This window comes from Juglans microcarpa x Juglans regia, chromosome 3D (assembly GCF_004785595.1).
Source record: "Juglans microcarpa x Juglans regia isolate MS1-56 chromosome 3D, Jm3101_v1.0, whole genome shotgun sequence".
Lineage (NCBI taxonomy): Eukaryota > Viridiplantae > Streptophyta > Magnoliopsida > Fagales > Juglandaceae > Juglans > Juglans microcarpa x Juglans regia.
Window position 1 is genome coordinate 12,010,359 of NC_054598.1, and position 72,089 is coordinate 12,082,447.

General features: G+C 36.2%; 6 protein-coding genes, 1 long non-coding RNA gene and 1 other non-coding gene across 8 annotated transcripts; 4 read left to right on the forward strand and 4 right to left on the reverse strand.

The window, feature by feature from the left end:
* Positions 1–423: 423 nt before the first annotated feature.
* LOC121254915 (probable methyltransferase PMT2) lies at positions 424–6,645 on the forward strand. Its single transcript, XM_041155146.1, is given in 7 exon segments — positions 424–867; positions 1,602–2,265; positions 2,400–2,601; positions 2,800–3,094; positions 3,812–4,201; positions 4,580–4,657; positions 6,372–6,645. Coding segments are annotated over 6 exon segments (1,854 nt in total). The 5' UTR covers positions 424–867; positions 1,602–1,608; the 3' UTR covers positions 6,604–6,645.
* Positions 6,361–6,955, reverse strand: LOC121254916. Its single transcript, XR_005938745.1, has 2 exons — positions 6,809–6,955; positions 6,361–6,767 (listed from the first exon to the last, which is right to left on the reverse strand). It is a non-coding gene; the product is annotated as an uncharacterized LOC121254916 (long non-coding RNA).
* Positions 6,956–11,277: 4,322 nt separating this feature from the next.
* On the forward strand, positions 11,278–13,302 carry LOC121256578 (protein PHYTOCHROME KINASE SUBSTRATE 1-like). The gene is made up of 2 exons (XM_041157425.1): positions 11,278–11,474; positions 11,652–13,302. Exon 2 carries the CDS (start codon positions 11,684–11,686, stop codon positions 13,199–13,201), a length of 1,518 nt encoding a protein of 505 aa, XP_041013359.1. The 5' UTR covers positions 11,278–11,474; positions 11,652–11,683; the 3' UTR covers positions 13,202–13,302.
* A 2,827-nt stretch (positions 13,303–16,129) lies between these two features.
* On the reverse strand, positions 16,130–19,217 carry LOC121255952 (sphinganine C4-monooxygenase 1-like). The gene is made up of 2 exons (XM_041156521.1): positions 18,706–19,217; positions 16,130–16,780 (listed from the first exon to the last, which is right to left on the reverse strand). Exons 1-2 carry the CDS (start codon positions 18,925–18,927, stop codon positions 16,226–16,228), a joined length of 777 nt encoding a protein of 258 aa, XP_041012455.1. The 5' UTR covers positions 18,928–19,217; the 3' UTR covers positions 16,130–16,225.
* A 3,658-nt stretch (positions 19,218–22,875) lies between these two features.
* TRNAL-CAA lies at positions 22,876–22,959 on the forward strand. The gene has a single exon. It is a non-coding gene; the product is annotated as a tRNA-Leu (tRNA).
* Positions 22,960–23,016: 57 nt separating this feature from the next.
* LOC121254059 (origin of replication complex subunit 6-like) lies at positions 23,017–26,510 on the reverse strand. Its single transcript, XM_041154024.1, has 10 exons — positions 26,276–26,510; positions 26,110–26,156; positions 25,915–26,019; positions 25,728–25,808; positions 25,364–25,475; positions 25,190–25,252; positions 24,999–25,086; positions 24,834–24,904; positions 23,628–23,724; positions 23,017–23,517 (listed from the first exon to the last, which is right to left on the reverse strand). The coding sequence occupies exons 1-10, from the start codon at positions 26,393–26,395 to the stop codon at positions 23,438–23,440; spliced, it is 864 nt and encodes a 287-aa protein (XP_041009958.1). The 5' UTR covers positions 26,396–26,510; the 3' UTR covers positions 23,017–23,437.
* A 3,641-nt stretch (positions 26,511–30,151) lies between these two features.
* Positions 30,152–34,508, reverse strand: LOC121255983 (cullin-3B). Its single transcript, XM_041156559.1, has 2 exons — positions 33,979–34,508; positions 30,152–32,253 (listed from the first exon to the last, which is right to left on the reverse strand). The coding sequence occupies exons 1-2, from the start codon at positions 34,137–34,139 to the stop codon at positions 30,216–30,218; spliced, it is 2,199 nt and encodes a 732-aa protein (XP_041012493.1). The 5' UTR covers positions 34,140–34,508; the 3' UTR covers positions 30,152–30,215.
* A 28,539-nt stretch (positions 34,509–63,047) lies between these two features.
* Positions 63,048–64,602, forward strand: LOC121255760 (transcription factor TCP15-like). Its single transcript, XM_041156255.1, has one exon. It carries the CDS (start codon positions 63,262–63,264, stop codon positions 64,453–64,455), a length of 1,194 nt encoding a protein of 397 aa, XP_041012189.1. The 5' UTR covers positions 63,048–63,261; the 3' UTR covers positions 64,456–64,602.
* Positions 64,603–72,089: the final 7,487 nt, after the last annotated feature.

A 72,089-nucleotide genomic window follows, 5' to 3' on the forward strand; every position in this document is an offset into this window, starting at 1 on the left:
AGTGTTTGCTGATCGGACTATATTTCAACATCAGCATTTGAGATTGAGAAGTTTTACGCATTAGCTATTATTTATTTACATACTTTATATTTTATAATTTTTTTTATAAATTATGAAAATATTTTTTATAAGATATAAAATGTTTTTTATAAAATATAAGATGTGGAATAATAAATAGTAACTGATAAAATAAATTTTTATAAGATAGATACCCTTCTTTTATCCCAAATATCAGTTTCTATTTTTCTATTTGTAATACACTGTTAATTATAAGAAGATATATTTTTCAATTCTCATTTACCTCTTAATTCTTCATTTAGAAGCAAAAAAAACTAAATTAAATTACTAAGTTGTGGGAAACTACAAAAACAGAGATCCTCATCTCGTACTGTGTGATTATACGATATTATAATAATATCTACTTAAAAAAATCCAGAGACAGAGAAGGTGAAGGGATCAGGGAGGGGGAAGCTGTGTCCCTCGGATGTATTTACCAACCAGTGCCATAGTGCATGTTCGTGCTCTGAAAAGAAGGCAATATTCTCAGACTCCAATCCATTACATATCTCAGTCCTTTCTTCTTCTTTTTTCTCTCTATTAAGTTCGCTGCAAAAATTTTGATTGCGACGCTTCTAGGGTTACCCTGGATTTATCAGCAGGTCCCACTGTCATTGGATCCCCCAACTCTTTCTCATTCGTTCATTCAATTTCGGTTACTCATCATTGTTGTTGCTCAAGGAGAAGAAAACAAAAAGAGGAAAAAAAAGAGCAGTGAGATTTTGTATTTTCCTTTTTTACTTTTTCTTTTCTGATAGGCCTGCCAGATCTTCGGCTACCTTGTGCGTCTCTTCAATCTTCATGCCATTGGTAAGAGATCTCTATTTTAAGCGCCATTTTTGGTTTCCTTGTATGCTTGCTTTTTCTATGATTAGAGCCGGATCTATTTCCTGCTAGTGTAATAATATTGTGAGGGGATAGTCAAGCTTCTTAGTTCCGAATTTTCGTTTATTTGATTAATTTTACCCGCTTTGGCTGCTGAGTGAGCCGAACAAAAGCTTTGATGAGTTGTTAAAGTGAACCCAACTCAGGTTAGTAGTTTAACTAAGCTGTGTGGAGTGGAGGAACGATTTTGGCTTCATTTGTTTTTTAGGATGCTAATTTATGGAAAGAGTTTTAATATTGAAACGTCTAAAACTTTTTCGAAATGGGATGAAATGTTATTAATTTTATTTTCCTATACTACATTTTCTCTGAAAGCAGAAGGAGCTCCATTATGTGAAATATGGGTGCTTGATTTTGGAGCCAAAGGAACACTGGAAAAGAGTTTCTTCGAGGTAGACTGGTAGAGGAAGTGCCATTTGAGACAGTAGATCTAGAGCTACCTTTTTATTTAATATATATTTTGTGTTTTTGGAATTCTTGCTTTACACTGATAATTAGGGATGATTGAACATGGTTTTTGTTCTTCTCTGAGGCTTCAGTGGTTTCAAGCTTTATTTGCAGTTACGCTGATAATTTACTGATTTAATTGGCAGTTTACTTGTTACTTATCAAAAAATATTTTGATACATTGTGTTTGAAATAACTAGTTTTAATTTTAGGTACTATATGGCAATGAAGACAAATTCTGCTGACGGTAAGACTAGGAGCTCTATACAAATTTTTGTTGTAGTTGGTTTGTGCTGTTTTTTCTATATACTCGGTGCATGGCAGAGAAGTGGTTTTGGGAAGGGAGATAGTATAGCTATGGAGATAACTAAAGGTGGGGCAGACTGCAATATAGTCCCAAATTTAAATTTTGAGACTCACCATGCTGGTGAAGCCGGGAGTGTCATTGAATCTGAATCAAAACTCAAAGTTTTTGAGCCATGCCATCCTCGTTTCACTGATCACACACCCTGCCAAGAACAGAAGCGCGCCATGACTTTCCCCAGGGAAAATATGATTTACCGAGAAAGACATTGTCCCCCTGAGCACGGGAAGTTACATTGCTTAATACCAGCACCCAAGGGATATGTAACTCCATTTCCCTGGCCAAAGAGTCGTGACTATGTACCCTTTGCAAATGCACCATATAAGAGCTTGACAGTTGAGAAGGCTATTCAGAACTGGATTCAGTATGAGGGAAATGTATTCAGGTTTCCTGGTGGAGGGACACAGTTCCCTCAAGGGGCAGATAAATATATTGATCAGCTTGCCTCTGTAATACCAATTCATAATGGAACGGTTAGAACTGCACTGGACACTGGTTGTGGGGTATGTTAAGTTCTCAAATTTCTAAAATATTGTGTTACCCGCTACATCCTTTTTCTCTGTTTTCTGGGAGGCGTATAAGCTTTTCCTATATAACCATTTGACTACTAAGATTCTAAAAATGGTTTATTTTCTCAGGTTGCCAGTTGGGGGCATACCTTTTGAGTAGGAATGTTATCGCCATGTCATTTGCACCAAGAGACTCACACGAAGCACAGGTTCAATTTGCACTTGAAAGGGGTGTACCTGCTGTTATTGGTGTTTTAGGTACCATAAAGCTACCGTATCCATCTAGGGCCTTTGACATGGCTCACTGTTCTCGTTGCTTAATTCCATGGGGTGCAAATGGTGAGAATTATGTATTGTGACAGAATATATTGATTTGGAGCATTGAGCTTTTGATTTACAAAGGACTTGTAGTTTTGCCAATTTTTCTTCCCTTTCCCCTGCATCCTGTCCTATATGGCACCTTTATATTGTACTGAAACTGTGATGGAAGCACTGTAACAGTATGTGAAACTGGATATGATATATTTCTCTGTGCAGATGGAATCTATCTGATGGAAGTTGATCGAGTTCTTAGACCTGGCGGTTACTGGGTCCTTTCAGGTCCTCCAATAAATTGGAAGAATTCCTACAAAGCATGGCAACGTCCCAAGGAGGAACTTCAAGAGGAACAAAGAAAGATTGAAGAAACTGCCAAACTACTTTGCTGGGAAAAGAAGTATGAGAAGGGTGAAATTGCCATTTGGAGAAAGAGGTTAAATGCTGATTCATGTCGTGGCAGACAAGATGATTCACGGGCTACTTTTTGCAAATCTGTTGAAGCAGATGATGTCTGGTATGCATATGTTTAGAAAACAAAATGTTGGAATTCATCCAAGTTATATATTAATCCATTATATATATTTTGGGAGTAACCCAGGTTTCACCACCACCCAAAATAATGGCCTTGGATTTAGGGTACAAGACCTTTTTGTCTCTATAATTTATAGCTAGTTTCAATCTAGTCAAGTTTACAAAATTAAAAATTAAATCCTTTAAAATTGTTGCAGTGTCATCCTTGGATCAACAAAACTTACTACGTTGCATGATTATTGTTGAAGTTGTATGGTAGACTATTGTTGCAGGGAAAAAAATCAATAAATGGCCATAGCTAGGAGATGGACATTATTTGAAATTTTACATTCCATCTAGTCTTCCGATGTACTATGTTTGGCAAATAAGCCATAACAGCGAGTTTAAAAGAGTGAAGTATATCATTGTAACGATTTTGAAATGTCGAGGATTTGGTTTTAGTTTTTAAATTTTAGGTACTAAATTGAAACAAACTAGAAATTATACGGACAAAAGGTGTCGAATTAGATAATGTCTAGTATGCATGCTTTTAGAGAATTGCCTTAAAAAATTTTGACGGTAACTCAGGTTTTACCATCATCCAAATGAATAGCATCTGGATTGTAACCTAGCAATGTACACTGCTTTATTTTCTGAGTTATTTAATGGTATATGTATTATATTTTGATTCCACCTAAGAAGGTGCTATATATTCATACAGGTATGAGAAAATGGAAGCATGCATAACTCCATACCCTGTTGTCAGTAGTCCAGATGAAGTTGCTGGTGGGGAATTGAAGGCCTTTCCAGAAAGGCTTTATTCTGTTCCTCCTAGAATTTCTAGTGGATCTGTTCCTGGAGTTTCTGTTGAGACATACCAGGAGGACAACAATAAATGGAAGAAGCATGTGAAAGCTTATAAGAAGATCAATAAACTCACTGACTCTGGAAGGTATCGCAACATCATGGACATGAATGCTGGTTTAGGAAGTTTTGCGGCTGCACTTGAATCTCCCAAATTGTGGGTCATGAATGTTGTGCCCACTATAGCTGAGAAAAATACATTGGGTGTCATTTATGAGCGAGGATTGATTGGCATCTATCATGACTGGTACAACTTTCTCAACTTTCTAATTCTGTTTGATCATTTCAGCTTTGAATAATCATTTTTGCCTACTTACTCATTTTGTAATTACTTTTTGCTCTAGTATCTTTACTTTTGTTCTGCTTGTAAAAAATATAAATTTGCTTTTGTTCTAAATGTAGATGGTTCTTGTAGTACTTACTAGAAAATGTTTGCTCGGTTATGGAGATCTATTTCACTACATGTTCACATTGGCCCATCTTGTGTGGGGTTATAAATCCACTATATGTGCCTACTACTGTGGAGTTGTCCAACCACAGCATTTTTTAATCTTGTCTTGTTTCTTTCTTTTACTTTCTAGCTTTTTAATTATAATTACTAATTTAAATCATATTCCTTGTTCAGGTGTGAAGCTTTCAGCACATACCCTAGGACATACGACCTAATTCATGCTCATGGTATTTTGAGTTTGTACAAAGACAGGTAAGTATTTCTTGAAATATTTATATATTCGAATCCTGTCCAAGTCTTTTGGGCTCCCTTAAGTGTCATTTCAGCCTTTTTAGGTTAGAAGGATGTGATACACTGGGCTCATAAATATTCAGCAGTGTTTATTGAAAAATGTCTTATTCTTAGGCTCCACATCAGAATAATTTGGCATTATATTCTTAAGTGATTTCTGTTTATGGGTAGGACATGATATTTTTGGCTTTCAATGTGCCATTGAGCCATAAATAGGAGGACTATTCAAGCCAGGTTTGTCTGAGCTTTGCCTGGGCCTGGCATCTTCAGGGCTTCTTGGGAAATTTATCTCATCCCAAAATTCTCATCTCATCTACTTCCCAAACATAATTCAGTTACAAACATTTTCAAAGTAATCATTACAACTTTTTCAGACTAGTCATTACAACTTTCCCAAACTTTCAAACAAAAAATAAAAAACAATTCAACTTTTTTAAATTCTCAAATAGAAATAATATTATAAAACTATATTCTAACAATATTTTAACTTTATAATATTTTTTATTCAACTTTTTCTCACTCCTTTTCCAAAACTCAAAAAATACTCAACTCAAACTATCTCACTACTATTCACAAATTATCTTACTACTATTTACAAAATTCTTATCTCATCTCACTCTCCAAACAAGCCCTGATCTCCCTACCCACCCCATCCACACACAACAGAAAGGAAAAATGTGAAAAGACCTACCCAAAGCATGTTGGAATTGGACGCTCCTATCTTAATTTATACCTATCAAGCATTAAAATATGGCTTAGAGTGAATGAAGTTGATCCACTTTGATCATAACTCAGTGGTCCAGTGGCTTCATATTGCTTGCCTAGCTAGATATTCCTGCATGATGCTTTCTTTAGGCAAGACATCTAGTGGTGTTGTGTCTCTAGCTGCCCAGGCCGTGCCTGATTTTGTCTTTTATTGAGCTGAAGTGGACCCAATAAATAATTGATTTTGGACTTGTTGACCATTTGTGCTAGAAAAAGCAAGGCCGGACCATGGATGTTTAATTTGTGAGCTCCTATTAGTCTTTTGTTTTTGGCACCAGATATCCGGGAACAGCATCCCGACTAATCTCGGGAGTGCACAGGCCCTCGAGAAGAAGTTTTCCGCAAGTACATCTGGGATAATTCAAGGAAAAAATCTCTCAGTCTAATGGACCATAGGAATTGTTTGCATCTAAGAGGATTTGAACCTTAGACTTGGAGGGAGCATACCACCAAGTTCAAAGTGTTTACCACTTGAGCCTTTAAAGTGAGCTGTAGTTCAGTGGCTCTCTTGCAGCTTTGTGCTTAAAATGGCCCTATTTAAAGCTTTCCTAGTTTGGAAGGGTCCCTGAATTGAGGTGAAGCGGAGCCAATTCCTAGCAGCTTTGTCCTTCGAGCAGATTTCCAGTTTGATGCTGTAGTGTTGTTTTCTATAAATGCCATATGGCTCAACATTTCATCGAAGGCCAATCGTTGGTAAAAACCGTTTAGAGGATCCAATCATGATGAAACGAAATTATCCTGCTTAATTTCGGGAACCTTATAAATATCTTAGATGAAATTATCTTGGCTATTAGCACATCTGTAGTACTTGCTATTGATAGAATCAAGTATTTTTGTTTCAGATTCATCTTTTACTTTTGACATGCCCCTGTACTTCTGTAACTTGTATGTACTGCTAAACAAATGCCAGATGCAATGTGGAGGACATTCTCCTGGAGATGGACAGGATTTTGCGACCTGAAGGTGCAGTCATATTCCGTGATGAGGTCGATGCGCTAATCAAGGTGAAGAAGATAGTCGCAGGGATGAGGTGGGACACCAAAATGGTGGACCATGAGGATGGTCCCCTTGTTCCTGAGAAGATATTGGTTGTTGTGAAGCAATACTGGGTTGCAGGTGGAAACTCAACATCCACCCAGTGAGTTCTGAAGAGGAGAATCGGAACCTTGGCAAGGTTTGGGCCGGCAATCTTCTTTGTTACGCAAAGTCCTGGCCCAAATTCGCTTATTTTACAACGGGCACTTTTGCTGCTAGAGTACTCTAAAAGCATATGGAGAAAGGGCTTCATGATTCATGTTTAACTGACCTCACCCAGCCCAATGTTTCTTTCGTAGTGATATATCTGACAGACAAGCTAGAAAGTAACAAGGCTATGCGTGTAAGGTTTGTGGAATTATTCAATTTTTGGCATCCATTAATTTTCTGTGTGGAATGTTACAGTAAAAAGACATTCACGTTTAAGAAATCTTCTTTCTGCTAGGAATGGAATGCGCAGTGAGATAAAGATTAGTCTTAAACCGACCCACATTTACAAAGGTTATTTAATTTTTAGAAAGTGCTATTTATTATCACTTTTGTAAACGTGACACTTTTCATCGATCATTTCTTTTTCTTTTTCTTTTTAAATTAAAAATAACCAATGTCAATTTATTATTATAGGATAAGAATGAGATGATCCCGTAATATGTAGAATCTTTCGATAATATAAAAGCATACATACTTCATGCCTGTGATAGAAATGAGACGAAAGTATATTTAGTATCCTTCAACTGATTAATACGGAAAAAAAAAAAAGAGTTCAAGATCTCGTCCCTTTTGAGACGCCGATAATCAATTCTGTCGGAAGGGTGCAGAGAATAGTGGTTGCAAACATTACAACGCAATCGAAACAAGGTCCACCCATTTTGTGTTTATGGAACTTCACAGATAATGTTCAAGGGGAAGTGAACCTGGCCGAAGAGGATCTAACAACAAGCGGAAATGATGGTGGACATTGTCCCTGTACGCGACATATTTTGTGGCTTTAAATTGCTTGAAGGCCCCTGTATGCATTCAGATTCACTTCTATTTTTTCAGGTAACGCTAGGGACAGGTTTAAGGTGGGTAGATTTTATGCAGCTTCTTTCAATAAAAAGTAAGATCGACCAGAAAGTGGGTTTTTGAGTAAATCCTGTTTTTTTTTAAGGAAAATGTTATACAGCCCCTCAAGTGTACCGTTCAAAGTTGTCGCTAGTATATTTGTGTGTTTTTTTTAACATTAAAAAAAAAAAAATTTAAAAATTGTATGTGCAGACCCCTTGTTAAATGAAAAAAAAATCATTTTAAGAGAGATTAGGAGAGATATTTTTGTAATTTTAAAAAATTTTAAAGATAAAATTACCTAGACTTGCATTGTAGTCTTCAAATAGAGACTGTACGTAACATTATTTCAAAAAAAAAAAAAAACCCTAAAATGTACTAGGAGTACACTCAAGGGTTTGAGTAGCAGCACCCTTTTTTCAAATGAATACGATATCTTATATTGGATTTATTGTGAGGAATGATATAGGAGTTATTTATCTTTCCCAAAATATCCTTATGTTTGAATTTCAATTATGTAAGACTTTGGAAAATTATCAGGTACTCCAGAGTTTAAACGACGTGGTACTTTCGTCCTCCTACAGTATATATGTCATGTAATTATAATTGTTTACGTAAGCACCAATTTCAATTGAGATGGTATCCTATAATAGGATGATAGTACCACTCATCCGCACTTCAAGATTACTTAATAATTAATCTTATTTAGAAAATATATTTAAAAATTAAATAAAATTTATAGAAAATAAAAAATACATATTTCATTTTAAATATTTTATTTGTTTATTATCTAGTGCCGATTAAACCATGTTCGTTTATGTTTTTCTTTAGAATAAAATAATTGCTCGCTTTTATATATAAATTCTATAAATAGTCACATTGACATAAAAAAGAACATTAAAAATAAATGTAACAAAACTCATCATAAATAAGCAACTTTTTTGTACACCCTTAATGACGGCCAACAAATTAAAAAAAAATAAATAAATAAATATTAACTTAGACCAAATGCACCATAAGAGTTCTATAAGGGTCATACCATTTGACAATTTTTTTTAAATCAATAAAAAAAAAATTCTTTTTTCACAATGTTGAGTTTTCTTAATGGATTAATTCTCCAAATTCACAAAGTAAAATGATTCATTCGGTTTAAAAAACTTATCAAATGGGACTTTAACCATCATCATTTTCCATCTCTTAATGGTCCAAAGAAAATCAACCATCAGTGCATCACCAATTCCGTTGGGATCATACCATATATAAATATATATATATATATATATATATATATATATATATATATATATATAAGATCTTCTTACCCAACGGCCACCGTGCATGGAATAACGATAAATTCAATGTGTTAATTATTTGGAAGCTTACTTTAGCTAATCATTTATAAGATTATGGAAGAAGAATGAAGCTCATTGTAATTTGTAGCATGCAAATATCGATTTCCAACTTCAATTCCATTTCATGATCTCCAATCGGGATTGAGTTAGAATTCGGAACTTTGTCTCACCATCTTCCTTATATATTCTATCGAGGTAGTGGCTCTCTCTCTCTCTCTCTCTCATTAGAGTGACTTTTGGAATTGATTTTGTATATGCTTGGAATAGTTATTTTCCATTCTGTTTTGTTGTTGTTTTGTTATAATATTCTCTGTTCAAGTTTGATCCGTGTACGTAGCATTTTGTTTTTCTTCTACAGAATTTTTTCTTTTTGGTGACTGAATGTAATTTCGACTCCAACTTCGACATCAAGAAGGCAGAATGGAATAAGAGTTGGAGTACTCCAAACTTGACACACTAACAGTACCAGAGGTCGGAGTCATGGATTCCTGCGTGCTCCATCGAACAGAACAGAAGTACTTAAGCCATCCACCAACATTAAAAAGGCTTCCCATGATAATTCAACTCTTAAAACTTATCACCAAGGCCCCATGCATTGTCCTCGATCGAGGACCGGGGCTTGGTTTTATGGTGGTGATATTTGCGTGGACTAGAACCTCTCTCTAAAAGATGTTTGGCTACCGATGAGATTTGGATGGGATGGAAATGTTTCTTTGTTCAAGTGTGCTGGAAATTCGAGCATGGAGACAATGCATGCGTGCAATGTTCTCAACCCCATATATTTTGCTTTTATTATTATACTATTTTTTCAAAAACGCATTCCCAGCAGTTAATTTGACAGAATTATTCACGTCAATTTCCATATCACAGATCAGGGTTGATGAGGGGACCCATCTCAGGGTCATCTTTGAGGATCACATGATCAATATACGTAGATTTCAAAGTATTGCGAGTGTGACTAAACCATATCATACCACTTAATAAGTTAATATTATTGGGATTGTGACAACTGTACCAATCTTTGTGTGTCCCGCATGCACTTACATCTAACTACATATATAAGATTATACATGCATGCATACATATAGCATCTGCACTCCATATTTATAGAGGAAACATCTTTTAATTTATGAAGTAGTGTTGCTTTTGTGATAATTCATTATATGAAGATTACCAACTAAAAAATCAAAATATTATTGGTGCTGCCAAGGATGAGTGAAACCATTCATGATTGTTCACGGGGAATAATGCATTAAATAATGTGGACCAACCATTCCATTATTTTCCTCTATTATAAACTTGTCAAATTAAATGGCGATCGAACTTCACAATTTAATACGGATCTGTGCATATAATTATATATTATCCAATCAAGTTGGTATTCATGATCTTGTCAATATATATAATTCATACTACTTGTCAAGTTCTCTCATATAGAAGAGCAATTAGTCAAGATGATTCCTTGTCTTAGATACTCGATATCTTCCCAGCATTAAATCATTGAACCCACTAATGTTGAAAATAAAAAGTAATATTAGATTAGGTATTATAAATTTGAGTCTTGCTAGGTACAAGCGGTTTGATGCACCAAATGCGTATCGATGCTGACATGGCTTTTGAAAATCATTTCCGTCTTTAATTTACACTGTTTCATTAAATGAATGCTTTACATGTTAATATCGATGTACAATTTGGTGCACGAACTCGCTTGCAAAAAAATTTTTCTATAAATTTACTATTTAAACTTTATCAAAAATGTTTTAAATACAAAGAAATTCAAAATTAAACTCATAAATTGACATAGTTTGTTTTGGTGCGTATGTTAGATTGAAAAGTTATTTTTACTGTAAAGTAGATTTAACGTATTATATAAAATCCTGTCAAAATTTATAGGTTTGTTTTTGTGAGATTTCTTTGTAATTGTAGTACATGCATCATAATTCATATGATGTTCAAAGTTTCTTTTAATTAAAACTTAACGTGGGTTTAGTATATTTTTTTTAAAAAAAGTTCTATAATTACACTGTTTGGAAGGGTTAATCCATATTTCAAGATTACTGTTCATAACCACCGTTTGTTTTCATAATTCTTCTCAATTCATCTCATCTAATCATTACAACTTTTTTAAATTCTTATAAAAAATAAAATAAATAATTTAATTTTTTAAAATTTTAAAATAAAAATAATATTAAAAATATATATTTTAATAATATTTTATTTAATTTATAATTTTAATCTTATCTCGGCGAAAATAAACGAGAAAGTTAAAAAGAACTTGAAACAAATTTCGCGTCCTGTTAAATATTACAAATTTGTTCATATGGCCTGTGGCCTACCTTACATTTTGCACGCTCCACTTCATGCCTACTTATAGAACTAGTTCTCAATGAGCTGAGCAGATAGCTGTGACCCTCTGAATTCAAACTCCAATATTCTTCTTTCCAGTACTTTTCCCAGCAGCTGATTTCAGCTTTTGATTGCAGAAGAACAGCTACTTCACGTTGGGTTTCTTCCGGCTAGGCATCTTAAGGATCGACCTTTGCGGCTGCTTCGAGTCCAAGCTGTATTCGTGTCCCAAGGAGGTAGTTCCCTCTATATTTTCCCTAGCTCTAGAGTCAAAACTCGTATCGTCTGTTCCAAATTTCCTAGTATTGGGTATTTCTCATTTTCCTTTTGTAGTTTTGTGGTACTAAATTTTTCCAACATCTTTCGAACTCTTGTGTAGTCATTTTCTATTGTTGTTTGGTTTTTTCATGCAGAAATATTTTCTTTAGGAATAAAAAGAACTGTCATGGCTATTGTTACCTTATCAGCTTGCAATACCAGCCTCTCGCAAACTCTGTCCTCCGGAAACAACAGCAACCTCCGCGACGCCTCTTTTTCTTCATATCTGAACAGCACAGAGGAATCCTTTGTTCGTAAACTTGCCGCCGAGTCAAGTGGAAACCTCATACCCATCATGAGCACTGAAGAGAAGAGAACTCACGTGGGAAGGATAAAGGAGGAGGATGAAGAAATTGGAGTGTTTGGTGCCGAGAAGTACTTCAAAGGAGGAATGGATGAGGATAGTCCAAGAACTGCCAGCATGAGTGCAAGGAAATATCTGTACAAGAACGATGAACGAATTGATATAGACCCCAAGAAGAACAGGATTCAGTCAGCAACTCCGAGTGTTCAGTCTGAATCAAGTTGGAACAGCCAAAGCGCGTTACTCCAGAACGGTGTAAGAAATCCTTCGAAGGGTAATACGAACAAGGCACTTGGAAAGAAGATTCTTGCAGGTCTTGGTTGCTCTTGTTCTGATAAAGAGTCTGTCGAAGTTAAAGAACATGGTACTGGTGAAATCAGCTTCAACAAAAGTGCCACTTCGAATGGACTCGAAGGCAAAGTAACCACAAGAGAGCCCAGGAAAGCTGGTCTAGATCAACACCTTGTTGATGCAGTTCAAGTACATAAACCTCGCCTGGAGTACAAGGACAAGGAAGAAATGCACTGCCCAAAAACGGAAAAGTTGGGAGCTGGGTTGAACAGAGAAAACTGTTTTACCTTCCCAAGCTCAAATTCCGGGGCGGGAATTCTGCCCAACAAATTGCAATTTCAAGAACAGGAAGAAGAACAACCGCGAAAGTCGATCGATGTGTTTGGCTCCCCTGTAATGGGAAGGAGAAACAAGTCTTTAGGCATTGAGAGGAGGCTAACGATGTTGTCTTGGGATGCCACTCCAAGAAGGGAAGAAATCGAGTTTTCTGTACCATCGCGTAGAACCTACAACGATACCGACAGTGATGCAAGTTCAGACTTATTTGAGATAGAGAGCATCGCAGGCAAAGCCAACCCATTTCTTGCAAGGCAGACAACAGATGTTGCGTCAGGCTGTGCCACGCCCACAACTTGTTATGCACCAAGCGAAGCAAGCATAGAGTGGAGTGTAGTCACTGCCAGTGCTGCAGATTTCTCGGTGATGTCAGATTGTGAAGAGCTAAGGTCAAGAACCATGACAAGTCCAAGAAAACTGGACGTTTCTGCAATTCCTTATGGCAAAACTAAATCTAATAAAGATATGCAGCGGCGCCGTTCTGGCATTTTGTTGGGTTGTAAGAGCCAAAAAGCTGTGAATGTTGCAGAAGATCATGCCTACAGACCGAATGAGAAGGCAGATGTTTACCCACAAACGCGTCACAGGTCAGACTCCTTCATTCCTGTGACAAGGAAATCTGAGATTAGGTCGGCCAGTTTCAATTCCAAGCCAGGGCAACATGCCTTTGCCACGCAATCACCTCGCATTCCACATCTTTTGTATATTCAGTGACCTAGATTTCTTTGTTGAAGTACGCCTTTATTATATATTCTGTACTGTGTACAATATAAGGTTTATCTCGCAGTAAGTGATATTCATGTCAGGAGTTCCAAGTTACATCTTTTTATGATCAAGATACTGTCTGTGAATATTAAAAACGAATAAAAAGTGCATCAACCTGGCTTTAAGGCCACCACAAAAACCGCAGGATATATTCCTCTCCCTTCATCTATTTTTATGTTTGAGTGCCTTTTCTTTCTCCTTTTTTAGTTTGCTTATTATTTTATATCGTAAAACTTAGAAGAAAAACTTATTTTCTTAGGCCACAACACAAGACATATCTTGAAATTATTAAAGAAATGCATTATCTGAATGCATATAATTGGTTTGTTGCAAACGTCTGGGTGTGTAGAGGTTTCCTGCCTTGTCCTGGCATGTAAGTCGCTTTTAGAGTGCTTCCTCTTTCCAGGCATGTTAATGCATCAGCATAACTTGGTTTTTTGTTTTATTACCTTTGTGGATCTAAACGTGAGGATTAAATAATCCATTTTCACCCTAGCAAGTGCACCTAACCTGGACTTTAAATAATAGCTCATGTGCTGTCATGCTTTTTGTCAATATGTTCTGTCAACCAATCAGCAACAGGAAACATTAGAGAGCTCTAGGACTTTTTCTCTCTTCCTTTGAATGGCACCTTTTTATAGCATTTGAATTGTCAGCTGAAAATGGTATTCAGCAACTATGAAGCGACTGACACAAAAACTACCAATAATGAAAAACCCAGTCAGTAGAGCAAAATTTAAGTTGATCTTACTCTTCACAATCCTGATCAGGAATAAATTCATATATAGAAGACTAGAAGTTGCATAGAAAAATTCTTACCTAATTATAGTTTGTGTAACCTCTGCTTCGCCATTAAGCTGCACTTTCACCTTGTTTCTTATCTGTTCTGCACCAATATTGGCATATATCACAAATCGCATTCATGCCCACCAGAGGCACACAAGACAAAAGCTCATGTGCCCCTGAATGAAGTTCAAATTTCGGGTTATATGTATTGTTTAGACTTAAAAGTGTATCGTAAAAGGAGCACTTTCAGACCAGCTGTTTGATGATGAATTCTCAATTTTCAAGAAAGGAATGTCGGTTCGAGAACAAAAGAAATTAAGATTGTGCAACACAAGGAATGTCCTGTAAAATGACACCCTCAACCACTAGCTATACTCAACAAATATCTGCTGCTACAATCAATTCCATAACCACCTTATAAATGAGGTGGTCCATGTTCATATCGATATTCTACAACCGCCAGTGACTTGTCAAGTACATCGGCTTCAGTGTGGTTCATTCTCATATCATTTTCCCCTTTAAATGTGACCATTTTCAGTCCCTATTGAGTAGATGCTACTGTCTTTTTGATAATCAAGGGGTACATTCTGAATTCTCTTACAATCACCGTATTGAGTCTAATGCTTACCAAGAAAATGAAGAACCACTAGCAGATAAATGACAGAGGGGGCAGCCCTTTGCATGACGGGGTCCAGAAATAATACTCGAAAATAAAAAGCAAATGAGCCATTAATGATATAAAACTATACAAAAGACAACCCATTTCCGCATAACTTATTGCTGGGGTAGACCACTTCGTGGTGAATACAATGCGGAGAATAATATGAAGTCAGAAATTATCCAGAAGCTACAGTGTCAAACTAATGTGAGATGGAGAGTTGTTCTGGAGCAATAAATAGAGAATGTGAGTCTTATATTTTGATTTTTGAATGCTATATTTCACACGTTTTGATTTTATTTTATTTTGTTTCCTGAATCTGCTATAAAATTTGGACTGGTAACTGGTAAGCCTAGAGGATATTGATCATGTTAGATATGCATTACTGTATAAGATGCGAAATGTGATTCGTTCATGTGTTGGACCACTGCGCAATATGGCATTTAATGCTCTTCAATTAGGTCATTAATGCCACAAATGGAGGGAAAATGAGCCTTTCCACTGTGAAAAAAAAGCATAAAAAAATGAGGTCTTCCTATTTTCAAGATACTCACGAAGCAAGAAATTAAACTGTTGTTGATAAAAATATGATTGATACCGGGATGGTTCTCACTCTAACTTCTAATAAATTCATTTCTTCTTCCTGATTGCCTTGCACTATTTTGATTGTTCTTAAGTGATTGTCAGGATCCCACCCCTCCCTCCTCTTGTGGCCTAATTGATACTCAAAACTGTTTGTTTTTAAAACAAAGGTTTTTTATGAAACAAATTTCTCCATGAGAACAATAACACTAGGTTTGATGCATACTCCACAATTCTAGTTAGAGAGGCAAAAATCTAGTCAAATTCACGAATTGTTATCCCAGCATCTCTCAGAGTTTCATAATGTAGCTTAACCTGGAATCTCTACTCTCTACTCCAGTTGCATTGTGATGAACAAGGAGTAATATGTTTATCCGTGCATCTCAGGGGACCCAGGGAAATATACTGGAAGGATTAACAGTGAATAAGTTTCCAGGTTCCAGCACATACTTCAGAAAACCAAAACAGTTTCTCCCAAAAGAACGGAGCTTGTTTTATCATGTCAACATAGAATCAAATCTTGCCAACAGAAATGCATCCCATGAATCATACTCTTTCACATATTAAAGGTCAATAGTCAATACAGTCATGATTTAGATTCCAAGTGAGTAGTTTACTCGACAAAGAAGTACGCGTACTATGGAGGACAAGAAAGATTTTGAAACCAAGTGCGAACATGCAGGCGTCTTACCCTCATAATAGGTTATGGATGCCAAAAAACCACCTAAACCATAGGCATTGAAAACCAAAATGGGACGAGGCCACTAAAGGAGTGTCAATCTTTACATCACCGGTCCTCGTATTCGAATTCATAACAAAATTTTAAAACCTAACAAAAAGCAATGGAAGTATAAAGCAACAATATATGTACATACAAATCATCAAAGCAGTGTGGCCTTTAAGGGTGAAAAATATCAGTACAATGACGAAAAATTATCTATCAACAATTAATCATCCTTGTAGCCTTTAGTAGGCCGTGCTTCAAATCCGCCAGCTTCTCTCGTCTCTAATGAGTAAGGCATATAGGTTCCAAGAATTCTATCCCACAGTACAAAGAATGGCTGCGAAAAGTTGTACTTGCTGCCATAAAGCTGATGGTGGACATCATGATAAGCAGTGTTGTTTTGGAAGAACACATGGAAGAGATTCCCGGGAAGCCATAATCCGCAATGATCATCTACCGTTTTTATGGTGGCAAAGGAGAAGAAGAAGATCGAGACTCGAGGAGACATACCAGAGAGAAGAAAAGATAAGGCGCCACCAATTGTGTCAAGGAGAAGCCCCTCCAATGGATGATTGTACAGAGCTCCAAATGCATAGGGCACAACAAGACGATGATGTTGAGAATGAATATGCTTATACAAGAACTTGCTGTGATGCATGTATCTGTGCATAAAGTATTGCCAGGTATCCAAGACCAACATGGCAGTTATAAACTGTCCAGCTAAAACAATAAAGGAAGACTGTGGAACTGCAGCAGTCCCATCTCCATCTCCTGTCACCTACACAATAACATTTGTACATTAACTATTGATAGCATGGTCTAAGCATAATTACCGTATTCGACAAATCAGCCAGAAATTGTGCACCATTCGATGCCGGAACCAAATGGACTTACTGGCAGAACATTCATCGACGTCAAAGGAAAACAAAGACAAGAAAAAGAAAATGATAAAACAGCTTACAATACAACTGAAGAACAGGCTTGGGAAGAAAAAAACAGGTGTCAGTAATTCCACACAAGCAACAGTCATGTGAGCATACCTTCTTCACCAATCAAATAGCCAAGGCCAAGTTATTTGATCTACACTTTTTAACCAAAGCTAAATGTAGTAACTCCCCAATATGATAATGGTCACAATCACCATCTTCCTCACCAAAGTTGATATCAACATCATAAAAATTTTAGCAGTCAATATTTCCCAATTACTTTGCACTACTTCAAGGTAGAAACTCGTTCTCCAATTCAATTAATAACATTAAATTAGTATCTTTTCAGTCATATATCATATAGTATAGATTTTTTTTTTTATTGGCACGGGTGTTCAGGAATTGCATCCCGACTAATCCTGGGGGTGCATAGGCCCTCAGCAAGGAGTTTCCCGCAAGTGCACCTCGGGTAATTCAAGGGGAAAATCCCCTAGTCCAATGGCCCATAGAGATTGTTTGCACCCAAGGGGATTTGAACCTTAAGACTTGGGGGAGCATACCCCCAATCCCAAGACCTTTACCACTTAAGCCAACCCCTAAGGGTTAATATATCATATAGTATAGATACAAGCGAGGCACAACCCCTTATTCATTTGATACTTTGTAATCTAAAAGTTACACAAAATAATTCTGGAGGTTAGTTCAATATGAGGGCATCACCAGAGTGGCAACCAGGCCTCAAAAAGACCATCGAATCTTATAGGATGAGCCGTAAGAAAAATTTTAGCCTAACTAGACATAACTAGACCGTATAATTCATATGACCTCATGTTGATAAACAGTAACTCGCATAACCATTTCCCTATATGTACCTGGCTACACCTAGCTACCCACCATACATCATGAGTTTACTAAATCGTGTCAAAAAGAAGAACTGCAACTGAACCATCCATTATGAATACTTCTAAATCCACACACATTACAAAGTAAATTTCACCACAACCAACTTATGGGAGATGTTTAAAATAGAAAAGCACAGAAGTGCATGGCCAGAGCGATATTGGCTAATTCTTTTGTGTTTATTGCTTCCTGACCCAAGGAAACCATGTTGAACATATTGAGTTCCAAAATTAGAAGAGGCCCTAAAGTATAATGTATCGGGGAATTCCCCCAAGCACAAATCCATGAAGTTGTAAAAGTTCACTTGAAAAAAGAGCAGAACAGCGTAAATATTCAAGAAAACTAGAAATAGACAAGAAAAAAAGACTCTAAATCATGGACTGAGCTTGCCGAAAAAGTAACTCTATGACCAAAGGTTTACTCAAGATAGACATCGAAACAAGCTAGAGATTCTTATAATCACCAGATGTTATACGATAAGAATAAGCTAGCACTACTACATCCGATCAAACATTACAATCAAGGATTATGTATACTCAAGATTTTAGTAATAAATCCTGTTCATTAACAAGGGCAGTGAAAATATAACAGCACAAAATAATCGTAAAAACATAAATAACAAAGAGAGTGCCATTTCTAGATGTGCCCAATTTTCTCGTACAAAAGCAACTACCTAACAGTAATGTCCGAAACCAAATTAAGTATCCAAATTTTCTATCCCAATGAATACAGATAAAGAAAAAAATACCTGAACTCTTAAGATAATTACCCGACTGAACTGAAAGTCTCATCTATAAACCCTCTCTCATTCCAAAAATTAAAGGTCAGGACTCAATTCAGAGACTAAAAAAAAAATCCTACTTCTCAATACACTTACCTTGAACAAAATGATTGCGACAATAGCCTGAATAGTCTGTTGAAGAAGGACTCCTTTGATCACAGTACCCTTGGACACCAAGTTCTTATCGTCCTCGTCTTTCTTCGAGTGCAACCGATAATTCTCAAAAGATCCCAACAAAGCATACATCCCAGAATACACCCAATACACCACGATTGGGGCAAAAGTGCCCAACAATTCGTCGGAAATCGCAAAACCCATTTTTGAGAACGTGGAGAAGTGTTAGACAGTGAGCGCCAAACGCAGGATTTGCATGAGAATCGAAACGCCTCCCACTTTCCCTCCCCCTCCCAAATCAGAAAATAAAGTCAAATTAAGAAAAGAATAATGGGCACAAGAGCTATAAGGGGAAAGTGTGGAGGTTCCTTTGTTATTGTAAACGAGATTATTCTCGAAGATGATTTTTTTTTTTTTTTATAGGACTCGAAGATGATTAGTCGGCAGATAAAGGGTTGGCGATGGAATTCAATTCACTTAGGGTTCCGTAAAGAAGACGAAGACCGTTTTATGAGGATGGAGGCCCCTCAAAAAAATCCACCTGTGTCGTTGACTCCCGTTTCCTTTGGATTTCTTGAAGGGAATGACTTGGTGTGCTCGAATTTATGTTGAATTCCATGGACTCGATACGTGGCAATTTAAGAGAGGACTAAAAGGCGGGACCCGATATCGATGAAGGATTTGATTTGGACGAGACCGACTTTTGATGGAGACTACCAAGTTGGGGTTTTGTGGGAAAATGATATAAAGTTACAAAACGACGCCGGTTTTGACCTGGCTGACTTATCTCTTCTTTCCTTTCCGATGGGTTGACGAGGACCCGGTAAGCAAAGTTGTGCGCGGCCCATGTCCATGTAGGCGTAGCATGCGTCATTAAGCACACGTGGACAAAACAAATCCCCTGCATAACGACCAATAATATATTCGTTTAATAAAATAGTATAAATTAAAAAGAAAATCATTTTTGTGAGATAGATGATCTTTTCTTTTTTCAAAATTGTTCTTTTTTTATTTTTTTTTCAATAAAAAAAATATATCAACACCAATACATAATTTGATGCGCCAAATAGTTTATACCTAGCAAGATTGATTTGAAAAAATATAAACACTTCACTAGAAATAGATTTTTGAAATGTGACTACAAATAACTGATGAATTCATACATAATAAAATAGAGAAAAAAACACTGAGAGATATATAATGATAAATAAATAAATAAAAGTGAGAAGTTAATTTATACATAAATAAGTTTTTTTCACTAAAATTTGCTAAATTTTTAGAGAGATGTGAATGCTCTAAACAAGAAATTATAATTAATTTATAAAAAAGTCTATTTGCAGTCTTGAGCAGGGGATTACGTGTACAGTCCAATTAATAAATGTGGATAAAAAAAAATTATTTTAAAAATGATATTATTATAATTTTAATTTATTTTTAAACATAATTATTTAGCTTGCATGAACAGTCCTTATTTAGAGACTGTATATAAAGTAACTCTTAATTTATACTCCATCAAGATTCATAGTTGATACAAATGCACTAGAGACTCAATTGAGAGAGAGTATCTACACTTAGGATGTGGTATAAAAATTAGTTTTATACATTTCAATCACATGTTCTCACATAAAAATTGTACTATTTTTTTTTTTAAAAGCTACATTAAGCAAGATTATTTTATATGTTCTACGTTTTTATAATAAACAGCTAATTGTCATATTTTGATGGGAGGGCATACACTTTGAAAATAAATTCAATTCACGAAGTCAATCTGAAATCTTGGGCAGCCCATATATGCCATTTTATACTTATTTAAGAGATTAACTTCAAATGGACGCAGTGAATAAACATTCTAAGAGGAAAATAATGGAACCACATACGCAAGCAAATCTCTCTCTCTCCGCAAGCCATCCCAGCGGACCCAGCCCTGCCTCAACTCTCACTTTCCTACACGTCTATTTTTGGCCCATCGCACCCAAAACCCTCAGTCTTTATCGTCGCCGGCCGGCAATGCCTAGGGAGATCCAAGACGAAACAGATATCTAACATTCCAATTCATTTGAGCGTATATTCTCCAAATGGTTTGTATTTACACTTTCTCTTAACATCATCTTGACAAGCTATACAAATTAACTGTTTTTTCAAACTCATTCATTAACTTAGCACCATAACTCGTTCTTATTTGTGTTGACATTTTCCACCTGATTTATAAGAGATATACCATGACTGGGGAAGAAAGAGGGAGGGAGATATATATATATATATATATATATATATATATATATATATATATATATACACACACACACTAGGTCAAAGAAACGTGCAAAACACGTTTGTCTAGTTAGATCAAACAATTGTTTTACAAAAAATAATATGTTTTTTTATAAAATTTGTAAAAATAGTTGATAGCATATATAGCCTAGAAGACATTGCTTTAACTTTTATACAAGTAATATAATTAATAGAATATTACAAAGGAACTTTAACAAATAAATTAACTATTACAATCAATACTTTAACAAGATGATTAAGTTTGTATTATCAAGATGATAGTATTTAATGGCATGTTTTGGACCAAATGAGATTTATTTCCCCTTTTTCCTATATATTTTGGCTTTGTATGATATTTTGCCGGATAACTGTATAACCTCGTTGAGGATATTTCACTGTTGTGGTTCTGTTTATAAAATTTTGATACTTATGATTACTAAGTTGTGAAATTTATTTTCTTATTTTAATGTACTTTTTTTTATTGGACCCTTCTTTTTTTCGAACTAGGCTTATTTTAGTGTGTTTTATTCTCTTTTGGGCCCAACCCATTCGGATTTGAAGCCAAGCCCATAACTTGCAGCCCAATCCTCCCTTTCTCTCTAAATGGCGCCGTTGTGGCCATAGCCTTTAGGGCTTTATTTCTTTTCCTCCTGCGTGCCGTCTCCTGCTTCTTCTTCTTCTTTACTAAATAACAATGACATAGTGGAGAAGACACTCAAGATCAGAGTATGGTGTGATGCATGCTTCCATTGACACACTAGTAATGGAAGAGGAAATGCTGGTAATCAACTAATACTATCAGCAATTAGAAATCTCCATCACAGATATCAATCAATCATGGAACAAACACAGACCCATGGTGGTGTTGTCAATATCAACGTTGTCAATGCTGCAAGAACCTAGAGAAGAAGCTCCACCATAAGAAGAAGAGAAAATGCCACTAAAAGTGAGAAATACTATTGAAAGAAGTTAGGAGCTCAACTTTCTGTAAATGTTTCAAGGAGGAGTTCCATGAGAAGAGGAAAATTCATAAAAATAAAGAAAAGAGAAAGAAAAAAATGATTGAATGGGTTATCTCGAATTTGGTTCTACTTTTGTCGCATAAGCAGTCGAAAGAAGAAGATGAAATGCCGCTCAAAGAAGAAGTTTTGTTTGAAAAAGTTAGGAGTTCGACTGTCTAGAATTTTTTCAAGGAGTTCCATGGGAACGGGGAAAACTCAAAAAATATGAAAAAATAAAAGGAAAAAAAGAAGATTGATTGGATTATCCCGAACTTGGCTTTGCCACCATCGCACAAACCATATGAAAACACCATTGCACTAAATTTGTCAAACCACACCTTGGGTAATTGAGTAATGGTAGGCAATGAGATGAATCCAATTATTTTTAAAACACTCAAAAACAGGGCTTAAATACTTGCCGTTAACTTTAACAGGGAAAAAAAAAACGTTAAAACAATAATTTTCGTCTCATAGACACTTTATATATATAAAGAGATATATATATATATATATATATAGAGAAAGAGAGAGAGAGAGAGAGGTGTTTGTAAGGGATTTGTGTGCGGTTTCATTATTCTTTGTCTTAAAATAAATGTTAAATACAAGTCTTAAATAGATAAGTCTCATACTAATTTTTTGTAAAAAAATGAATCTTACTAATAAAGAATACAAGTCCTATCTATTAAAAAAAAAAACTATACTTTATCATTGGGATTTACTTTCTTACAAAAAATTTATATAAAATTTATCTATTTAAAACTTGTAGTTAATATTACTCTTACTTAAAATTAGTGTGTAAAAGCCTCTTACAAATGGGAGTTTGGCCCCTAGTCTCGCTCCTAACTATAGATTTAAAACTCTTCTCCAAGAGATCACAGCCGTCAGGATGGCCGAGTGGTCTAAGGCGCCAGACTCAAGTTCTGGTCCTCGTGAGAGGGCGTGGGTTCAAATCCCACTTCTGACACATCAATATCATGTTTTTGGATTGTTTTGGAAAGTACTCATACATAATAAGTGCAACTTGTCAATAATTCCTTTCACGTTAATAAGAGAATCTTTTACATGTCCCATCTTTCTTGTTACATAGCTGGCACCTATGGAAACCACATATACAGAGATGTCCAAAGCTTTAAGGTATTCAAATGTGTGACACAGGAGAGAGCGCATTCGGAAACATTTTTGAAAATAAAAAAGAAACTGATATCTTAATGTAGACAATTATGATCGCCGCTCTGTACAAAATGAGTTGTTTCAATAATGCATGCTAGTCAATTCCTTTCATGGTCCATACAGCACGTGAAAACCAATTATATATATGCATGATGAACCCGACCAACAAGACTCAACACCCTCGAGGCGACAACAATGACCAAAAATTGGAATGTATTCATCCTTGATTCCCCATGTGAATTTCCAGCACCGTATGACTAGACTTTCGTCTCTTACAAAGCCTCCAACTTTGGTGTCTCAGCAACTTCCTTTGTAAAATTGAGGCAAGTTTGCTTGGACCGCTTGCATGAAACTGGAAAATGTAAGTAGATAACATTAGTGTGGGTGACACTCTTGACGTGGGATGTGGCACTGTGGAAATGGAGAAGGAATTTTATTTTGATAATTAAATGTTTTTAGAACCTTTTGCCTTGTTTTGGTCATTAGATTCTATGACAGAAGATTTCCACTCCTCATAAGCATGTTTTTCCATTCGTTTGCGCTTCTTGTAACTTGACAACTGCAAGTGCATCACATCGATTTCATTTGATGGTACGTAATGTGAATTTCAGGAGTTGGCTTAATTTAAAAGAAAGTACACCGAACTGGAACAGTAAATAATCCTCAAGTTGAACATAACACTTCAAGGCAAAATTACCATGTAATAGATAGCAATGTACTATGACAGATTCAAGGAATGGGCGATGAGTGGTATGAGCTATCAGGTAGTAATAAGATTTTGCAGTAATTCACCATCACCTATTTTCTATCTGGATTTGTACTTACATATAACTACAAGCTCAAATCAGAAGTAAAAACTGTGACATTGCCAAGAAAAACTATCTTGGTAATACAGCAAAATTAGTGTTCCGTTTGGACTAAGCACTGTCGATTCATATTCATGTCCTCTGACTTATCCATTAGAAATCTCATTGATTCAACACGTTACAAATCAACTCAGGACACCACTAGTCTTCTAGGACCAGATCCTAAGTATATGCCATAACAATCTATTGAGTTAGAACCTATCACTGGAAACATGTTATACTCTTTTCCTTTTACAAGTATTGGAAACATGTTAAGCTCTTATGGTTCAAAGGTTTGACCAAATCAGTCTCCATTATAATGACAGGTGCGAACTAATCTGAAGTTCACAATTTTGATATAAGACAGGAAGATAAGCAAATCTGTAAAAGAGTCTGCAAAACTAAACAAAACTGTGCCAACTTGAAGCGGATGAAAACAAGCCTTAATCATCTCTTTAAAGATATATAAATTAAAGTTTGCAGACTCTAAAGATGGGTAACCTGCAGACCTAAATAATGTAATCTCTAGCGTTAGAAAAGTGAAGCAAAAGGAAAAACATTGCATCCATATCAAATATCATAACGAGTTCAAGAAGTCAACATGTGAGCTAATGTAGCAATCCCAATGTTATCAGAGTTTGAGAGGACAGGTGATAACAATGCATTGGAAGTTCGCAAGAGTGACATCTTTTAATTTTTTTTATAGGTAAAAGAAATTTTATTAATAAAATTATAAATAAGCATAGCAAGTACACTAGACATATACAAGAGAACCTTTTACTTGACAAGAACTAGATAACAATTTGTGATGCTGTTATAGTACCTCTGGTTCATCATCAGATAAATATCCACCATCCTCAATTTTCCTTTTTTCAGGTAACATATCCAAAAGTTCTGCATGGTAATCAAGAAACAAATTGCTTGGTAATATTGAGTTGATCAAGTATTGACACTACAAAGTGACAATCTAAGCACTTAAGAGACATACCTCGGTTCCCTTTTACATCTCTGGCATCTTTCTTTTCCTTTGCAACTCCAAAAACATCATGGCATAAGTTCTTCATGGAAGTAGAAACCTGCAGTGGTAAACCATAATCAATGTCTAACAATATTATGAGTAAAAGAATGAAAACTATAGTGGGCTACACAACAATGTGCATGGTGGGAAGGCTCCCTTACATTAGAGAATTCAGGTTCAGATGCCCCACAGAGCTCAATCAACTTAAGCTTGTCCACCTTAAGCTGTAAAACAAGCAGTAAATAATTTTGTAAATTGCTCAAAAAGAACAGAAGGCAACTAATTTCCCTGCCTCTGATGGTGAGAGAGACAAAGATGGATTATGAATGAGGTACCTTATGCTTTTTGGCACACAAATAAAATGCCACTGCAGTAAATAAGGGGCGAGTGAAGTCAGCACTTGCATGCCGAGAAGCTGGCAATGAAGCCAGAAACCGTTCCTTAAAACTGGAAAGCAAACATGTTAGCAATTGTTCACATATAAGCATTTACAAAAATTGTACAGGGATCATTGACAATAAACTTTCACCATTTTGGATCAAACACTACAAAGTAATCACTAACGTGTGAAACATCTAGCAAATTGCAAAAGCAACAAACTTCACATTTACAGGAATTTTCTCAAACACAGAGACAGCGTATGAACATAAAGAGAAAGAAGTTGGAAACTTTGGCAATACAAACGGAAATGGGTCTTACATAGATAAGCCCTTTTTCACAAAAGGAATGAGCCTCACACATCCAAACTGAATCGCCAATTCCTTTACATCCAGGTTGTTCCTACAACACCACAAATCCAATCGGATCCAATCTAGGCCCCATTCCCACCAATACATTACAGCAAAATAAAAAATCTTAAAAAGTATAAAGAGAAAGAAACACCCACTTGACGCCAAGACCGTTCTGCAACGAATTGAAAGACCTGTTATAAGCCTTCTCCGACATCCCACTCTGCCTAATAGCAATTTGCCGATCAAATAAAACTCCCAACCTATAATCATTATATCCAATCATAAAACGACTATAGCATCAACAAAAAGATCAAATAAAGTTTTAATCGAGTAAGCAAGAATATCGGTACCTAGTCGCTGCGATTTCCAAGCAAATTATAGCTTTGCAAACCTCTCCCTACAAATAACAACCCAATGTCATTTACCCATTTTTTCCTTGTTACTTTTAAGCAACAAAATGGATTTAAATAAAGATTGAAGTACCGATAATAATACAAAGACTGAAGTGAAACTTACGACGCCGATAATGGAGGAGTCGAACCGGACGTCGCAGAGTCGACGGAGCTCCGCCGCCTTCCGAATCAAGTGCTTGGACTCCGACAGGCCCAGCTTCTTCGCTATGCCAGAGAGATCCATATTCAACCGGGTGATCGGGGGGTTGGGAAATTGGGAGAGTGGAGATCGAGGAGGTTAATGCATGTGAAATGAAATAAGAGAGCGGGCTTGGACTTTGGCCATGAAAAGATAATCGACAGTCTGAGTTGGCGGGAACCGGTTTTGGTTTTCAATTCTTTGGAATTGACGAAATGATTTCCGCGGGAATAATTTGATCCGAAATTTCACTCAACTTTCCGTATTTACCAAAAATAAATAAAAAAACACAGATCCTTCGAAAAAAAGCCAATACCTTTGGTTTTGAAGGACACCACATTGGATGCTGTTCTAAAAAGATTATTTTTACAATTTATCCGTTTGATTAGTAAAATATTTCATCTCATTTTATTATTATAATTTTTTTAAAATTTTATATAAAATATAATAAACAATTCAATTTTTTTAAATAATAAAATAATATTAATATTAAAAAATAATATTCTAACAATATTTTATTTAATTTTTATCTAAAACTATCTCATCTCATTTCACTATCCAAATTACACTTTAATAAATGATCACTAAACAATGCCAATACTTGAGATTTAATACTTTGGAAATGGCCTGATTATCTTGATATGGTCGATATCGACAACAAATGACTTTCATTACAATTCGAAGTATTGGATTTTTGCAAAAGCATGGAGTCTTGGAGGAATGGTACGAATATCACGAGTTCTCCGCACTTTATTTCATCTTATTAAACTCTCGGTATAATTTTATTTAAAATTTTTTACACCACAAACCATTTAGTATTATAATTTAACATGAAAAATAAAATTTTAAATCTATTCATCATCTTAACTCCTATCATCTCATGATGTGATATTAAATGATAAGTTTTACAAGTGAAATATAATAAATAATTTTTAATTACCTAATATCACATCATAGGATGATGAAAAGATGATAAAAGTTGATTTGATGAGTAACATTACTCTACTATAAACTCTTGAGTTTAGAACAAATTTAAGAGAAAATTTTATATATCATACTATCATCTCACTTTCATCCCACTAAGTAAGATATGACACATTTATCACCGTTAAATTATTATTTATTACATGCTTGTTTATCATCTAATGGTGATGAATGTGCTATATACTAGTCAATATGATCAAAATAGAATGAGAATGTGGTGTATAACATTACTCAAATTTAAATTATAGATTTTTTTGGTACATCAAAACACTGCTTGCTAAGAATCATAGTAAATTCCAATTAGTATTATCATCTATCAATGTGGAATGCGCGCCTATCTCTGGTCTTCGCGACTTCTCACCGAATTAATTGGTTACTTTGTTGAATAATGCATTTATTTAAATTTTTGATAGGTGATAGGTAAAGCCTATATAATAAAAATTTGTAATACCTGTAACATTACTTTTTTTTAAATGCTAAAATTTATTATAAATTATACTACAGAAATGTACAAACTCCACATTATTATAAATTATAATAAATTATAAATTTATTATTTGATAGGTGGCCGTGATTTCCTCTCTTTCTGGCAGCTCAACGCCCTCGCTCTCGTCCTCATCATCTTGGCAAGCGACATGGCAAACCCTGAAGACTTTGCTTTCCTTCATCTCCCTCTTCTATACGTACTTTATCTCAAAGGTTGCATTCCCAAGCCTCCACCCTTCACTTCTGGAATCCCCAGTATTTAACCCTCAAAACATGCTTCTCCGCCTCAACGTGCTTGCCGATGCCCTCATCGATATATTCCTCCCAATAGCGTACATCTTTCACGGCATCATCGAGGGTGATTACGAAGCAATAAAGGCGGCCACGCCACATGTTTTCCTTCTCTCTAGCCAAGTGTTCATGGAAGGAGTGGCTTCCTCGAACAGGTTTTCGTCGTCAATACGGGTCCTTGTTCCGGTTTGCTATAATGCAAGGAGGGTCTTTACCATTGTGGACTGGCTGAGGAGTGACGTCTTAAAGGTTGACGAGGATTTTGGAGGGTCTACGGGAGGTTGTATACGGGGAGAGGGCTTGCTATTGCGAACATGGCTTTTTGGTGCTTCAATCTTTTTGGGTTTTTGTTGCCTGTCTATGTTCCTAGAACTTTGAAGGGATATTACTCTGGGTTTAAGGTGGAAGACTGAAAATGATAAATTTTTTTTTTTTTTTTTCAGTTTAACTAGTGCTAAGCGATGTAATTAAATGTGGTTTTTATGAGTGTTTAACGTATGATAGGGCGGTATATATCATGCACTTATAAATATAACGAGTATACAAGTTTTTGCACAGGTTTTGCAAAGGGTGGACCATTGGGTGTCATGGGAGCTTGAAAAGGTAGAAGGTTCAGATCTATACAATTTTATTCCATATCAAGTACCTAACCAAGCAAATTCCATACATGTCGAGCAAAAGATGTTGGGGTAGTTTTTTTTTTTCCTCTTCTTTTACCCCCTATGCAATGCTACCTTTCATCGAGTAAACCTTGTAAGATAATCAAACCCCTCTTACAGGCCCAATTAATATGGACTTTTAGATATTAATATTTCTTAACCCAAAACCCAAGCCTCGTCCTAGTTCGTGCAGTACTCAACATATGGTCCAATTAAATAGCTAGGAAGTTCTAACATATCACATGCACGTACTACGCACATGGTTGATGATCATGTCTCTCCAAGAGGTCGAGATGTTTTCATTCTATTCATTAATTTGAAGAGGAAAAAAGTGGTCGCTGCCCGTTAGAACTCCTACTCTTGGTAGTACTGCATGTTCAAGATAATTTGTAACCATTCGGCAGGTCACATCATACATCTCATGCAGTATACCGGTCGCGAATACTACATGATCACGACTCATGTGATTTGCGTGTTGCTAGAGCCACTGGCGAGGATTTGTATGAATAAATACCAGCATGCAGCTTGTACCCCACCAACAAATTAAGCCAATTCTTGCTGCATATCTTCAAGTCTCTTAATTTTGATCATGATCTCTTAGGATGAGTAAACATTAATTGCAGTGTTAATATTAGGGATGTGAGATTAATTGGAGGTAACTCATGTCATCATGTGTGAGGATTGGACATTGTATCATTGAGTACTATCCAATATTTGCATTCCTCCAATTTCTCATATCCGACAATATTACATTCGTACGTACATACCATAAATTCTATAAAGACGTCGTCAATGAATGAGCAAATTGATTATTTGGGTGCCAATGTTGTATATGAGAATTGTAGGAAACCAAACGAGGAGATCATTGGCATGCATATATATATATATATATATATATATATGCCTTGGTGCATTCCGTTTGATTTCCTCCAATATCTCATCTACGACTTCATGCACATGAGATTACTAGTAAATGTCCGAATTAATGAAGCCCAAAGTTGAATGTGTGAAATGACTACGTCCATTTTGGAATAAATATATTAGTTTCTCCGAGGGATTTTAAAATTTTTCAAGTATATTTGATCGAATTCATCAACTATCGCTGAAATAATGGTGTAGAAAACTCATGTCGATTTTATTTCCCCAAACTGTGAGCTAATCCTCAGGTTCGAGCTTTTTTTTTATCAAGCTGCAGAGAATAAAGTAGCAGCTACTCCTCTTCGAATCATGAAATTGAGGATATTTATTTGGCAATCAGCAGAGACAAGAATATTAAGTATAGTAGCGAGCGCAACAGATGGAGAAAGCAGCAATGACAATCATTTAACTCGATGGAGCTTTTTTTATCATAGTAGCTAGCTAGAACTATGAGAGGAAAAAATGGAAGGGTAAAAAACAATTTCCACTTACTGAAAAAAGGTACAATAACACTACTCATTGATACTTCAGGCAAGATATTGGTACAATTTCCTGTCGGTATCATCTCTCTCCAAAAAATCCCGCTCAATTAGGGACTCTATCCGTTTCTTAATCTCCGTCGGGTTTGCCAAGAACCGCGATTGCAACTGCTTTGTGACCTCGGCTATTATATTGTTATGATCCAGCTGCCTTCTTGACTTCATGATCCTAACTATAGCAGCTTCGATCTGGGGTTTCCTGTCCTCCTCCACCCTCTGCCGGGTCTCCTGTTTTTCAGGTTCTGATTCCTTTTGAGCAACTACGGTTCCTATCTTCACCTTATAGAATTTGCTTGTGAACTTGTCGTTAACAAAGAAAGCATCATCCTCACATATATCTTTACTCATAGGCTCCTTCCGAAGAACGTTCTTGCCCTTCACACAAGCCATGGATTGCAGACACCTCTTCAAATCTGAAGCAGGTATCCCAGAAGCCTGCTCAATATCCTTGTAATTAAGTCGATCTGCATTGTTAAACAGCATTAGGACACACATCTGATAGGTGGAGACATTCAACTCATGCTTCTGACCCTTCCCAAAAATTGCTTTTATATCTGCTGTACCCATGTTAGTTTGCCACGACAACCTCCGACCAGTATGAGTCCCAAGGTAATATGCCCGAAACTTCTCACAAAGAGTTGACATTTCGGCTGGCAGGTTGCATGTAACACTAGGCTGGGTTGGCCAAGACCCTGTCGTCAGAACCTGGACCGTCAGTGTAGGGCCATCATCTAGCTGAGGGTGGCTTGCATAAAACCCTTGCATTGTATCTTGAGAGGTTTTCATGTCTGTAAACATGCCCTCTAGTTTTGAAGTAAATTGGTATCCGCATTCTGTCTTGAGCTTGACTATCAAACTTCTCTCCGCATCATCCGAGACAGTTTTTCCAGATAATAGCCGCTTCGCCAAATGCTGTTTATAATACTTCTCAAATACATCTTTCTCCTGCAAGTAACGAAACAGCATCATCACCTTGTCAAGTATAATCTCTACATCCTCCTCACTAACCCCCTTCAAACCTTTGCGGAGCTTTTCATCCACAAATAATGAAATGAACTCTGGAGAACGAGGATTCAAGTTAATGAAGTACTCGAACGACGAATTCAGAGCATTCTGGAATGTTTTGTCATTGTTAAATGACAAGGTAATAATGTTATCATACTTGTCTCGCTCATCCAAGAGCCGCTGGACAAATTCCACCGGATCCTTGAGCCTTTCTGCATCAGAAACAAGCTGCTTACCAGTGTCCCTGATGTGAGAGGTCATCACTTCTCGTATTCTTAAGAGGCCATTTGGCACCCGACGGAACAAATCATACATTCTTCCAAGGTCTACAAACTTATCCTCAAGAAGCATGTTTACCAAGCCAGAATTTTCCATGTGGATTAGGCCCATCATGTGGTTAGTAATCATCTCCTCCTCCACCACACTAATTATCTTTGTTTCACTCTTGGCATCCAAGTAATGTGTCACTCTCTCCATTTCCTCATTTAGACGGCTCTCAGCTTTCTTGAGGTAATCTCCACAATCACAGCACTCAATGAACTTTTGAGACTCACCCCAGTAAAACTCAGCTGAAACCTCAAGAAAAGGCCTCTCAAAGTCTTCTTCGTAAACTGAACAACCCAAATCCATTAGCATCTTAATTAAATTCCTCATAAGGCCTCTGTTAATAACTTCACCAGTCCGTTCTCTAAGTACCAGTTCAAGAAGCATATTCAACAGCCTAGTCTGAATCTTGCTGGAGTGGACGATGTTATCTCTCCATAGGTTCATCCCAAGCTCATGAACAGGGGTCTTCTGGGTACTTGGAATGTAAGTCCTGTCCATGTACATTAGTATGTCTCGAATCATCTGTAATGCCTTGTTATGATCATTCCATTTCCTGTTCAGCTCTTCTAGAAACAAACCTCCTTGTGCATCTTCAATAGATTTTGATATTTCTTGGAGATGCACGGTCATAGTTGTAACCAGTCCTGAATGCAACTTATCACCAAATTTGTGAAGCACCATGTTGTACGCATTTCTAAATCCATGAAAACAAAATATAACATCAGAAACATAGGCAATTAGGAATCCATTATCCGAGGAAAAATCCTGGAACTGAATATGCAGTCTATTTCTAAGAGGGATGTGCGTCGGGCATGCCACTTGACACTTGTTAGAAAAAGTAATAAAGTTAACAAAGTGATAAAAATAACAAAAGCTTGTAATGGGGAATTCTATTTTCAGTTGAGAGAAAGGGGGCAAAAGACAAAATGATATGAAAAGTTTGTCACGAATCCAGTTGCGTAAAAAACTCCCGCATACATTTCAGTCAAAAACTTCTAGATATAATTATTATTATTTTGTAAACAATTCGTCAGAGAAGCTTTGGGGTAGAGAAGTTTGTTTTTGCTTTGAAAAGAACCTCTCCAATATGTACCCCTTTTTCCTCTCATTCAATCGTTAGAAGAAATAAAGCTATTTTTTTAAACAAACTCCCCATGCCTTTGTAATCAAAAGACTATTAACTTGTTGTACAAACATTCTTCAAATATTACATAAAGACTTACAAAAGCATGCCAACCTAGACAATAATAAAGTTTAAAAGAAGGTTATGCTGTCATTGCTATTTTGGTAAAGGAACCAAGAGTCAGAGTTTTGAAAGATATGATTTGAAATAGCTACACGGACGAATATCATGGAGCCAGGTTGAATCCTAAACAGAATAACACGTCCATCCCTTTCTCCAAAGGACATGATTGGAGAGGTAGAAATTTGGTGGTCCAGTGTTGTTTGAACTGGCTATCTAGCGAGATATAACAAGAGCAATTTGATAACAATGCTCTTATAGAGAGATTATGACACCCTTAGTCTAACTGACCAGAAAGCCACGGCCACTGAGAACGTTTAAAAATGGTAGCAGTAAATACTACATCATCCTAAGATATATTCCAACCAGCTAATTTTTAGTCAACTCTCTCTCTCTCTCTCCCTCCATAATGCCCACCTACCATTACCATGTGTGAATTCAGCTTTGAGGTTTCGAATACAATAAATTATATAAATCTTCAGAATCTCAACGCAAACTGACAATCGTTTGGCCAACTTGCTGCCCACCATGCCGATTATGATCCTCAAGAATTCAGTCGCTTTCCCCCTATTATAAGTTTATAACCGTACCTTTTATAATTTTAACTGTTTTCGGTGAGAGAGCAAATCATCCGAGACTAGAGAATTATAAAAACAATCTAATCCAACCAGTCTTGGCATAATTGAGCAGCACAGCTCCAGCCAACTAAGAAGTCTTGAGGAGGCTTATCTAGCCATACAATATAATGGAGTAATCGCCATCAAAACACTTTTGTACAGCTATAAAAACACGAAGAAGACCTTTGAATTGAGGACTATCAGTATACTCCATTTTTTTATTGCTCAATTTCAAGAGGCAGATAAGAGATAACCTAACACCAATTGGCGTCATTACAATTTCCAAAAAGAATACGACGGCACGAAAAATATTTAAAATTACTCTTTTTTTCTTTTTTTGTAAGCAAGTCTAAGATAAACTCAAGTATTCTCGGATTGCCTAAGCACGAAACTGCAATTAAATTTCCATCTCTAAGACTCTAACTAAACAAATAAAGGCGCAAAGTGAACCTAAAAATCAATTGAAATAATTAAAAGAACCAGAAGAAAAACAGAGCGGGGAGACGGCATCGTCCTTAACTAGAACCGCTGAAAAGGTGAAGGAAGAGACGGAGCGAACCTGTAAAGCTCTTCGAAGCTGAGGCCACTAGCATTGTGATTGTAAATCTCGTGGATTGCATGCTCCAGAATCTTCCATGTCTTGTCAGCGTATTTTGGATCCACCACCACCCGGTGCTTAAACGCTTCTATCTGAAAATTCCTCTTCTTCTGATTGCTCATCTTCTTCTTCTTCCCTTCCACTCCAAAACCGAAACAGAAACACCGAGCCTACGAATCAGAACTCGAAATTGAATTCATTGAGCCCCGAAACTAAACCCGAAACCCACAGTTTTTAGATCGAAGAACAGGAATTTCGGTCGGAGATTATAAAACGGGTGGTGGGATTGGAGCCGATAGGGGAAACCGGAGACCGGGAATTTACAGGCAGAGCTTTTTTTTTGGAGGGAAATGAAACGAAATGAAATGAAAAAATTAGAGAGAGAGAGAGGTTCTTGAAAAAAAATAAATTGTGATTTTCCACTCCTAACAAGGAAGTTGAAGGTAGGTTTTTATTTTCCCACCGACCTAAGAGAAATCAGAAAAGAAAGTGAGAGATTTTAATATGTTGTGAAATCGTGTAAAATGACATGTTTTCGTCCTATATATATAGATAACCATAAGACATAATCCTTGGTGAAGTTGTTGGTTAATATGGTTATAAAGCAAGTTATACAACCTTTGGTTACGTTAATTACTATAATAAGTGATTAGGTAATGTTAATTGGTTGGATCAGCCCAACTTCCTTATGTTTAATCTAACTATATATTAACCATACATTAGCAAAATATACATGTAACATATTTGGAGTTTTTTTTATTAGAAATACTACCCGTCGCCATTTTATTCATATATTATAATAATTTTATCTTTATATTTTTTATCACTTATATACTAATCATTTGATGTTAACTATTAGAGAGACGATAAATAATATTTTTTATTAAAATAAAGCTTGAGAGAGGAATATATATATATATATGTATATATTATATAAGAAAACAAACATGTAACAACATATTAATTGATGGGGAGTTATGTGGTAGTATTGTTTGTTTATAGTGACTACTTAAGATAGGTATTAAAACAGTAAAGGACTTAAATGTCTTGTTAATAAAACTACTCCCCTCCCGAGATTAACGGATGTGATCAGCGTTACACATAATTGGCTTTTATCATTTTAATTAACATAATCACACGATATAAGTTAAAATTATGTTTGTACCTTTTAATCACATTCACGTGTGAATAGAGTACGTTGAAGTGATTGAGTTTTGTTCTACTTTAATAATAATAATAATAATAATAATAATAAATTTAAGTTAAATTTTTTTTACTTATCATCCATATACTACACATATTAAAGAAAAAAAAAACTATATGATGTAGAGATGATAAATATAACTATTTAAAATCAAATCAAGAGTAATGCCGTGAAGTTGAAGGTTAAAATGGCATCTCCAGGTTGGGAAGAGTCCAAGGGTGGAGCTTTCCAAGTTATTTCAGTCCTTTCCAACATTCCATGTTTGCTAAAATGAGAGAGGATGATAAGTATAGTATACTAATAATAATAAAACTTTGACACGAGGTTGCCGTGTTAGTCAAGTTTGCAGGAAGGAATTGCTTGAGAAGGGAGTAGTAGCCTGGCGTGGGATTGAGGATATGTTATCCAAAATTCAAATGGGTGCATTCCGACCCGTCCTCTAAAGGATATCATGATGACTTCTGAGCCTTTTTGGACGTTCTGCTCTCTAAATTGTAAAATGCGATTGAGGTAATATCATTGCTAGTCTTTGGGGGTAAAACAGTTTATTCGGATTGGTTTCATTTGGATATTGAGGTGTATTGAATTGAATTGTAAATAGTAATATTTTGTGGATATCATTTAGATGAGTTAACCTTTTAGATTGAAATGTATGAAGTAGGTTGAGATAAATTTAATTATTTTATAAGTTGAAAATGTAGTAAGTTTCATCAATGATTGATTTGAGATAAGTTAAGTTGGATTTATCTTCTAAACACAGCTAATGTTTTTGAAAGCTGTTGATATGAATGTTCATTTTGTAAAGCCACATGCAAGATTGCAGTACATGAGATGTCTAAAAGCAGTGGTTCTCAACATGAGTTTTCCATGTATGTATAGTAATGTTATTTGAAAGTATTTACACCACATATTTATTACAGCAGCTAATCAGAAAGACTACTCTATTACAGCAACTAATTAAGAAGACTCCTGCATCCATTTTAAATCAATATCTAATGATACTGCAAATCCTTAGTTACCATATGATATTTTGTATTCTATAAACATTTAGATACTCATTAGTATTAATATTCATGCCTTGTATAACATTATTTTGTATCTTATCAAATCCCACTAATGATGGGATTATCATGTATGAATGTATTTCATAAGTCTATAAATAATATCATACGCTCACATTTTAAGGTAAAGAGATTTTACAAAATCTTTTGCATTGTCTTCACTTTCTTCTTGGTATCAGAACTACCGTGAGAGTGAGCTCTTTTTCCTTCTTTCATGACCTCTGTTTCCTTAAGCGTTGATAACTTTGTTACCCTCAAACTTAAATTCGAAAACTACCCTCTACGGAGAGAGTAAGTACTTGAGTTGGCCGAGAGTCAAGACATGGTTGGATATCATTGTTGTAAATACCGTACCGTACTGACCGGTACGATCGGTATATGTCATACCGGCTACTGGTTCATTATAGGTATTACATATATTTCGTACCGGCCGATATTTCAGCCTTTAATTTTTTCTTCTTTTTTTTTTCATTTTTTCAAACTACAAGCTCATTTTTTTACCTCCAATTCAGACTAGGTTATTTATAATTTATATATATGTATTTATAAATAATTTATTCATATATAAATTATTATTTTGGAATATAACTTATATATATTATATATAATTTATTCATATATCGACTATCCTGAAACGGTACACGAAACGGTAGCGGTATCGAAATATTTCATTCCAGTACCTTGACCGATATGGCGTCCGGTACAGTATTCAAAACTTTGTTGGATATCTTACTGGTGAGCTTTTGCCACCCTCTGTGCTAATTTCTATTTTTGATAGTAAACAAGAAATCAGTCTGGCATTTCAATAATGGAAGAAAGTTGATAGACTCTTTTGTAGATGAGTTATTGGAACTCTAAATGAAGAATCTCTTGGATTAGTAATTGGCCTGAAAACATCAGCTCATGTATGGTCTACTCTCAGGTCCGGTATGGTATTTATATTTATATACATGTAATTTATTTATATATCGACTATTCCAAAACGGTACCGGTACCGAAATATTTCATTCTAGTGCCTTGACCGGTACGACATCCGGTACGGTATTCAAAACTTTGTTAGATGTCTTACTGGTGAGCTTTTGCCACCCTCTGTGCTGATTTCTATTTCTGATGATAAACGAGAAATTAATCCAGCATTTCAACAATGGAAGAAAGTTGATAGACTTCTTCGTGGATGAGTTATTGGAACTCTATCTGAAGAATCTCTTGGACTAGTAATTGGCCTGAAAACATCAACTCATGTCTGGTCTAATCTCAAGGAGGTTTATGCCCAAACTTTTCAGCAATGCAAGCTCCAACTCACACAGAAACTAACCTACACGAGGAATGATTCATCTACTACACTAAATGACTATCTTAGGAACTTCAAAGGCGTGTGTGATAGCCTTGCTGCTATTGGTAGGCCCGTCAGTGACAAGACCAAAGTCTACTCCCTACTCAATAGACTTAGTGCTAAGTATGAACCATTTACCACCTCTATGTTAAAGCCTCTGATGCCCACATATGGTGAAATCATTCTTCTACTCCAGAGTTATGAAACCCATATCACATTACATGTTCAAGATACCAACAATCTTGTGGCATTCTTTGGCCAAACCCAATCAAAACCACAGTCCTCCTATCACTAAAAAAATTGTCAATCTCATTAGGGTCATTTTACCTTTAAAGGCAAAGGCTTTCATCAATCAAATAGACCACCACAAACCTCACCCTCTTCTAACCAATCCTTATATCAGAATACCTCCAAGGATTGTAAAAAATCTCTCTTTTGTCAAATTTGTGGCAAACGTGGTCATGATGCACTTCACTGCTAGAATCAAATCAACCACTCATATCAAGCCAACAATCTCCTAAAGGTTCTTGCTGCTATGACCTTGGAGAACACTGTCTTGGATGTGGAATGGACCACTGATACTTGTGCCAGTATACACATGACCTCAGATGTAGATATCCTTAATAACTTATGTCCCTATAATGGTGAGGATCAAGTCTTAGTTGGCAATGGAGATACCTTGACAATTACTCATACTAGAGATGCAACCATACAGTCTGCGAATACCACTTTACATTTAGGTAATGTGCTTCTTGTTCCTGATCTAAGGCGCAATCTCTTATCTGTTGGGCATCTCACATCCTCTCATTCCATTAACTGTGAATTTGATAATGCTGACTTTAATGTTCTGGACAGGAAGACAAAGCAGATCCTAATGCGAGGGAGCGAAAAGGGTAATCTCTACCTTCTCCCAACACCACCAGAGGCTCATTTCTCTACTCGTTTTAAAATTGTTTCCTTTAGTATTTGGCAAAAAAAACTTGGATATCCTAAAGCAGCAACTGTGTCTCAACTACAAGCTCAGGGACTCATCCAAGTCATCTCCAAGAATAAAGATCATCCTCTTTGTAATAGATGCCAACTTGGCAAATTAAGTAAACAACATTTCTCTAGTTCTTCAAATAAATCAATTGATGTGTTTAATAAAGTTCATTGTGAATTTTGGGGCCCTGCATCTATTGTTTTGATTGAAAAATACAAATATTATGCATGTTTTGTTGATGATTGCAGTCGTTTTATGTGGCTTATTCCCTTTAGAAACAAATCAGATCTCTATTCAGTGTTCATTTGCTTTGAAAAATATGTTGCTATACAAATTGGAAAGAAAATTAAAGTGTTTCAGTCAGATGGGGAGGTGAATTTGTTAGCAATTAATTCAAACACCATCTTCAACAAAATGACATTATTCACCAAATCACATGTCCTCGCACCCCACAACAGAATGGAGTTGTTAAGCGTAGGCATCAATCGGATCATCCGTGAGTTAGGACTCACCATTCTATTTCAGAGTGGTGTTCCCAAAAAATATTGGGTAGATGCTTTTTCTACATCAATTTTCTTGATCAACAGATTACCCTCTTCTTCTCTCAATAATACTTCTTCCTTTTTCACACTATACAAGCGACAACCTGACTACTCTTCTTTATGAGTTTTTTTATTCCAAATGCTTTTCTTATCTTTGGGATGTGAAGCATAATAAGTTTGACCCAAAGTCTCTCCCATGTGTTTTCCTGGGTTATAGTCCACAACACAAAGGGTATAGATGCATCTATCTATCCACTCACACAGTCTTTATTTCGTACCATGTAGTGTTTGATGAAGCAGCCTTTCCCTTCAAGGATCCTTCCAATCTCTACATTCCTTCAGACAACTCTGGTGACATATCAATCTTCAATGAGTGGTTGACTAAACCATCCTCCTCATCTTCTTCTTCTCATGATGAGATACTTTACACTCACCACCTCATCTAGTTTTGCAGGTTCCTGTTCCAGAACAAACACTACCTCTGCCCTCCAACCGTCTAGCAACTCCCTTAGCTGATCCTTTGCCTGACCCTTCATCAGATGATCCTCCCACACCAGTCCATCCTGCTCCCTCCAGTCTTGATGAAGCAGAACTTTATATACATTCTGAGTCATCCTCTTCCCTCATAGACTATGATCTTCTTCCACTATCTGCTACTCATGAAGATCTCCTATGTCTCATGATTCCTCTCATCCCATGGTCACTAGAGCACAAGTTGGGGTTCACAAACCTAATCCTTGCTATGCTCTCCTGCATCACTCTATCACTCCTATTTCAGAACCCAAGATAGTTCATGTTGCTCTCAAACATGAGGATGGACCAATGCTATGCTGGAAGAACTTCAAGCTCTACAACAAAACAACACTTTGGACTTAGTTCCACACACATCTGATATGAATGTTGTTGGATCAAAGTGGTTTTTCTAGACCAAATTTAAAACCGATGGGACTGTGGAGAGGTTGAAGACTAGACTTGTAGCCAAGGGCAACCACCAACTTGATGGGGTCAATTTTTCAGAGACATTTTCGCTAGTCATTAAGCCTGCCACGATTCGCTTGGTGCTCTCTTGCCCTTGTTCAACACTGGACTATTAAACAATTTGATATAAAGAATACCTTCTTTCATGGGCAACTCTCTGAAACAGTCTTTATGGAGCAACCACCTGGCTTCACCCATACCACCTTTCCTGATTATGTATGCAAATTGAAAAAGGCCCTCTACAGTTTTAAACAGGCACCACGAGCATGGTTTGATTGGTTCAATTCATTTCTTCTCTCTTTTGGCTTCACATGTAGTTTTGCAGATCCTTCTTTATTCACCTATCAGCATCCTCATGGCTATTTGATTTTTCTTTTCTATGTCGATGGCATTATCTTCACTGGCTCCAATAATGATCTTCTCACTCAATTTGTTACACTACTGCACTCTGAGTTTTCTATGAAGGACGTAGGACCACTGCATTATTTTTTGGGCATTGAAGTCACACCCACAACTGCAGGACTTGTTCTTTCTTAGTCCAAATATGCCTTTGAAATACTCGACGCTGTAGCTGAATTAAATGGCTGTCTTTTCTTCTTCGTGATCTGCATATTGATCTTTCTAGTCCTCCAGTTTTGTTCTATGATAATTTGAGTGCATTTCATATGACAGTTAACCTTGTCTTTCATGCTTAGAGCAAGCACATTGAGCTTGACTACCATTATGTCCATGAACGTGTTGCCTTGGGTCTTCTTGAAACTCACCATGTTTCTTCTTCCTCTCATATTGCTGATATTTTCACTAAGCCTTTATCCAAGTCTACACATCAGTATCTACGTGGCAAACTTATCCTTGTACCTCGGCTAAGTTTGAGGGGCCTACTACAACAGCTAATCAGGAAGACTCCTCTATTACAACAGCTAATCAGGAAGACTCCTTCATCCATTCCAAATCAAGATTAAATGATATTATAGATCCTAAGTTACCATATGATGTTGTGTACTCCATAAACATTTAGATATTCATTAGTGTCAATATGCATGCCTTGTATAGCATTATTTTGTATCTTATCAAATTCCACTGATTATGGGATTCTCATGTGTGAATGTATTTCATGAGTCTATAAATACTATCATATGCTTACTCTCACATTTCAAGGTGAAGAGATTCTCAAAATCCTTTGCATTGTCTTCAATTTCTTCGACATTATCCACATGCTATAATTTTATTTGTAAAATTTAACTTAGCTTATATTTCAAATCAAATAATTCTATGTTGATGGTGTGTGTGGTGTAAAGACTTTCAAATATAATTATTCAATAATAAATTATATATAGGATTTTGTTTGCAATTATTTTTAGTATGACATCTAAAAAAAAATGAAGACGAGGATTACAAACACAAAATGACATTGTTTTATCTATAAAGTATTTTTTAAAAAATATAAAATCAATTACAGGTACCGAATACTAATCCGGAACCTCCATCATCTAACTACACCCACATCCAGATAGAAACAGATGTGAAATTCAGATACTCGTCTAGATGAATCCGATTTTGAGAATTTCGAACCGGGCTAAAAAAAAGAAAAGAAAAGAAAAACCCTAACCCGAATGCACTGGCCTTGGTTTTGATTTTTCAGTTTTTTATTTTTGTTTATTAATAGACTATATTAAGCAGAAGATTGTTCCTTACAGAAAATTATAAAAGTATTGCCTACCAATTGCAAGCCTAGCAACCATCAATTCTGATCTCAAGGGAATCAACTCAAGGCCTTAGAGCATTAGTAGTGGCCTAGCCAAAGTCAAATTTTGTTGAGACGAACTATAGCAAAGTTGCTTAAAAACTTCCTACACCAGACTCAACAAATGTACAGTAAATTTGGCATTTCCTTTTTTCATTGGGCAAATTTGACCAACCCAAACGGCTGGCCAAATTAGCCAAATAATTTTTCTTGCATAAAAAATTGTTGATTTTGCTTGTTATAATGAGTAATGTCACAACAATTGCCTATTTTGCTTCTAATAAATAGATCACTACTTTTCAAAACGGTCTTATGTGGAACCTTGCTAGTTATCTCAAAAAAAGACTAGGTGTTTTTTAAAAATGTGGTCCATTAATTGGCCTTTTAAAAAAATTTAAAAAAAAACAAAAACCAAAACAAAAATAAAAAAACAAAAAATTCTTGGAGCTCTTTCAAGTGGATCCTTCTATATCAAATGTTTCCTCTATATTGCATTATTGATCAACTCATCCAATAATTAATAATTAGGAGATAGTTGTTAAAAATATAGTCGTTGGAAAAAATAAGGCTAAAAAAAATATCCATTAGAAAGATATGACCGTTGGAAAAATATATCAGTTCGAAAAATATGACCGGTGTAAAAAAAAATCATTAGGAAATTATATCCATTGGAATAATATGATCGTTAGAAAATTAATGTATACTTTTTTAATAACGAATAAATATTCAAATTACAATTAGAATTAAAATAAATAAAAATTCCAAAATCCAAATTTTAATATAATAGTGATAGATTTGGAGAATTTTTTATTTGGTATTGTTGAAAAGTGATTAGCTAAATTTATAAAAGTGAAATTTCTAGTCAAAGTTTGGCCAAACTTTAGCTAGGCCACTACTAAGAGCACTAGTAGTGGACTCAATTTAGTCAAATTTTGGCCAAAGTTTAACTAGGTTGCACAAATATCCACTATAATGAACTCAACAAATGAATAGTAATTTTAGTCCAAAATTTATTCATTGGCCAAATGTGACCTGTCCCTTGGGCTGGCTAAATATTATTTTCACCATAAACAATTCTCTTTCTATTGCCTGCTGTTCCTCCCTCGCAAGAAAAAAAGATAAAGAAAAATTCATTATTAACTTTTTTTTTGTTATTGGCGTGCAATCACAGGCGTTGCATTTTTAAAAAAAAAATCGGTACATTATTATTTTTTTTTAAAGGAAATGATTTCATTAATAAACAGGATTACATCATACGAGTATGATCTTCCCTGGCCATATTCTTGACCTCTGGAGGACCATCCTCTACCCAAAAACACTCGTTAACAACAGAGTAAGCTAGTTTAGCTGCTGAATGAGCAGCTCTATTTGCAGGTCTGTGAACAAAAATTAGTTTCCAGTTTGGATTACACGCCAAGGTCTGCTTCATGTCCTCTATCAGCTGTCCCAACCATGAGTTGTCTTCTTTTTTGGAGTTTACAGCATCTATGACAACTTTGGCATCTCCTTAAAAAATGACGTGACTCAAGCCCAGTTCACTGCATAAGTTCATAGCTCTATGAAGAGCAACTCCTTCAGCTTGGTAGGCTGAGTGAGTATGGTCCCTGGAAGCATGCAGACAAGCTTTTATACTTCCTGCATAGTCTCTAAGAACTATCCCCATCCCCATTCTGCCATTGCTCTCCGTAAATGCTGCATCAAAATTGGCCTTAACAAAAGGCTGATTAGGAGGTTTCCAAACTCTAAGCTGACTACTATTGGTTGTATTGGCTATTGCACTGCCGTCCGCCTGGCTCCTGTTTGCTGTATTGTACTCTCTGAATAAGGAACACTTCGACTTAGCCCTTGTTATGACTGTGACTGGCTGCGAGAATTGATTTTGGAAGATGAAAGCATTCCTCTTGGCCTATATGTGATACATTAGGCAAGAGGCCAATTCGAGACTTTCCTTACTTAGAAGGGTAACCATCTCTGTCCATAAAAGCTGAAAATCAGAAAAGTATCTCCTCCATTTACTGAAGATGCTGTTTTCCCCTCCCCACACGTCTGCAGCAGCAGGACATACCCAGATCACATGCACAACAGTCTCCTCCTCCCTTGTGCATATTGGGCAGAGCTTGTTATCACCAATTTGTTTCCTGAAAATATTTTCCTTGGTAGGGAGGATGTTGCTTAAACATTTCCAAATAAATAATTTAATCTTACCAGGGACTTCTAAGCACCAGAGATCATTCCACCATTCAGACTTCCCCCTCCTTTGAACCTTCACCCAAATGTTTCCTCTTGAGTGTAGATGCTAAGAAATAAGCGCTCTTGACCGAAAAGTTTCCTTTTTTTGATCCAGCCCAAATTCGTTTATCGCTTGTGCCTCTAGTGCTTATAGGTATAGAAAGGATGCTTTCAACTTCCTCTTCCTTAAAAACTGCAGCCACCAAGTCTGTTTTCCAGGATCTGCTATCCTCATCAATTAGGACTTGCACTCTAGAGTCTGGATCCAGCATATTTGGAGGGGTTTGAATCTGGTATGTCACTGGTCTAGGGAGCCACTTATCCTTCCAGATTTTTATGCTAGCTCCATTACCTACCCTCCAAACAGTACCTTCTTTTAACAGATCCACGCTGGACCAAGGACTTCTCCAAAGAAAGGAGGATGATGAGCCTTTCAATTTAGCCTCCAAAAAGTCACAATTCTAAAAATATTTCTGCTTAAAAACTCTGGAAACCAGCGACTGAGGTTCCTTAATCTGCTTCCAAGCTTGCTTAGCCAGCAGAGCTTTGTTAAAGTTGGTAAGATCCCTAAAGCCTAAACCCCCTTAGTTCTTAACCAGGCCTAGATAGCTCCACGATTTCCAGTGGATGCCTCTTCCTTCCCCTTTATGTTGCCACCAGAACCTAGCCAAAAGAGCCTCTATTTCTTTTAGTAATAGAACTGGCATTTTAAAAATGCTCATTGTGTAAGCTGGAATGGCTTGCAATACACTCTTGATAAGGACTTCTTTCCCTGCAGAGGACAAAAGCTTGGTCTTCCAACTGTTAATCTGTCTCCAAATCTTATCCTTTAGGCTTCTGAAGGTCTCATACTTTAATCGCCCAACCAGCGTTGGGAGACCAAGATACTTGTTGTAGTCATTATTTCTTGAGCCATTTACTTGCTAAATAATGAAGTCCCTAGTTACCTCTTTTGTATTTGAACTGAAGAACACACTTGTCTTTTCTTTATTTAAAGTTTGCCCTGAAGCCTCCTCGTATTGCAACAACAAATTATAGATTAGGTACCACTCAGTTAGCATAGCTCTACAAAAAATAACACAGTCGTCAGCAAAGAGAAGATGATTTATTCTCATCCCACCTCGTGTTACAGCAGCTCCTTTAATCAATCCCCTCGATTCAGCTTTATTCAGCATGGAAGTAAGGCCTTCAGCACATATTAGGAATAAATACGGTGATAGGGGGTCACCTTGTCTCAACCCTCTTGATGGAAAGAAACTCTCACTTGGCTCCCCATTGATGACGACCGAATAAGAAACGGACTTTACGCATTCCATCACTAGTCCCGTCCAATTCTTACTAAACCCCAGCTTGAGGAGCATGGCCTCTAAAAAATCCCACTCAACTCTATCGTAGGCTTTGGACATATCCAGCTTGATGGCCATGGAACCTCCCTGCCTTTTCTCTTGACATTCATGGAATGAAGTAGCTCATAAGCCACCATTATATTGTTGGTAATCAGCCTATTTGGTATAAAAGCGCTTTGATTCCAGGAGATTACCTTATCTAAAATTCCTTTCATCCTATTTGCCAAAACCTTAGAGATCAGTTTATAAACCACATTACAAAGTGAAATGGGCCTATATTCATGCATTGAGGTGGGTAGCTTGACCTTGGGAATAAGGACCAAGTGGGTGTGGTTCCAGTCTTTTGGTAGTTTCTTACTTGTGAAAAAATCTAAAACAGCTTTAGAGACATCATGACTCACTGATTTCCAATGATCCTGATAAAACCCAACGCTGAAACCATCAGGACCTAGGGACTTGAAAGGGGACATTTGCCGGAGAGCCACCTCCACTTCTTCGACTGTACAAGGCCTATCCAACTGTTGGAGCATTTCATCAGTCACTCTTGAGTCTACCCCGTGAGTACACTGATTGATACTTGCTGGACTGGGCTGTGAAGACTGGAAAATTGCAGAAAAAAACCTCTTGAAACCCACTGCTATATTGTCCTTATCCCTCAGCTCAACACCTTCCGAATCGATAACTCTATTAATAGAGTTTCTCTTTCTTCTCTGATTTACACATGCGTGGTAGAACTTTGTATTTCTGTCACCCCCTATTAGCCAATGTTTCTTAGCCCTTTGCCTCCACCAAGTATCTTCCTGGTCTAAAAGGAAATCAATCTCCTGTTGAAGCTGTTTTTGCGCACTAATGTTGCTATGTCCTTCAGCTCTCTGCATTCGGCTTAGTAAATTATACTTGTCCCTAATAGCTTTTGTTCTCCCTGACCAGCCTCCTGCTCCACTGTATAAGTTCCTTTTTAGTTCTGTCCAACTTGTTTGTCACACTGTCCAGTCCATTTCCAAACCCTTTACCACCTTGCCAAGCTTCAGCTACTACACCACCACAACCCTCCTCTTTGTTCCAACTTACCTCGTACTTGAAAGAAGAGTAGTGCCTACAGATGAAGGACCTAATTGGGAGACAATTCAGCATTATTGGGTTATGGTCAGAGCACACTGCTGGTAACGTTTCCACTGAGACTTCAGAATACTTTTCTCTCCAAGTGTCGTTAGCATGGCTCTGTCGAGTCTCTCTTTTGTGAAGGTCTCGTCTTCATGACAATTGCACCAGGTAAATTGATTGCCTTGCCACCCCAAGTCGAAAAGATTTCCTTCTTCCATCATATTTCGGAACATACCCATAAGCTTTTCGCTTCTTTGCCTCCCTCCCACTTTTTCTTCCTTATACAAAACCCATTAAAATCTCCTATAATACCCCACCCCCCATCTTCAGGCTTGAAAGAAGAGAGCAATTTCCAAGTCTGGCATCTCAGGTTTGAATTTGGATGTCCATAGAAGCAAGATAAAAGCCATTTAAAAATACTCTTCTCATAATTTATAATGACATTTATGTGGTGATGAGAATTGCTGACCAACTCCAGAAGATCCTCCTGTTTCCAGAGGAGCATGAGGCCTCCACTCCGTCCTACCGCCTCTACTACAATACAACCATAAAATCTAAACCTCTTTGCAACGCTGTGGGCCTTTGCATAAGATAACTTGGTCTCCATCAAGAAGACCACATCGGGCAACTTGTCCTTCACTAACCAGCAAAGGTATTGAACTGTTCAGGGGTTCCCAAGCCCTCGACAGTTCCAGCTTAAAACCCTCATTGTACCCGGCGGGGCTAGCACGCAGCCTCCGCCGATATTGAAGGAGAATCACTTTCATTCTTCTTATTGTCTACTTTAGATTTCCGAAGCTTTTTGGGTGGAAGAGGACTAACCTGGACTGTAGTTGCTGCACGTTTACCGCCGGAGCACTGTGTGAAGCCAGATGGTGACAAATTGGTCCTCAAACCCCGAGCACAGTGCTTCCATTTTCGCCCCTTGCCTTTTCTCGAAGATTCAATAGCTGGGTACGGAGCCTTTCCCTCTTCGGCAACTGCTGTAAAAGTCATGAAAGAATTTGGGGGCTGGGCTATCTTGCTATTGAAGACATCCTTGGGCTTTAACCCATTTCCTGACCTAGGCCCATCCGAGAGTTGGGTCTCCAATACAATATCCCGTCCGTCAAATATACCAGCTGTAAGATCGTTATTCTTCTGAGCTTCCCGCGTAAAATCCTTCCATAACACTACTGAAGGTTCAGTAAACAAGACCCGATTTTCTTCCTCGATCTCCGCTGGGGACAATTCCTTGTTTCCCGAAGCTACATTTCCACCTCTTACCAAGTTTCTAGAATCTGGTGACTGTGGAACAGTAGAGGTAGGCTGTCTTGTCTCCAACCACTCCTCCGAACGCCTGTTTCCTGAGCTGCTCGCAGTGGCTTCCATCTCCACCCTTCTGTTTTCCTTTACCGTTTCCTCCCCCCCTTCGCTTCTGAGGTTACCACGCTGGACCGCCCACCGTCTCGGGACCCTTTCAGCGCGAAGCCAAGACCTAAACTGAGAGCCCTGAGCTGCTTTCTCCCCTTGACTAACAGCTATTGATTGACAACCTTACTCACCATGCAAAATACAACTGCATTGGAGGCAGATCGTTGGTAGTTTCTCATAACGAAAATGAACCCAGTGTTTTGCTCCTTGGTAACTAATAAAACGCCCCCGGGTAATGGCCTTATAAATGGAAATCTCTACCTTGACCCGAAGACAACGTCCCCACCCAATGCCATCGTCTTCAACATCGACTTCCAACACCTGACCCACCGAGCTGCCGATTTGGTTGCCCCATTCCATGGTCATACATCCCAATGAAAAATTGTGTATCTGTAACCAGAAGGCTTCCCGATCAAAAGATATATTCCCGGGTCTTATTACTCCGTTGTAAGGCATCATCAGAAAAAGTGCATTATCAAAGAACCATGGTTTGTCATCTAGAATCCTGAGTTTGTCCACATGAGTCTCAAAAGTTATGATGAAAGTGTTCTTATTCACTTCTTGGAATATAGCCCTTTTACTAATCCTCCATATTTTAGCCATAGTATTGCTAAGAAAATCCTTCCCTACACCTCGGTCAGAACAGATCTTTCCAATCAAGCTCCTCGCTCCCTTGCTTTCGATTTCCTCTCCCCCTCCACTATCGATTTCCAGGACCTTCCCTTCCTCCTCCGTCAGACTCAACTTCCTCCAATAGTCCTCCAAGTCTTCCATTGCGCTATCTTCCCAGCTGGTATTAGGGAAAACTAACTAAATAGCCCCCTGAGTAGGAACTTTCTCACCACCTCTGGCTAAAGACGAAGCTCAAGCCAGAGAGGAGACTATCTTCTTCTTCTGAAAATTGGCATTATTCTAAAAATCGGTACATTATTAAATAAATAATAGAAGTAAAAAAAAATATATGAGTAAACTGGTTGGTCAACTACACCTTCCATATAGTTTATATAGTTAAATTTGGTTTGGTAAACTACACCTTACAAGATAAAGAAAAATTTATTATTTATCTGTCAGTAATAATATGAATGTTAAAAAATTAGTGTATACTATTTTAATAATGAATAAATATTTAAATTATAATTAAAATTAAAATAAATAAAAATATCAAAATAATATTTTAATATAATAATGATAGATTTAAATAATCTATTATTTGATCTTGTTAAAAGTAGCTAGTTGAATTTATAAAATTGAATTTGTTTTGTTAAATTTACTACTAATGTTCTAATGGTCTTAGCCAATTAGAAATATTTGTGCAGTACTAGATATCAAGCAGAGCTCTGACAGAAGCATCAAAGCTGCAGCATGAATGGTAGAACATCTCTAAAGTCGGTCAGTAAAATGGCAAACCAGCAGCAGAACCGCCTCTCCAAAGTCAAGAGAAGCAGCTAGCTGTGCAAAACATTGGACAGAACCGAAGTACAAAAATAAAGCCAGATTGGAGTACGTCACGACACTCATCAGTGGGCAATTGCAGGGACAACTCATCAGCACAACAACAAACAATAGACAGCGGGCAGCGCACCAAGCAACGTGGACAAGCCCGAATTTGAATTTGTATGAAAATTATCTATTTTATTATTATAATTTTTTTAAAATTTTTATGTAAAATATAATAAATAATTTAATTTTTTTAAATTTTAAAATAATAATAATATTAAAAAAATAATATTTTATTCTACTATTTATAAATTATTTCAACTCATCTCTAAATCTAAACATAATTTAAAGAGTAATAATGTTAATACATCTATAATAACCTAAGGAGATTATATAAATTTAAAACAAAAAAAAATTAAATTAAGAAAAAATTAACGTTTTTTATAAAGTGATACAATCGAATTGATTGATTAAAAAAAAAATTATAAAATAATTATAAGTCCAATAACTACATTTTTTCGCTGTGAAAATATAGGACGATAAGGTTCAAAAAGAGCTTGGACTGAAATTTTTCCGAGTGAATATGTCTTTCGAATGGGCCCAATGGCTGTTTATTAAATTGCCCCAAGGGTCCATAAAAAGAAAAACGGTGGGCTCCTGAATGGCAATGCAAAGTTCCTAACATCATCGGCATTTCTTAATAAGCTGAATAACTTGGAGAAAAGAAATTATATTTATAGTCGTCACGTATTATTTAAAAAATAAATAAATAAATATAAAATTTACATAAAAATAAGAATTGTTTAATTATAAACCTGATCATTTTTTAAAAAAAATATAAAAATTATTCAATTCATGACTATATCGAACTTACTCTTTAAAAAATTCCCTTAAATTTGAAAGTGTACCGACTCATCGTCATCCCATTGTCGCACTGTCTCCAAATTAGAAGCCCAGCTTAGAACTTTCTGTGAGAGCCATAAAATTATTAAGTCAACTCCACCCTCGACTACTTTCTTAAAGTCGTAATTTTCGTCTAGCAATATCCTACCTAACATACGTACTAAAAATTTAGGTAATTATATTTTTAAAAGTTAACATAATTTCCTTCACACATTATTTAAATACAGAATATATTTTAATTTCAAAATTTTAAATTAATTATTACCTATTCATTATCCACACACAAAATCCTATACAATCTTTTAAAACTTTCAAATATAACACAAAAAAATAATACAATTTTCTTAAATTTTAAAATAAAAATTATATTCAAATAATTTGTTAACTTTATAATTTTTTTATTAATTAAAATTTTTTTCTCATTTCTCAAAACCCAAAAAAATATATTAATTTAAATAATTTTACTATTATTCATAAATTATTTGATTATTATTCACGTAATTCTAATATTTGACAATTAGTAGCAGTACCATGAAGTACGTACAAGTGGCACTGTGATGACCACAGGCCGGAATTATAGAATATAGTCAATCACGTGGCACGCACATATATATGCAGTTTGAACTCGAATATATTGAGTTTTGAAAGAGCGGGCGGGCAGAAGTGGATGTGTTCATACATGCGACATAGACCATTGATCGTGAGATTATTATTGGCGGGCAATTCACATCAAATCTTTGCAGAATCTAGATGATATATATTCGTGACAATGACTTTTAATTTGAAAGATCAAATTATATATATATATATATATATATATATTTATTAATTAGCAAGAAACATAAATAAAAAATAATAATTGGAGCTAGCTAGAAGTAGTACTTGAGGCAGCTTAAATATTATTTCTTATACAATATCATAAGGCATATATAATTCAACATTGTCACATCCGTTAAATGAGTTATTTTCTTCATATATATTATTTCAGAAGCAAATTAAAGGTCTTGATCAAGCTGATCATTTCTTCCATCTTTTATCTCCTATTCTTGATTAATCTGTTAATTAATTGTTAGCTAGCTAGCTTGAGTCTGACTTTCTTTTCTCTTTTCAAATCGACAGAAGGATTCCTAATTAATTACTCGGCCTTGTACGTAGATTCTAAACTCAATGTGTAATTCGCGTCCCCAAAAGCCATGCAATGTGCGCTTTAACAAAATTACTTATATGTCTACAAAACTTGTATATATATATATATATATATATATAACTGTATTCGTGGTCATCTAAATCAACATGCATGGGACGAGGGTCGGGACGAGTTTCCCATCACGATTACTTCGGCTGCATTTAAACGTTGAGTTAATCTCAATTAAGTTAAATTTCTTATGAATAATAATGATTTGAGTAGTAAAGAGAGTTATGTATTTAAATTGAGTTTAAAGTGTGTTTAAATATTAAGATAAATTTAATATTTTTTATGAAAAATTGAAAAACATTATGAATCTCATGTATAAAAATATTTTTAAGTTAAAAAAGTTGTGTAACTCACGTATAAGAAAGTTTTGAATTAAGATGAGTTTAATAATTTAAAAATTAAATATTTAAAAGTTAGATTCAATTTAAAATTAAGTTAAACTGAATGAGCTTACAACCAAACGGAGCCTTCAAACGGCCAACATGAGCCGACATGCTCTACCCAGCTTTCAATCAAATAATAAATGCCGCACTGAAGCAAGCTGCATAGATCGCACCCATTAACATTATTTACGAAGTTCCCAGCTAGTGGCAGTACTGATCGGTACTCAAAAGGTCAAAGAACGAATCTCTTTCTGTTTACACATTTGAAAAATATCCCCTTCGTGCATGCATGCATGATCTTAATCACGCGATGATACCGTCAATGAAATTGATCATTTCTGCAGTGTTCAGTTTCCCGTGGACCAACCTGATCTAGTGATCAATACTGGGTTCCTTCTTCCAAGCGAAGTCAAAACTTTGATCTGCTTGGATTGAGTTTTCCTACGAGAGATTGTCAGATTTCTGTTTTTGTCGTGGGCGGCTGACACACACACACACACATATATATATGCTTAATTCCAACCAATTATGCATGCATGATCCATGGATATATATATATATATATATATATATATCTATCATATCCTGTAGATCAAGAAGGAGAACTTGGCCCTTGGACATGATCAGCTAGCCTATATGTATCGTGCATGTTTCTTATTTTTTGAACTTCAAAGTGTTTTTTTCTCGGCCAAGAAGTTAAATACATTTTAAGATAATCTTTTTCCTTGGACCTTCTGTTATATAATGTGAAAAAAATTGTGTCGGCAGCAGATCTTCGGATTTGTATTTTCTATTTTTCTCTGAGCCCTAGATATTGTTGGGGGTGGAAAAAGGATGGCGGTGGCAGCAAGCCAGACAGCCAGCCAGGTCAAACTACATACATCATACATGGCAGTAAGTGAGTGGAGCACTGGATCAAAGATAGCATAAGCCATTATCCTTTTTCATAGTTAGAATATAGGACGTCGGGCAATAATGGGGTTGGAAATTAAGAAGATTCCAACAATCTGATCTGACGTGGCCGCTTGCTTAATTTGCCAGCTCAAATACACCAACTTCGATCCGCCAGTCTGACGGGAGAAGAAATTTCATTAAGATTGAAACAAACTTAACTTATATCAAAACAATCATTGTTGAAATTTATTATTTTTTTAATTTTTTATAAAAAAAAAAAGTTAAAATACTTATCTCAATCTACTTCATACATTATAATCTAAAAAGTTAAATCCATCTTAAAAAAACTCACAAAATATTATTATTTATAACTTAACTCAAATTATCTCAACATCCAAACGTGGCATGAGATCGACAGTTAGACTCTTGCATCCCACAGTCCTTACGTGTACACCTCCTACCATTCTGTTTGAAAATATAATTGTTTTGAAATATTTTTAGATTATTTTATTATTATTCATAAATTATTTACTACTATTTATAAACTATATGATTATTACTATTTACATATATTAAGAAAAATAGTGGGATACTGTCCTCTTTTACAATATTTTATCCCTCTAAATTAATGCTTTTTACTTATTTTAGTAAATTTTTTAACTTAAAATATCATCATCATCGTGCAGTGTAAGCACTATACACCATGGATATTGAAAATATGGTGTAGTGGAAAATAATGGAGCATTGAATTATCATAACTAACAAGTAGTAGTACTATTCGATTCAGCGACATCAATTATTGAGGTTTGATGAGTGAGGCTTGTTCTCTCTCTCTCTCTCTCTCTCTCTCTACATATATATATGGACGATCCCTTCCCTTCTGTCACACCTCACTACTAATTTTAAGTATATATATATATATATATATATATATATATATATATATATATATATATATATATATATATATATATATATATATGCGTGTGTGTAGAGACACATGATATTATTACAAGAAAACTGTTTATTTGTAATCAGTTAATACTAACGAAATGATTATTTTCAACTAAAATTAATATATTTTGGTCATAAATAGTCTTTTCATTGCAATTAAATAGTTATAAAATTCTATTTTTCTTGTAGTGTATATAATGGGCACATGACCTCAAACCTAACTATTAATATTAACTATTAATATACACAAGGTAAGGTCACCAAGGAGGGGAAGATGTAGCTAACTTTACGAAGATGTAGCTAACTTTACGCCTCGTTTGATCCAAAAAATGTCTCATCTAATCTTATTATAATTTTATTAAATTTTTATACAAAATATAATAAATAATTTAATTTTTTCAAATTTTAAAATAATAATAATATTTTAACAATATTTTATTCAATTTTTATATTTTATCTAAAATTATCTCATCTTATCTAAATCATCTCTAAATCTAAACTAACACTTAAAAATTAGAATGATTATGGAGTGCGAGATAAAGGATGCTGATAGGTTCACAGATGAAGGCTATCGAAGAGAGTAAAATTGTTTTTTTTTTATTTGTTTTTTTTTCATACATTTCTTTTATATCTTTAAATATTTTTTTTAAAAAATCATAATATTATTTAAAAACACTTCTTAAATTACTACATAAAAAAAAAAAAAAAAAAAAGAAGGGTGGCCGCTTTCGGTGATATGTGGATTAAGCATTGAAAAAGTCTACTTTACCACTTCCATGTTATCGTTGTACCGCTTGGGAAATTTTTTATTTTTTATTTTGTTTAGTGATTAAAAAAGTAATTTTAAATATATTAATATATTTTTTATTTTTAAAAATATTTAAAAGTATTAAAAAAATATAAAAAAAATAAAATCAAAAAATACTGTGCAGTCGGGCTACTCTGCGCTCTAAAGCATTATCCGCGGGATAAATTGTATTACTTTTAGTGCAGGGTACCGAAAAAGATTAGCTTGGATTTATTTCATTGGCTTATTGCCTGCGGTAGTGCAGTGCTGACGTATGATGATCATGATTCCCTTATCAACAACCCATTCAGTACCCTGGCTCGCTCTCTCTCACTCTCAGGATATTTGTGCATGCCAGCCTGTCACTCTTTGCCCGATTGGTTTTACAGAGTGTAAAAATTTTTCAGCTCATCTCAATTTTTTTTAAAAGGAAATTTTATTTATAATTTCTACTTATAAATTATATGTATAGCCTTTTTATTAAATTAAAACAAATTATTTTAAGAGAAATATTTTTATAATTTAAAAAAAATTTTAAGATAAAATTACATAAATTTGCATTTCAATCCTTAAATGAAGATTGTATGTAATATTGCTATTTTTTTAAATATTATTTAAATATACATACTTTCAAATTAATTATTATAAATCTTTTAAACTTTCAAATAAAAAATAAAAAAATAATTTTATTTTTTCAAATTTTAAAATAAAAATAATATTCTAATAATATTTTAATTTTATAATATTTTTTTGAGCAATGTTATATACAGTCCCCAAATAGGGATTACATTGCAAGCCTAGTTAATTTTATCTTTAAATTTTTTTAAAATTACAATAATATCCTTATCAAAATGGTATTTTTTTTTCATTTAGTGAAGGGCTTGCACATGCAGTCCTCAAATGGGAACTGCAAATAGAATTTCTCTATTTTTCATTCAATTTTTTCTCTTATTTTCTAAAACTTAATAAATACTCAACTCAAATTAACTCACTTCTATTAACAAAACATCTTACTACTATTTACAAAATTATCATCTAAATCATTTCATCTTATCTCAACATCTAATATTATTTAAATACAAGCACTTTTCAATTTCAAATTTTCAAATTTTTAACTTTTTCATCTAACCATTACAAATTTTTCAAACTTTCAGATAAAACACAAAAATAATTCAACTTTTTCAAATCTCAAAACAAAAAATTATATTAAAAAAATTATATTTTAACAATAATTTATTCAACTTTCATCTCATCTCATCTAATCTAATCTGTGTAACCAAACGAGACCTATTCAAACCATTTTACTACTATATGTTCATAAATGAGGCTTTATTCTTCTTCAAAGAAAGGCTTACACCACACACATCCACATCACTAACATGTGATTTATTATTTTTATCATTTTATTTAAATACACATGTTGATTAACTGGAGGTACGTGGTATAAACTTACATGTAGAATTTCTCTTCTTCTTTACCATGTAATCAATTCCGATCCCAATATTCCTATATGTTCCTGATATTATTGTAGCATTAATTAGGATATAATATTCGATCAGAAAGTTTGCTTAGGAAAAAAGTAATCGATTTGAGTAAACTTTTAATTAATTACGTATAAAATACTTAAAAAATAGATATTTTAATTATACAATAATTTTATTAAAATAAATTTATAATTTGATATAATTTGACGTGATATATGCATGAAGTTCTTCAAATATTACTGCATCAAGCTTCATGCATGTATATTGCCTTATAATTTGAACATACTCTCATGCATGTTGTTTAATTAGGATATATATATATATATATATATATATATAATACTGGATCATAAATATTGTTGTATAAAACAAGTCACGATCTGATCAAATGTTTAAATTTTATTAGGGTTCAAGTCGATTTGATACCAGGTTAAAGCGCTGTAAAGACTTTAGGAGCTAGGAAATATATAATATCAATTATGCTACATGTACCCGCCTTTGGGTACCCGTTTGCGGAATCGTCTACGTGGCTAATGCCACGTCGTTTTATTTAATAAATAAATAAAAAACTCGATTTCAGAAACTCACCTAGGCGCCAAACTCGATTTCAGAAACTAATTTTTGTAGAAAGAAAAATGAGGACGTCTTCATCGTCTCACCTTGTCTTCATCATCTTCGTGTTGCCTTCCTTGTCCATCTGAGCAACGGGCATCAAGCGAGTGACGGCGTGGGTATGCTCTGTTTTACTGCCCACTCCCCCCACTAACTATGTCGACAAAAGCATCTGCACGTGCACACCAAATGTCAACAGCCCAAATGCTGCACAGACCTCACCGATAAGCACCAACCCACGTCCTACTCCTTCTCCCTCATTCGAAGTCTTCCTCACAACCCACATCCGCATGCATGCACAACAAGCTTCACGCAGCAGCGATCACAGCAAATCCGCCATCGACCCCAACCGATCCACGGCGCCGCTCTTGGATGCACGCACCAACAGCCGCTGCCACCCTAGCATCTACCGTAGAGAAGCCTTGAGAACCGAACCGTAGAGAAGCCTCGAGAATAGCCGCTGCCACACTGCCACCAAACTGAGAACCACCGTAGAGAAACCCCGTCGCACTGCCCAGCCGTTATTCCTCTACTTTGGCTCCCGAAAACAGAGCACCGCTCCCTCCACGTGAGCCATTGCCTCGCCACCCCGAAACCAAGCTAGCCACCGTCGTTGCTCCTCCCTTAGATGACCACCGAAAGCCACTGCCTAGCCAAAGCATCGGCAGCACCAGCACCTCTGTTTTTCTAACTCAAAACAGGGATTTTTACCCACCGAACCACTGCACCTCACCAGCTGCTCCAAGATGTCGCCACTTGCACGAAAAGGGCAACCGAACAGACCCAAGCCACCCAGCCCGTCGCAACCCCTTACGGTGAGTTCCTCTCTCAACTTACTCTCTTTTTCTCTCACCCAAGATATTGTCTCGTCTTCATGCTACTTTCGAGTTTGATTTCAGAAATTTAATTTTAGAAACAATACTTGATTTCAGAACCGCACCGTTTAACTAAGGGTGCAAACGCACTGTTTAAATAATGCTTACTTGGAACTCGGGTACGCGGCGTGTCCCCATCCCGAGTGCAAGTTGCTTTTTTTATATAATATATATCCAAACTAATAGTACGCACATAATTAATTAAATATACATGAAACCAAAGTCACACTTTAAGCAATAATTAAGAAGCTATATATGTTTTGGCAGAGACAAATGCTGGATCGAAATGGTAGATTTATGAATGACTATATAAGTTTTGGGATCCGTGACTTGCAAAACTATATATATATATATTGACAGGCTTGACCTGAAATAGGACGAAAACGATTTATATCATGTAGCTTGGGAACGACCAACAGTCCGACAAAGTTGTTCATATGATTAAGCCAATATGTATGGTGAGCTTTCCTTATCTCCAGCATATATATAGGTAGCAAGGCACGTGATTTCTCTTGGAAATTAAGCGTCGTGAAGTAATACTGGGGGCCTATATCACTTCATGATCAATGAGCGAGCGAGGCTGTCAATGTTTTTTTTGTTTTTGTTTTTATTTTCTAGTACCAGTACTGTACCCTTGGCACGGGGACCATATAAATGTGTGATTCTAGTGATCAGACCAAAATCTGGCCTGATCTAATAATAATTCCCCTAGCTAACTCGCTTATCCTTTTCATTTTTACACAGTTAGTTATAAGAAAAATGAGTATTTGTGATAGATTATTTATAATGATAATGACTATTTGTGATTAAAACAGACTCATTTTAATAAAAAATAATTGATCACAAATAAATAATTTTCTTGTAGTATTACGCGTGTTGCAAGTTTCTTTTGAGGGACAACACATAATCCGGGATCATGATATATATTTTTACATGCAGAATATTAATTGCGTTTTAAGTGATGATCGATCTGGATGATCATCCCAATCTCAACGTCAATGATGAGTTCCCATATGAGCAGGGATCATGTATATGAAAATAATACCATCATTATTGGATGTTGTTTTAGCAACAAAACTGATTTTTTTTTAATTATATAGTAATTAAACAATTAATAATATGTGCACCGCCCCGATCGATCTGGCCACATCGTGATCATCAGTACTACTAATGATCTCCCCAAATCTGATAGAGACATGATTCCAGTAAAAACGTTGTTTTTTTTTTCCTCTGCAGACATTAATATAATTCGATTCTTAATTTGAGACCAGAAACAAAAAAGTCTCATATTCACAAGTAAAAGATTTATAATTTATTCTTGCTTAAATACTCATGCAGACAGGTTTGTTGGGACGCATAATTGTCAATAATCTCGCCCATTAGGGTTCCAGCGGAATGTGAATAATTATGGCGCCATTGGCTGTGCATATATTGTCAATGTTGGAGAAAAAGCAGTGCTTGATCATGAGGTTGTCGGCTATGTGAGCTAGAAATGGTACGTGAGAAGGGAAAATTAAGCAAACCTAGTCTCATATATAAGTCTTGCCGTGTAGATGAGAGTATGGGGACCGGGGCAAAATATCGTCCATGGTAGGTGAAAAAGTACAACTTCTCGTGTAGCGAATGACATGACTAAGTGTCATCCCACGTCAAGTTTAGTACAACTCAAACGCAATTCATGTTAGTAGAAGATATGAGTCTCTAATTAGGGAGTTTTCAATATTGTCGATTCCAGTAGTACTACTGCTGGCTAGCTATTAGTGACAGAATGCATCTAGAAGCATGATTTTTTCTTTTCAAGTACAGAATTTGCCTCTTGATCAGGCCGGTGGGTTCAGATTTCAGACCACGGGTCAAATATCTCTGCGGCAAAATTAATGAATGCTTTATCCATGCAATTTCATCCATCTCATAATCGATGTCAGCTGGCAGCTAGCTACCTTAAATGTTTACAAGCGTTATATTGGTAATTCATGAAACTCTACGTACTATGTTTAAAAGTAGTTATAGCAAGTATGTATAAAAAATGGTCAATCAATTTGGTCTAAGTGGACCGGAATTAGCTACCAGCTTATCGATCGAGAGAGAGAGAGAGAGAGAGAGAGAGAGAGATTTGAGAACTTATATAATTAAGGACTTCTAATTTGTTGTTGGGCTTGGATCAGGAAGATCATGATCTTGGAGTTAAGGGATCGGATTAATGAAAGGTGACAAAGTGAATTTAATTGTACGTGAATGTGCATGTTTGGTAGTTGTCATGTAAACTACACCTCGATCGATCCGGGTTATCACTTGACACATGACTAGGTTGCATGGCTATACTTTTTCCTTCTCAAACTGCTGATTAATATTCATGTGATTGTACGTCCTCAAAAAAAAAAAATAAATAAAAAAAAATACATGTGCTAGTAATTATATGGTGTTGTTGTGGTGTTGTCCATTGTTGCTGCATGGAGATCTTTCCGGATCAAGTGGGGCTTGTATCAAATTATTTTCACCCTTTTAGTTTAGAATATTGTGGTGTTTATTCACACGAGAAATATATATGAAACGATGGAAAGGGTACGTACGACCTTGTGGTCCGCTGACAACAAGATAAAATGGTCCAACTAATACACGTGACACACACATGCGCACAAATGATATACATGTTAACATCTTAACCTTAGCTCTTAAGTGGCGCGCGACAGCTAGCTCAAAAAAAGCAAAATAACATTGCTTCGTATATAAGTACGTACGTACTTGGACGGCCTTGCCAATTATATTTGTGGCTAAAATTGTTAATTTGCATGATATATAAATATATCCAAAGGATAAACAATTAAAGATCAACTATATATGTTTTCAGCTGGTAACTTTCGAATTACTCTTTCTCTAAGATTCGGGATATATAATATATATATATATATAGCCGTTAATTAATTAGATATTGCTAGCAGCTAGTTGATCAAATATCCTAACAAAATTAAATATTGTTTATATAATAAACCTTTTCTTATTTAAAAAGATATGGACTAATTAGGGCAATCAATATATATAATGTTTCAACGTCAACATCAAAGACGTTAATTTCTTAGCTAACTTCCAGCCATTTAGATATATATGTGTATATATATATATATATATATATAACTGAATAATCAATAATTAACAAATAGAAAGAAAAATAGGTCATTAATTCATGATGAGCCTCAAACCCACCCAAAAAATTTAGTTTTCTCTTACTAGGTAGACATTAAGTATAGCATATATATACATATATATGTTTTTTTTTTAATTAATTATCATCCTTTAATGGAGCTGGCCCTACTTTAGAGAGAGAGACTCCTATCTAGAAATACTACCAAATCAAAACCTGTGCAGAGGGAACTGTTCACTCCCTCCTCTCTCATTCATCCCTACTCCCTCTTCTTTATAGTTTTCTTAGATCCTTTTCTTTTGTTAGTTGTTTTTTTTTTTTCCAGGGCTAAGTATGGCAGAAGGCTGATCTGCTGCTCTCCGGTGTTCAGCGACCACCACGAGCCTTACCGCAGGTTTCTCAAGGCACCAATATTTCAGATAGGCGAAGTATTTCACCGAACGGAGCTACGTGTGATCCACACACACGGTTCAAGGTGGGCCCGTGAAATCCACGCGCCACCGCTAAGGGTGCTCTTCTACCACCACGCGTAGCTTTTCTAGGTTCAGGGCCATTGGTTACTTCAGACCCGACTAACCACCATACCCTTAAGGTAGTGCGTGGCTCTCACGCGCCATCATAGTCACTTTATTTTTAACTTTTTTCTCAAAGGTTGAAAATGCGGATCTATATCTTTCCAAGATGTAATTCATTTTTCCCATGTATCTGTAATTTCTATTACGTATTTCGTTTTTTAAAAAAAGCACATCGTCTCTTGGACTTCTGTCCATATAGTGTGTCTCTTGGACTTTTGTCCATAGTAGGGGTGAGCAGCGGGGCCCCGCCCCCGCCCCCCGCTCCACACTCCTCCAATTTTTAATATAAAAAATTTTAATTTTTAATATTCATATAGATAATTTATATAAATATATTGCATATAGATATATTTAATTTGTTAAAAACTTAAATTCAATTTCAAGTTAATTGATTGCATTGGCCTCCTAAACCAACCATTATATAGGAGGCCAAGACAATACAATAGTGATAGTTAAGCAATGTGTGACGTAACGGTAAGTCCCACATTGCATAACTATCAATATTGTATTACCTTGGTCTCCTATATAATGGTTAGCCTAGGAGGCCAATGCAATCCAAAATATAACTTTAATGAGTTTATATTTATTAATGTATAAATTTCAATTTATACTTTAAATTATATTATAATTTGGGTCTAAAAACTATTTTTAGACTAAAAAATTTGTAGACAATAGGTTGAACGGGGGGCAGGGCGTGGTGCAGTTTCAACCCCACCCCTCGCTTGGTGCGGTGCGGTGCGGTGCGGGGCGGGGGGCGGGAAGGGGGTGTGCCCGCCTGGCATCATGCGGATAGCACCCCTAGTCCATAGAGTGTGTCTCTTTCTCTACTCCATCTTAGACAGAGTATGAGATTTTTTAGTTTTGTCTTGGACAAAGTTATGCTATCTCTTAGGTGGTCTGAGGGAGGTTTGCAACATTTACTGGACCATGTCAGTCACAGTTATGTACTGGGGGGCCATTAATGTTGTCGTTGACTTATAATAAATATTTTAAATCAAAGTTAATGTCCGTTATTAATGAAAGAAGCTTATTTTATAAATATATATATATATATATCATCCTTTAATGCTTATGAGAAGGTGTACGGATGAAGGTCTGGTTTCAAAATTAAAATAACTAATTACTTAAGAAGAATGGTCTGATATATATCATTTCCATGAAATTATAAATTAGCATAAAGAAGTTCACTGAAAAACGAGTACGTATTGGATTGCAAAAACTAAAACGATCAGTTTGAGAAAAATTAATATTGGAAAAAAGAACAAACCTTAATATCACATGATCAGTACTTAAACAAGTTCCAAGTGACTCAAATTAAGAAGAAGATGAGAGGAAGTAAATGGAGAGGGAATTTGGGGAAACTGAAGGCCCTTGGTGGCAAAGGGCGAAGGTGCAAATTAAGGCAAAAAAAAAAAAAAAAAAAAAAAGGCAATGATTACTAGAGTGAGATGGGAACCACTTGATTATCTTTAATTTCTAGTCAGTCTCTCGGATTTTTGACTTTGGGATATTGGGCTCCACCTCCGGCCACCACTGTGTCTTTATGGATAATTGAATGATAAAGAGCACCGCACGTGGAGTCTGAATCAAGGGACTGTCCAACCACAACAATATTATAAAAAGATCACCCAATACAAATTTTCTTTTTCTTTTTTACAGATCAGTATGATTTTTTTTAAAAAAAAAAAAAAAAAGAAATGAAAAAATCACAAACAAATCTCCCTAAAAACCCAATATTTTTCACCAGAAATCATCTGCTTTTTTCAATTTTCATAGCCCACCCACACTTATTAATTATTCCCACTCATTATTATTTTTGTTGCTTAAAGCTTGCGATCACCTTCCTTATCCTCTCTCTCTCTCTGTAAAGAGAAAACAACTCAGCTGCCAGCTCCCATCTGAAAGGAATTCCATGATCCACAAGAGACTGAGAGAGAGACAGACCCACAGGCCACAAGGCCACCAAGTTGATTCAAATTGATCTGGGTCATCTACAGATGTACTAGGACCAAAGAAAAACAAAACAAATAAAAAAAAAAGGAGAAAAATATAGTTCCCCACCCTCCCTATATGATCATGGATGGTGAAAATGGGATCCGCAGGCCAAACTTCCCATTACAGTTGCTAGAGATAGAGAAAAAGGAAGAAGAAGCAGCATGTTCCAGCTCCCACTATACCTCTCTCTCCATACCCACCGGCGAACCAAGTTCATCTACCCTCTCAGCCAATTCCACTGCTCTCCAATTACCTCCGGAGACACCCAAGAACACCAACAAGCCACCACCCAAGCGCACCTCCACCAAAGACAGGCACACCAAAGTCGACGGCCGAGGCCGCCGGATCCGCATGCCCGCCGCTTGCGCCGCCAGGGTTTTCCAGCTCACTCGGGAGCTAGGCCACAAGTCCGACGGCGAGACCATCGAGTGGCTTCTTCAACAAGCCGAGCCAGCCGTCTTCGCCGCCACCGGGACGGGTACCATTCCCGCAAACTTCACGTCGCTTAATATCTCTCTTCGAAGCTCTGGGTCTACCATGTCAGCGCCTTCACACTTGAGGAGCGGTTATTTCAACCCTAGCTTCTCGACTGTGCCACAGTACTTGAGGAATACATTGGAAGAGACTTCGCAGAGAAGGGCTTTGTTCCCTAATGTTGCGTTGTCATCATCGGAAAGTTCGTCTATGCTTTTGAATTTCAACTCAACTACTACTGGGAATGTGAATGCAACATTACAGGCAAAGCAAGAGTTTGTACGTGAGGCGCCTGGCCTGGACGTATATGCAGAGTCCGAGGGGATCAGCGTAGGGAGAAAGCGAAGGTCGGAGCAAGAATATCTGTCACAAAGCCAGATGGGCAGCTATTTGTTGCAATCCAGTGCAGGACCGATTCCAGCTGGTCATAGTCAGAATCCGGCGGCGTTTTGGATGGTGACAAACCCGAGTACGAGTGGAGACTCCATGTGGACATACCCTTCGGGTGGTAATACTACTGGTATGTATAGGGGATCTATGTCTAGCGGGCTGCATTTTATGAATTTTGCTCCTCCAATGGCTCTGACGTTGCCAGGCCAACAATTTGGTACCGGAATTGGTGGAATGGGTGGTGGCGGCACTGTCACGGACAGCCATTTAGGAGTTCTTGCGGCGCTCAATGCCTATAGGCCTATTGTCAGTGCCGGTGCTTTGGAGTCTCCGGCAAGTACTGGGACGCATCCCCATCATGCAGGGGGAGGCGACGGACGTGATACTACTAGTCACAATTCCTAGACCGATTACGCATATAATGTATGGTTCAATTTCATTTCATCTACTACTTTTCTAAGTATATATTTTTGCAACAGCAACAAGGCGCAAGTTTGATTGCTTTTGAAGTTGAGTTTCATAATTATATATATCTTGTTTTGGTTTGGGTTACCGATCGAGGATTAATCTTAGGGTTTGGGAAGATATATCAACATATATATATTGGGATGGTTCTGTCTCTTTTAATGTGACTAATCAGTGCTAATATCCTATCTTTGCTTATAAACATAATTAGTATCTTATCTTTGATCACTATATTATATATATATATATATATATCGTATAGTACTGTTAATTCGTTGCATTACACTTGAAGTTAGGTTTAACATGCTCATAATATATGACACTCTCTCTCTCTCTCTCTCTCTCTCTCTGTGGTTCAGGGACATTTAGTTTCCTCCACTGAGCTGGAAGGAGAGAGAGGGATTGAATGGTCTTATAACAGCGTTGCACCTCATAAAGCTGTGGTCCCGTTCTGATCGAGTACATGATAACAGCCCATATGCATCTTCTATATATATATATAATTTTATTCATAAAACATACAAAGAACTAGAGCACTATCCTTTCGTTAACCGGAAGGAATAGCACCATCTAGTAAGCACAAAACGTCATAAAACCAGAGCCCGAACCACACTATTACCAATTACATGAAGAAAAGAGACAGAAGTATGCAATAAGTAGTAGCTATCGCATAAAAACTCCACCACCCTCTTCCCTCCGATAACTACCATCATGCCAAGCTAAGAAGAGCCACTCTGTGCACTGAAAAGGATACATTGTACTCAAAAAGTCCAACAAGAATCCATCCATCCCCCAACCCAAGAAAAACACGTATATAATGCCTAGAGCTAGCAAGGAAGATACCTGCCGCAGAAAAGCAGTACTTGCCCAACAAAATTACATCATTTCTGTAGATCCATTCAAACACGTACAAGCAGAATCAAGAATAACATACACACAGAGATATCCCTCTCATGAGTATGTATATAATGCAGCTAGAAATGAAAATTTCTACAGCTGAAAGTTTTGCAGAATCCTGATTAATATTTCATCAACCACAAGCCTACCAAAGCAAGTAATTCCCAAACTTGCAGGCACAAGAATACCGGGATACCAGGAAAACTGAGCAATTAAGCAACATAACTCTAGCCTACCTCACTACATCTGAAACCTGCAAATATACAACAGCAATAGACGCGGAGAGAAAATATTAAACAATCCTGATCATGTAGTTACATATATAGACGTCAGTTATATATTCACCAATTCCACCTTGTTGATACTCTTTCCCTGAGATGCAGCGGTTCATTTGCATTAATTCCTATTGATACAAATCGAATATGTAGGTCTTCTAGCTAGATCAGTTTCAGTTAATAATGAGATCAATAACGTTGCCGATCTGAATAATTATTGGTCCGGCGGATGATTGGTTATTGATCATGAATAAAAATGTGAAGTGAATTGTTGCTGCAAGTTGCAACAAAAAATCTTTTCAATTGATGATCATTATTAATGAAAAGTTTCATTAACTGATATCAGCAGCCTTCTCAAATCTCCGAGAGTTATTCTTGGACACTCTAAACCCTCCCAGAAATACCTATTCTCCTGCATTTGCTAGAATGTTACAATACTCAAGAATTTAAGAAGAACATGCGGTCTAAGTTTCGGATATTAAACATGTTCTTCTTAAGAAGTATTGTAACATTCCAGCATGTTCTTAAGAAGTATAGTTTCGGATATAAACTATCTTAAGTTTCGGATATTAAACATGTTCTTCTAAGTTTCGGATACTAAGAAGAACATGCGGTCTAAGACACTTATTACTGTTCCATAAACATAGGTCTACCTCCCTTCTAGATTCTTTTCTAGGGTATCCTAATCTGTTTTTACATATTTCAAAGCTATATATCATATTCGTGCATGTGGACCGTGGTGCATGGCCGTCATGTAGTATTAATTTGTTCTTGGAATCAATGCTGCCGTAATTATGGAATCGAATGCTACAAGTAAAGATATATACATGCATGGCTGACTTACTTCAGATATATTACAAGCTGGTGAGAGCGGGGGATGGCATTTTGTTGTAGAAAAGTTTTTCTTATCTTGGGCTAGTTTTCTTTTCCTATATATTAGCCATGCACTTGTATATATATCAAGATGGAAGATTGTTTTATTCAGAGAAAAATGAGAACACAGATGATTTTCTAACTCTAATGTCCAGTTTCTAGGTAAAACCTAGCACTACCATAATCTTCTGACTCTAATGTATTTATATCTTGCTCATGATCACTATGTTGTAAATGAACAAACCGGCCTATATATATAATCTTCACTCACACAAAGCCACACCCACAAAATGTGTGTGTGTGTATAATGTTTGTTTCTTTGGCCTCATGTGTTTCATCGATCTATGGAAGGACGCAGTTGGTTGGTACATTAATAAATTCAATATTGTTGAAGGTCCCTAGCTAGCTGTTGCCTAGTCTGACCCTATATGTTGATCATCTAGCTACCATATATAATTCCATGTGATCAGGTCATGACCGGCCGTGATGATCAGTAATCAGAATGCAAGTTTTAATTAAAAGAATGTATGGGAAATGATGATTTATAGCTAGCTAGTAATTGGTAGGCATTCACTTCACGTACTACAGTGCATGCATGCATGGGTGATAAGAATCATGTGACACTGGCTTAAATATCAAATTAAAGAGTTGGACTGACTCGGTAATTAATTAATTAAACGAAGAAATTATGATCAGGAATTTTCCTCAGTTGATACAAACTGATGATCTAAATAATATATATATATATATATATAAACGTTTGTCTGTTTCGTTTTATCAAATTCTCTCTAAGAAAGCTATGGTTACGAGATTGGCCAGTAAAAGACCTTTTATTTGCATGTTATTTAAATTTGAGTCAATTTTCACATATATAGATAATTTATTACATATAATATGAACAATTTTATTCATTAGTATCGTGGTTAGTAGTTTCTTAGGTACGTAAGTGCACGTGATGCATGGCCGCCTAGGCGCTGTTGCTTCTTGATCAGAAACGAATTTACCCGTCTCAACACTTTTAGATATTAAAGGAAAAACCTAAATATATATATAATATATATAGCTTGAATATTATTTAAAAACGAAAAAATAGATCGCGTAATTTTGAACTTTTTCCATAATTGGGATCAGTACTTAATTGAGGGTTTTTAATTTCTTAATTTTATCGAACTTGTATCTAATATATATATATAAATATATATATTTATATATATTATATGCATGTGAAAAAAGGGAACCATGTACACGCGGTCATCATGTACTACTACTATTTAGATCTTTTAATATATATTCAGTACTTTGTAGTTTTCTATCTACTTAATTTATTAGTTGATTTTTTATTTTAAAAATTATTGCCAAGAATTCCGAAAAACACAAATATTTGTTGATGACAGCGTGAAATATTCTATAAATTAATCAGCGACAACCATATATGCATTATAAAAAACTCAAATGCTCGTCTGATCAATTAATGCTTGATATATGCACTACAAGAAATTTGATTTTTAAGGACGAAATTTGTTGTAATATCTCGTATTTTAGTATATTTTTATAGAATGATTATTTTTAATAATTCAAAAATTTATTCTCTTATTTTATAATTATCGGATATTTTAAATGGGTTATTTTATGATCTTTAAATTGTGAAAATTAAATTGTTATGTTTTCTTAATATTTATTTATTATTGTACATTTAAATTGTTCTTCTTTTTAAATTAATTGATTTGCTGTTTTAAAATCGTTTCCGTTGGATCATTTTTGTGACTCATGATGTGAGGACTGGACCTCATTTCTTTTCCCCACTTTTCTTTTTCTCTTTCTCTCTTTCTTTCTTTTCTTCCTCTGCTCTTCCCCTTCTCGCGCGACGTCTTCCCTCTCCCCGTGCTTTCCATCGCTCGCCCAGTCCGCCGCCGTGCGCCTCCGTCCGGCGACACCGCCCCTTCCATTCGATTCCCCATCGGCCGGCGACCCCACCTCCCAAATTCCAGCTCCTCTCGTTCCGTCGTTCTCCTCCACGCGCAACACCAAGCCGCGACGTTCTCTTCGTTCGCGCGCAGCCGTCGCGCCACCTCCGGCCACCATTTCTTCACCACTTCATCCTTGACCTCCTAGCAACCCAATGGACCCAACCCCAGCTCCGATCCGTCACCGGTGAAGCACATCCAACCCCATTTCCGATTTGGGTATTTTTGGTCTTCAACCACCCTTTGCGCCGCCACCCACGGTAAACTACCACCACCATTGACTTCATCGACCTCTCTAGGCCCTACCCTATCAATTTCGGGTCTTGGATTGTCTCCGTTGAAAAATGAGTTTTTGAGACCCACGGCCACAGTGTATTTTACACTGTTACGTTGCTGAGTCACCCCTTCTTGCACCTCCGGGATCCTTCGAAAATCATATTATAGCGCTGTAAGTATTTTTCCAAAGAACTTTCGTAATTTAAATGTATTTTTGCACTAACACATATTATTGTGATCTGGTTGGACATGCCGGACTGAGTCCGAGGAGTTCGGGGGTCGGATGGATTATGGACGGAGTTGTGTGTTTGGTTGGTATTGTGAATTGTTGGTTGTTGTGGTGTTGTTTCTTGTATATGGCATATTTGCACTCATATTCATGTTTGTAAATGAAAACTGGGTTTTCACATGATTGCATACATGTTCATGTATTTATCTAAAAATTAGATTTTCATGTGAAATGATTTGAGTGTGTTTGAAACGACTAGATTGACTGGTTTGAGAAAAAGGAAAAGAGACTATAGGGATGGTGGTAAACAGGGATGGTGGTAGAGTCCCAGCTGTGATTCCTGCCTACGGTGCACACGATAGGGGTGGTGGTAAGTTGGAATGGTGGTTGTGTCCTGCCTGTGATTCCCGCCTACGGTGCACGCGGTAGGGATGGTGGTAAGCAGGGATGGTGGTATAGTTCCGCCTGTGATTCCCGCCTACAGTGCTCTGATAAGTATTCATGGTGTGTGATAAGTATTCATTTTGTGTTATAAGTATTCATTGTGTGGAAAGGAACTGTAGGGATGGTGGTAAGCAGGGATGGTGGTAGAGTCCCGCCTGTGATTCCCGCCTACAGTGCATGCGATAGGGATGGTGGTAAGCAGGGATGGTGGTTGTGTCCCGCTTGTGATTCCTGCCTACGGTGCACACGGTAGGGATGGCGGTAAGCAGGGACGGTGGTAGAGTCCCGCCTGCGATTCCCGCCTACAGTGTCTAATAAATGGTTTGTTTTATGTGAATCATTTTCTGGGAAAATGACAGACTATGTTTTTGGGCCAAAATGAGATTTTGGCGTGTGTTGGAAATAATCATTTTTGGGAAAAAACGGTATTTTATGACTAAGTGGATTTTGTCGTATGAATGCATGTTGGTTGCATTAATATGTTTTTATCCCGAGAGTTGTTTGGTTTATACTTACATGTGGTGCCATTTTATGGTATCGCAGATTTTGATGCAGATGAGGATGACGAGCCTTAGCTTGGCTCCGTTGGTGGAGTGATCTGGAATTGCTCATGTTTATCGAGTTTCATTTTTTTTATCAATTTATGTGTTGCCTTTGTAATATATTTGGGATGACTGTATAACTCTTTAAAGGTAATTTGTTTTGAATATTTGTATTTAAATTTCTGGGACTTAGATGACTTATTTATATTATCCGCTGCGATTTTTATTGTGCACTTTTGCATATTGCACATACTTGAGCACATTTTGTTGGGATGCGTGACCTGTGTTGTCATTATCCAGACGTCACGATTCCCTTATTTTTGTACGTGGGAGTCGGGGCGTCACATTTGTTAGGGATCCTAAAAGTCATTTTTTGAGACGTATCCAAAAATGCTTGAACTACTAAATTCGTTCGAACGGAAAACTATCCATTCGAATAAGATATTTTGTGACGAACAAAATCGTCTCAAAAAAGAAAAACTGTTCGAACAAAACAAAATAGATTCGAACATGGAATTAATGTCCATTCGAATAATAATATTGGTAGGAAATTAATTTATTTTCCCGGGAAAAGTTAATAACCTTTTGAACGGAAATTTTTTTAATTAATTTTTTTATTAATATAGATTTGTGCATATATTTTTTCCATTAAAGTAATAAATATTTTTTCCATTAATTTTCCATCATTTTCAAAATATAAAAATGTGTATATATTATATATTATGATTTGCAGTGAGTTAAAATATTTATAAATTCATAAATTAATTTGATGTAATTAACTTCAAAACTTTATAGTGATTTCTTTTATGTTAAATTCATATAAATATAACTTTAAAGATAGTATCATTTTTTATATTATCATGAACGGCAAGTAAAATGAAAAAAATAAACAAAGTAGTAAACACGAAAAATAAAAATCATACATTAATTACATCTCAAATATATAATGTTCAATACAACATAAAAAAGTAAAATAATAACTAAAACGATCATTGAGTCCTTAGTAGATCAACATCCTCTTGCAACATTTTAATAGATCTTTCCAGATCCCTAAGTTTCTCCATGATGGGCTCAACGAACTCCACAAACAGAACTCTTACCTAATCCAAAGTAGCCCAGGAGGCTGTCTTTCAACAGCAGCAGCACTACTAGAAGCTGGATCTGTGGAAAGATCACTAGACTTTTCTGGTGCAGTTTTCCGCAAGTGCCCCTTACTCTTGCTGAATGTGATCTTGTTAAGGGGCCCTATCTGTGCGACCTCCGCTTAGTGGCCGACACTATAACCCCTAATCGGAGTAAGAGGTTAGATATCAATGGTGCAAATGGTAAACTACCTCCACTAGAAAATCATGACTTTGATTGAATGCGGAAGAATAAATACAATGCTAGATCAATGGGATTCCCCGCGCTATCCGCAGCAAAAATCTGGCTCGATCGATCTCGAAATCAGTCTTGTATTTTTTCGGATCGATGTTATAGCCAACAATCAAATTAAGCATTCTAAAAAATGTTATACAATCAACATGTTGGATCACCTTGCTCCCATCATATGGATGAGCCAATGGCTCTCGCACTAGCTGACGTACCTGATCGTCTGTGAGACCATCATCAGGTAGATCCTCATCCTCACTACTATCCGAACTAGCATCCGAATCTACATTCGGGCTAGCGTGGAGGATGCGGTCGGTGTGTCAGAATTAGATGGTGCAACCGCTGGTCCCCATGTAGCCGATGCAGGATATGCGTCGGCCACGCGCGAGATGTCAAGGAACTTAGCAATAATGTTGGGAGAGAAATTAATACTCACTCCCCGGACCGATAGGGTGTAGAACAGAGCATCAATGCTAAGTTCTCCCATGGCACGGTATAACTCACCGACCATCTCTGGATATGCAGTCCCTTACTGCTCACAGATCGGTATCCATCTCCACTCAGTGAAGATGGACTGTATGCTCCGTCCCTCCCATAAAAGATCAGAGAAGTTAGACAAAATGATTGGACGCTCGACAAGTATAGGCCTCGTCTCCTGAGCATGAGCTGCTCCACTACTTTGGCTGGGCTGATCTCTCGCACG

Coding starts and splice junctions, on each gene's coding strand:
- LOC121256578 (XM_041157425.1), top strand. CDS start 11,684: ATGGCTATTGTTACCTTATCAGCTTGCAATACCAGCCTCTCGCAAACT.
- LOC121255952 (XM_041156521.1), bottom strand. CDS start 18,927: ATGGGTTTTGCGATTTCCGACGAATTGTTGGGCACTTTTGCCCCAATC. Junction 16,781..18,705: donor TCGCAATCATTTTGTTCAAG/GTAAGTGTATTG, acceptor GTTATTGTGTAG/GTGACAGGAGATGGAGATGG.
- LOC121254059 (XM_041154024.1), bottom strand. CDS start 26,395: ATGGATCTCTCTGGCATAGCGAAGAAGCTGGGCCTGTCGGAGTCCAAG. Junction 25,087..25,189: donor CTGAACCTGAATTCTCTAAT/GTAAGGGAGCCT, acceptor TTACCACTGCAG/GTTTCTACTTCCATGAAGAA. Junction 23,725..24,833: donor TATCTGATGATGAACCAGAG/GTACTATAACAG, acceptor ATGCACTTGCAG/TTGTCAAGTTACAAGAAGCG.
- LOC121255983 (XM_041156559.1), bottom strand. CDS start 34,139: ATGAGCAATCAGAAGAAGAGGAATTTTCAGATAGAAGCGTTTAAGCAC. Junction 32,254..33,978: donor AGCTTCGAAGAGCTTTACAG/GTTCGCTCCGTC, acceptor TCATGGATTTAG/AAATGCGTACAACATGGTGC.
- LOC121255760 (XM_041156255.1), top strand. CDS start 63,262: ATGATCATGGATGGTGAAAATGGGATCCGCAGGCCAAACTTCCCATTA.